This window comes from Gossypium hirsutum, chromosome D03 (genome assembly GCF_007990345.1).
Source record: "Gossypium hirsutum isolate 1008001.06 chromosome D03, Gossypium_hirsutum_v2.1, whole genome shotgun sequence".
In the NCBI taxonomy this organism is placed as follows: Eukaryota; Viridiplantae; Streptophyta; class Magnoliopsida; order Malvales; family Malvaceae; genus Gossypium; species Gossypium hirsutum.
In genome coordinates, this window is record NC_053439.1 from 5,765,169 (window position 1) to 5,837,257 (window position 72,089).

At 34.1% G+C, this 72,089-nt stretch overlaps 3 protein-coding genes and 1 pseudogene across 6 annotated transcripts; 1 reads left to right on the forward strand and 3 right to left on the reverse strand.

Moving 5' to 3' along the window:
• The first annotated feature begins 18,195 nt into the window (after positions 1-18,195).
• LOC107950409 (ubiquitin carboxyl-terminal hydrolase 17-like) lies at positions 18,196-25,514 on the forward strand (annotated as a pseudogene).
• Positions 25,515-26,626: 1,112 nt separating this feature from the next.
• LOC107950408 (GPI ethanolamine phosphate transferase 2) lies at positions 26,627-36,892 on the reverse strand. 4 transcript variants are annotated; one of them, XM_016885250.2, is made up of 17 exons: positions 36,649-36,892; positions 36,429-36,522; positions 36,271-36,315; positions 36,003-36,170; positions 35,670-35,754; positions 35,467-35,573; positions 35,293-35,373; positions 34,269-34,321; positions 32,606-32,708; positions 31,027-31,158; positions 30,430-30,526; positions 29,677-29,902; positions 29,487-29,580; positions 28,304-29,317; positions 27,676-27,768; positions 27,216-27,499; positions 26,627-27,005 (listed from the first exon to the last, which is right to left on the reverse strand). In XM_016885250.2, the coding sequence occupies exons 1-17, from the start codon at positions 36,771-36,773 to the stop codon at positions 26,885-26,887; spliced, it is 2,922 nt and encodes a 973-aa protein (XP_016740739.2). In that variant the 5' UTR covers positions 36,774-36,892; the 3' UTR covers positions 26,627-26,884. The 4 variants fall into 4 exon arrangements, with proteins under 4 accessions (XP_016740739.2, XP_016740740.2, XP_040945606.1 ...); XM_016885251.2 differs by having other exon boundaries at positions 35,467-35,568; positions 36,003-36,188; positions 36,649-36,718; XM_041089672.1 differs by having other exon boundaries at positions 36,003-36,188; positions 36,649-36,718.
• A 9,527-nt stretch (positions 36,893-46,419) lies between these two features.
• On the reverse strand, positions 46,420-48,744 carry LOC107949990 (uncharacterized). Its single transcript, XM_016884743.1, has 5 exons — positions 48,562-48,744; positions 47,973-48,474; positions 47,410-47,861; positions 46,837-46,971; positions 46,420-46,674 (listed from the first exon to the last, which is right to left on the reverse strand). The coding sequence occupies exons 1-5, from the start codon at positions 48,742-48,744 to the stop codon at positions 46,420-46,422; spliced, it is 1,527 nt and encodes a 508-aa protein (XP_016740232.1).
• Positions 48,745-50,481: 1,737 nt separating this feature from the next.
• On the reverse strand, positions 50,482-52,602 carry LOC107950407 (putative ETHYLENE INSENSITIVE 3-like 4 protein). Its single transcript, XM_016885249.2, has one exon. It carries the CDS (start codon positions 52,419-52,421, stop codon positions 50,907-50,909), a length of 1,515 nt encoding a protein of 504 aa, XP_016740738.2. The 5' UTR covers positions 52,422-52,602; the 3' UTR covers positions 50,482-50,906.
• Between the last annotated feature and the right edge of the window lie 19,487 nt (positions 52,603-72,089).

The following is a 72,089-nucleotide window of genomic DNA, read 5'->3' on the forward strand; positions in this document are numbered from 1 at the left end:
GAACCAATCGGCAAAGTTGAAATTGCAGAATTAGATCATTTATCGTGGGTACAAGTACATCGATATGTTTTGTTTCACCATGAATCAATGGAACCTTTACGGAAGTAAGTTCTACAAATTTGATAAATATTTATCAAACTAAAAATTGTTTATCTTCTAACAAAGTGAACATTTTTTTTAACATAGTGAGAACAAAGAAATATTGAGATCACGTTCGCGCTCCCGAAGAACACAACATCGAGATATCAATAAGTTGTTTACAGAATCTTTTTATGAATGGTTAAGCCAAACGGTATGCAGTTGGAGCTTCCGCTTACAAATAATAATGTTTTCTCATAACATTTTTAATTACTCAGTTTACTTTCCATTCAATAGGTTTGGAGTGGGAAGAACGTAAACGACGAATTTAAATGGCTCTCCCAAGGTCCAAATCGAGTGGTTAAAAGATATAGTGTGTTTCTCATCAACAGATTCAAATTTCATACAAAATATCGCAAGAGGTTGAGGAGAACGCAAAATTGTGGAATAGTTGTTAATTCCTCAATTACAAGTTATGCTAGTGCTAGAGACAATAATCCTGTCGAGGGAAATGTGGAATATTTCGGACTTCTTACTGACATAATTGAGTTAGATTACTACGGCAAATGGAAAGTTGTCTTATTTCGAGGTGATTGAGCCGATGTTAATACTGCTCGTGGAATTAAGCAAGATCAATTTGGTTTTACAATGTTGAACTTCGCCCGATTGATTCACACAGGACAACAACTGATAGGTGAGCCATATGTATTCTCATCTCAAGTCAAACAAGTTTTTTACTCAAAAGATCCAACTGATGAGGGTTGGTATGTTGTACTCCGTAACATCCCTAGAGACTTGTTTGACATGGGCAGTGGAAGTAGAGATAACATCGACGACAGATTAGAAACTTTGCCCTTTCTAGAACAAAACTTAAACGATAATATCCCTAGTACTAGTGCACAATTTCAATGGGTTCGTCAGGATACAGATGAAGATATTTACGAATAATGATGTAGTAAGATTTTACGATTGTTTAATTATATGTAAAATCATAATTTAAATCTTGGTCTTATTATATATTTCAACTATTTTATATGTGTTGTTATTGTTGTAATTAGTTATTAAGTTTTCAACTATTTTATGTTTATTGCAGATAAAATGCCTAGAAGAAAAATTCCAAGGGGAAGCATTGTTCAAAATGATCCAAACTCGACAGAAACAAATAGTACTGAACAACAGACAACAATTGGATCTTCAAATGTTCCGATTACACCTGAGGATCCTACAGAAGTTCAAAGTAATTTTACATTTAATTTACATGCGTGTTGACTTATAATTGATTTATTTTTCAAATTCTTATATTATAATATATCATTTGCAGCTGAAAATAGTGGTGTGCGCAGAGGTCGAGGACGTACTCTACTTACAGATTTATACGAGTTAGATCCAATCGAGCGTGTCAAGATATGCAGAAACAGTTTTGGTCAGCCTGTTGGATCAGAAGCTCGACTTTTAGCAGGATACATGGGCATTTTAGCACGAAATGCGAATATGTTGCCTATCAACTACGAGTCATGGCATCAAATGCCCGATAGCAACAAAAACCAAGCCCTCGATAATATTAAGGTAACAAAATGTTAATGTCATCTGTAATGCTTTGGAAATAGTTTCATTTATATTTACTTTATTAACTTGTGTTTTTTGTAGGGGAAGTTTGCTTTAGAGGTCTCCAATGCTTATGTAAAGAAGGCATTGGGAAAAAGATGGAGAGACCACAAAAGTACTTTGAAGAAATGTTATTACAAGACAAAAAACAACCCTCGATGAGAATTGCAAAATGTCTCGCCAGGTATGCTGAGCTACCAATGGGAAGATGCGGTTAGACTTTGGCATTCGAAGAAAGGCGAGGTATGACGTACTTCTAAACTATTGTAATTATTTTGGTTTATAATATTTACTATTTACGTACTAAATATTTCATAACGTAGGATCGTGAACGAGTTGGAAAAAGCAGCAGGCAGAAACAAAAATTCACTCACACAGCCGGGTCGAGAAGTTTTGCATGTGTAGCTGAGGCGAAGGTATTTTTAATTTTTTAATATTGACAAATATGTATAACTTTCCATTAAATAATATTTTTACTACTATATTTTAGGAACGGTCGTCCGGTCAAAAAGTTGGACGCCTTCAACTTTTTGAAATTACACATAGGAAGAAAAATGGATCTGCTATGACTCCTAAAGTTGGTGAAATTATGGTACGTTTACTTAATACGATTTGACTTGTTTTAGTTATTTATAGTGTTTATTTTTTAATGGTTTAATTCATTGCTTGTAATGCGACTATTGTTATGTTGCATTTGTTTTTTTAATATATATTGCATTCCTAACTATGTGATTTATTTATTAGGAAAAACTAAAGGATAAAAAGGCGGAGTACGAAGCGATTGCTTCTAGTGATAGTTCTGTTCATCTAGAAGACATTGATAACCAGATTATTGTTGAAGTTTTGGGTCCTGAAAGGCATGGTCGAGTACGATTTCAAGGATCTTTTGTTAGTCCAACCCAATATTTTGGATCCAGCTCGCAGCAATACATGGTTTCGGGGAGTCAGGCTCAAGCTGAAGTTCAGAGGTTAAAAAACCAGATGGCTCAGATGCAAGCGACCACATCTGAGGTTCAAAGGAAATATGAAGAACTTCAGGTGCAACTTAAAATAGAGGCAGCAACGAGAGAAGCAGAGGCTGCAGCGAGAGAAGCAGAGGCTACAACGCGAGAAGCAGCGAGAGAAGCAAAGGTTCAAAAGAAATATGAAGAACTCCAGCTACAACTTAAAGCAGATGCGGCATCGAGAGAAGCAGAGCAGAGCAAAAAGTACGACGAACTTCAAAAGCAGCTTCAGATTATGATGAAGATGTTTCAGCAGTCGCAACTTCCGCCGTCATAGTGTATTGCATAAATATTTTTATCATTTTAACTTTTAACATTTTTGTAAAGAAAAGTATGAATTCACTTTTATTTATTGATAATAATATTATTTTATTCGTTTAATTTTAAATATTATATAATTTTATTGTTTTTGGCTAGTTTAGATCTGGTTGTTTTTTATTTTTTATTACAGGAGGGCTGATAAAATGGAAAATTTTATTCTAAAAAAATCCCAAAATTAGTGGCGTAAGCGCCGCTAAAGAACATTATCTTTAGCGGCGTTTACAGAAAAAAACGCCGTTAAAGATCATGATCTTTAACGGCGTCTTTTTTTAAGCGCTGCTAAAGAATATGATCTTTAGCGGCATCTCTTTTTAAATGCCGCTAAAGAACATGATCTTTAACGGCGTTTTTTTCTGTAAACGCTGCAAAAGTTAGCGACGTTGTCGTTAGCAGCATTTTTTGTGGCACTTTTGGCCTAAAAAAACGCCGCTAAAAACCTGTTCTGGTGTAGTGTTACTTGGTGGCATATATCGAAAAAGAGATAGCTCGAGAATTTTCAACATATTCTATCATTGATAAGTTTGATCTTATGAAAAAGTGGAAGGTACAATTTGGTATGTATTGAGAAATAGGATTAAGGCCAAGTTTTTTTTAATTTAATTTTAGGAATTATAATGATGTTTATGAATTTTTTAGTATAGTATTAGTTATTCTTTATTGCATATTGGAAAGAAAGATTTAATTTTATATAGTGTGAATTTTTTATTTTAATATTTTTATAGTTAAATTGTCCATGCTTTATAAAAAAATTAAATTGATTCGCTTGATAAGCAAAAAAAATATCCGAAAAGAATTGACACTTTTTTACATTAAAAAAAATATTGTTCAGATTTAAAAGTTTTGCCCATCTAAAGTAAAATCATGAATCTGTTCCTAGTCATGATTATATAAAATATTACAAAAAATCATATGAAGAAGTTGAGCAAACTACATAAAGTATTATTAACACTAAAAATAAAAATAAAAATTTTATTGTATTGATAATTAGCTACGAAAGATATTCGTTACTGTAAAAAACTTGAGTATTCTTTTAGCCCTACTTTATCAAAAACGCTTCAGATTCTGGACTATTTTCACCGATCTATCTTTTCCTTGTATTGGATAAAGTTTTGAAATATTTATTAAAATATGAAAAAATATTACACACAAATTATTAAAATGTGATAAATCAAGTAGAACAAAAACCCTAACATAATGTTAGGGTGAAAGAATCAAACCTTGTTAAGTTTCTTCCTTTTCATTGCCGGTAAATCGATCACAGTGAATAATAAACTAATTTTAATGCTAACAATATTGGAAACATATTTCATTAATGTAAAATAAACTGAAACAGAATATAGTTGGATGTAAAGAGATGAAATTACTGAAAATATAAATTTCGATTCTGATAAAAAAAAAATTTAAAACCTATCCTACTTAACGTGTTGGTTCTTTTTACTCAAATTAAAAGCAACATCTATTAGGGTAAGATGTTAAAGATTTACCCTTGAAGATTACATGCATTAGATTTTAATAGCATAGTATTTTGAAGCTATATTGTTTGGTATGGGTATTTAATATTTTCAGGTCTAGAATTTACTGCAAATTTTGATAAAAGGGAATTTGAAGGGAGAAATGGTAAGCTGACTGGTGGCCTTTGGGTTGGGTCAGTTTATGGGCCCACTCTACATAAAAATTGACCGTCCCCTGATAAATTCGAACTCTCGCGGTTTACGGAGTATAAGCTTTTTAGGGTTGATAAGATCTCTGCATGAAATGCAATGTGCTTTACCTAACGTTTATGGGAAGACAGTTATTAGGTAAAAAGGATTGGATGAAGTTTTTAGTTGGAATACAAATAAGATATCAAAAAGAAAAAGAAAAGGGAATTGAGACATTACTGAGCACTTATATGAAAAAATGGTGCTTTCTGGCTTGCAAAAACTAATTTTAGGATTATATTATTCTCAATTCTTTAAATTTTATTATATTTTATAGATTTCAAATCTTATGGCACTTTACACTTCAGTATTAAATCATGATAAAAACAAATTTTATAAAAAAAGAGGCAGTATAAACTAATCCTTAGGCAGTGAACCTGCAGAGGAATAAAGAACGAGAATTTCTTTGCATTCAAAAAAGGGAAAGGAAGTGGTGCGCTTTTGTAGACACTCTTTCCTGGCCAAGATGCTAGGAGACTAGTGTGGACCGCTCTTGGAATTGTCCAATGCCCATGCCCCAGTTGCTACCATCTACCTACACTTTGGCTTAATCAATTTTAATTTAAAATGGATCTTTTATAATCTAATTATTATATTTGGTTTCTAACTAAATGTGAAATCAGAGTTATTTTTAAATAAGAGATAACTTATACTAATTTCTTTTTAGAATTATGAAGCGATTTGTTGCAAACGGAGCAGTCTTTCATTCCTTTCTTATTTATGTATAGTGGGGGGGAGAGAGAATTGGAGCAGGGTGAGAGATGGTGGGAAAAAGATGGAAAATGACGGATTGGTTAACTCTATAACTGAAAATGGTTAGTGGTAATTGATTTATTATTATTTTTAAAGTTTAATAAGTTGAGTGACTATTTTGTTATTAAAACTAAAATTGAGTGGTTCTCGGTATAATTTATCCTATTCTTTTTATTCACAAAATTTAAATCCAAAATCTAATGTAGGATTTGAAATTATTAATTTTTTAAGTAAGTTTTTCTATAATAAAAAGTAAATGATGAATTTATTTTATTTTATTTTATTTGTTAACATTATCCTTTTTATCTTTAATATTTCAAAAATTACATTCATCAAACAATTTAACCGTATAATATACTAAATAAATTCGTTATTTAATTATTTAATTTATTGAAGTCTTGGTGTCGAAACCACTTTTAAATTTTGAAAAAAAAATGGGAATCGACTTTGAAAATGAAAATGGGAGTCGCCACCGATCATTTATTGAGGTGTGGTCGGCTCACCTTAAAAATGATTTTGGTCTGCGAAATTTGAGAAAACAGGTTCGGGAGTCGGTTATGCACGAGGAAGGGTTAGCACCCTCATAACGCCTAAAATTAGTACCGAATTGATTGTTTAATGTCTTAGTGTCAAAATTTTGAAAAGATTTTAAAGTACGATTCTTTTAACTTGAATAAATTGAATAATAAAACACTCTTATTTCAAAGAAATAAAATGTCACACCCAGTGAGTTAGGGCGCAACATTTTAATCTTCAAAATTAAGTTTATCTTTTGACTTTTAAAACCCATGCATGTTGAGAAGGATATTTAGTTATTTGGGTCAAATAAAAAAATCAAAACCCTGTAAGTTAGGGTTCAATTTCCCAAAATTCCTAAATACCGCATATTGCCTTTATTTTTAGAAGAATCCTCGTCTCGAGAAAATAACATGTCATATCCAATGCATTAGGACACAACGTATTGAATTCCCGAGAATGAGCTTTTATGTGTTTTGATTAAAGAAAATTTGATTATTTAGATTCAACGAGAAAAATTAAAACCCAATACATTAGGGCTCAATTCTCTCGAGGATTCCAAATTTCGAGTATCGTGTTATTTTGAAGGCTTTTTCGAATAAAAATGCTCTCGATATTTAAACCATATTGAATGTAACTTTTTAAGCAAATAAAACGCGATGGAATTTCAATGTACAATGCGAAGTAACAACTCGTAAGCCCAAAATATATCCTAATGAACACGAATAATCAATCAATACAAATAATTGATACAATGCATATAAGAGTAAAAATCTCACATCATATATTATGCTAACATTCAAAGGCTAATGAATCAAAGGTCAATCAAAGCACCAAACAAATTAACACATATGAAATTGTACAAACTTTTTAAAAATAACTTAAGAAATATGAAAGAAGGGAAATCATAATTAATGAATTATTCGTATATAAAGAAAAACCTAAAATGAATAATACATGTATAAAGTTTAAAATAAACTAAGCATATAGTAAAATAAAGTTTAAAAATAGGTATAGAAAACAATTTAAATAAGTGATAAAAAACAAATAAATAGTATGTGAAAACGAGTTTAAAAAAAACTAACATAAATCAATTTAAAGCAAGTGGTATAGAATAAATTTAAAATTTATATATAAAGCAACTAAAAATAAAATCATATATAAATAACTTAAAATAAATCGTTTGCAAAGTAGATTAAAATAACATATAATGCATTAAATATGATATATAAAAGAGGAATTTTTAAAAATAAATCAATTTAAGGATAATCAAATTTTGAAATAACCTATAAAAAATAATTTAAACTAAATAATATATATTAAAAGGCAATTTAAACTAAATAATGTATATATATATTAAAATAGGTGCTATATACAAAAGCTTAAAATATGTAAATAAAGTAATAAAAATGAAAATGAAAATAGTTTAAAATATAAAATGTATTAAAACAATTTAAATAAAGGTTAAAAATCGAATTGAAACTACAACAAAACATGGGGTATAAATAATAAATAATGAAAAAAGGCCAGAGACCATGCTGCAACACGCGTATTACATGGGGGGCCCGATTGGGAAATATCCCGCTTCCCCAAAACGCGGCGTTGTAAGCTGGATCAAATCGAAACAAAAATGAAATAAAAGATTAAATTTAAAAAGGAAACAAAATAAAAAGGTATCGAATTGCAATACTGTTACAAAGTGGAGGGTCATGGTTGCAAATAACCCTCCCCTACCAAAACACGCAGGTCACGCAGCATTTGGATCGGGTCATCGGGTGCAGGCCTATACGGCACTGTTTTAGAGCCACTGACACAGGCTCTAAACGATGTCGTTTTCCCCACTTTAAATAGCCCCTTCTTTTAACCTTAAAACTAGATATCAGAGGACTCACCCCCCTTTCTCCTTGCGCCATTCTTAAACATTGAGGACGTTCAGGCGGCCTTCGACCCTAGCTCGTTCTCCGATGGCGACGAAGAGGGCTAAGATCGCGTTACCAAGTACGTCCCTCCCTTCCTTTCTATTGTTTCTCTTTTAAACAACGATTGATGAACCTAAAAAACTAGAAAAAGAAAGCAACGAAAAGAATCAAGTAACCAGCGAAGAAAATAGAAAAGAACAAAAACCCGAAAATCACCTTTCACTGTTTTGATTTTTCTATATTCTCAATTTTTTCTCTATTGAAATGCGTATCTCCTTCCTTTACAAATTGAAAAATGGATTTTATATAGCCGAATCAAACAAAAGAAAAAGAAAAAAAACATTTCTCTCTCTGCTATTTCTATTTTTCTCCTTTTTCCTAATTTTTGCTAGTATTTGCTGTCGATTTCTGCTCTTTTTTGTTGCGTTCTGTCTACCTCTGTTTGTTGCAGGTACAGTGCTGGTGTTACAGTGTGCGTGGCAGATGTGGAGGGTGCGGAGGTGCACATGAGGGGAGCGTGCTGGCTGCGGCGCTGAAAATTTCTGGAAACCCTAGGAGTTTTCCATTTCTGATTTGGGTTTTCTGGTGTTGGGCCATTTGGGCCGGGTTGGTTTTGGGTTTAGTGTCTGGGCTAGGTTTGTAGAAACCATTTTTTGAAAACAAAAATTTAGTTGTCGACTTTAAAAACAAAAACTGGAGTCGCCACCGATCTTTTATTAAGGTGTGATCGGCTCACCTTAAAAATTATTTTGGTCTACGAATTTTCGAGAAAACGAGTTCGGGAGTCAGTTACGCACGAGGAAGGGTTAGCACCCTCGTATCGCCCAAAATCGGTACCAAATTGATTATTTGATGTCTTAGTGTCGAAAGTTTTAAAGATTTTAAAATCAACTCAAATGATGAAATTTGAAAAAGATAGTCAATCGTTCAAGTCATGTAAAGAAATCGAGTCCCAATACGTTAGGGTACAATTCCTCATAATCCCCGAACTTTGAATATCACTTTATTTTATGCGAAAATCTTCATTTTGAGAAAGTAACATGCCACACCCAATACGTTAGGACACGACAAGTTAAGTTCCCAAAAATGATTTTTATACTCATGCATTTTGAATAAAGAATATTCTCGGCTATTTAAGATTGACAAAGAAAATCAGAACCCAATACGTTAGGGCTCAATTTCCCTCGAAAATCCCAAACTTCGAATATTGCTTTTATTCAAAAAAAAAAAAACTTTTGAATCAAGAAAATAACTTTAATTATGGTTAAAACCAAATTATATTTTCAAAAAGGGTATGTTAAAAAAATTAATGTACAATATATATATAATAATAGAATATGTAAATAAAAAACATTTAAAATGATTTTTTAAACGTGTACATAAATATATTAAAACCTGTACATGTTATACGACGTATATGTATATATATAAAGTATAAAGTCTATAAAAATTAAGAAAGTAAAATAAAAAATATAAAAAAGTATGTATGTATAAAATATAATGTATGTGAAGGTTAAAAATAAAAAAAAAACAAAAAAAAACAAAACATATAAAAAAAACGCACGAATAAATATATGCGTGCATGTTTTAAAGCTTATGAACATATATATTTTATATAAATAAATATGTATATATACTATATAAAAATGCGTATATAAGTTTAGAAATAATTATAAAAAATGATAGTAAATAATATGATAATAATAAATAATGTTACAATGATAATAGCATAAAAAAATAATAATAAAAATAACTGAAAAAAAATGGATTCAATTGAACTAAAACGGAAAAAAGTGGGGCAAATTCAGAAAATTTTAGAAACAAATTAAAGCAATAAAACAAATCAAGAGGATCAAAAGCGAAAATATCCCATTGGGATAAAACATGCGGGTTTGATCGGGTTTTTGAGCCGGGTCACACGGGCTATTGGGTCACCAATATGGCACCGTTTACAAGCCTGCAAATACACCACCAAAACCCCCAAAATTAGCATTTAACCTATCCTAAAACAGATCAGCAAAAAGCCTAAACTGCTCAATGCTGCCGCCTTCATGCTTTCCCCACCGTACAATGACACCGCCGATCGAAAGGTAAGCAACTCCTCCTTCTTCCTTTATTATTATTTTTTAAAAAGAACAAAAACATAAAATAGAAATAGAAAAAGAAAGAAGAAGTCTCAAAAAATAAACAAAACCTTCGGGATTCCTTGAATCTTGTTTTCGTATTTCTTAATATTTTTCAATACAATCTCCTTTTTTCTCCCTTTTTTCCTGTATCTTCCCCCCGTTTACATGATTTAAATCGGCTTTTAAATAGCCGAAAATAACAATGAAAATAATATTTAAAAAAATAGAAAATCCCCTCTTTTTCGTTATTTTACAGTAGTTGTTGGCTGTTTGTTGCTGTAGGTTCGGTGGCGCATGTACGTGGAGGCACAACTTGCGCGAATGGCGGCTACTGTTGCGAAGGGGGCGGTGCGTAGGGCTGTTGTGGCTGTGCTGAAACAATGGTCTAAGGTTTCTGCTTAGTTGATTAAGCTTTGGGCTTGTATTGGGCTGTGACATTGGGTTTTAGGTTTGATTTTTTTGGGGCCACTGTATTGGGTTTTAGTTCTGCATGTGGGCTCGTTTATTTGTTTGTGCCCGGGCATATTTGGGCTTGTACAGCTGCCCCTCTTTGCTCGTTGTCGTGTAACAGGAACAGAGCAAAGACTAAAAGCACAATTGTGCCCGGTCTTACTGCTTTGACTTCTTCAATGTTTTTCTTCTTCAGGTAGCCTTATTCTATCCCACTGCATCTTCAAAGGTATAGGAACTGGTGCTTCGATCTATTCAACTGCAATGCCAGGGAGATAGGATTCATACTTTGTAGCTTCTCAAAAGAACTAAATTTGCTATTTTTAATCTGCTCCACTGCAACTTCAGGGAGATAAGACCTGTAGCTTCAATTTGTTCTGCTACAACTTAAGGATAAATCTGACGCAATCTGCTTTACTGCAACTTCAGAGAGATGAGATCTGTGGTTTTAGTCCACTCCATTGCAACTCCAAGGAGATAGGACTGGTTATTTCTGTCTGCTCCACTGCAACTTCAGGGAGATAAGACTTGTATCTTCGATCTATTCCACTGCTGCCTAGGGAGATAGAATTGTAATATTCAATTTGTTCAACTGCAATGTCGGGAAACCATATCCGCCATCGTAGCTTCAATCTGTTCCACCGTACCGTCAGGGAAGTAAGATCTGCCGTTGTGGCTTCAATCTTTTAAATTGCAATGTCAGGAATACTAGATCCGCCGTCGTAGCTTCAATCTATTCCATTGTACTGCTAAGGAAGTAAGATCCGCCGTTGTGGTTTCAATCTTTTTTATTGCAATATCAGGGAAACCAGATCCACCGTTGTAGCTTCAATCTGTTCCACTGCACTGCTAAGGAAGTAAGATCCACCGTTGTGGCTTCAATCTTTTTGATTGCAATATCAGGGAAACCAGATCCGCCGTCGTAGCTTCAATCTGTTCCACTGCACTGTTAAGGAAGCAAGATCCACCGTTATGGCTTTAATCTTTTTTATTGCAATATCAGGGAAACCAGATCCGCCTTCGTAGCTTCAATCTGTTCCACTGCACTGCTAAGGAAGTAAGATCCGCCGTTGTGGCTTCAATCTTTTTGATTGCAATATCAGGGAAACCAGATCCGTCGTCGTAGCTTTAATCTGTTCCACTGCACTGCTAAGGAAGTAAGATCCGCCGTTGTGGCTTCAATCTTTTTGATTGCAATATCAGGGAAACTAGATTCGCCGTCGTAGCTTCAATCTGTTCCACTGCGCTGCTAATAAAGTAAGATCCGCCGTTGTGGCTTTAATCTTTTTTATTGTAATATCAGGGAAACCAGATCCGCCGTCGTAGCTTCAATTTGTTCCACTGCACTGCTAAGGAAGTAAGATCCGCCGTTGTGGCTTCAATCTTTTTTATTGCAATATCAGGGAAACCAGATTCGCCGTCGTAGCTTCAATCTGTTCCACTGCACTGCTAAAGAAGTAAGATCCGCCGTTGTGACTTCAATCTTTTTAATTGCAATATCAGGGAAACCAGATCCGCCGTCGTAGCTTCAATCTGTTCCACTGTACTGCACTGCTAAGGAAGTAAGATCCGCCGTTGTGGCTTCAATCTTTTTAATTGTAATATCAGGGAAACCAGATCCGCCGTCGTAGCTTCAATCTGTTCCACTGCTGCCCAGAGAGATAGAATTACTGGCTTCAATGTACTCCACTGTAACCACAGGGAGGTAAAACCCGCCATCTTCGATCTGCTCCGCTACTGCTTAGGGAGGCAAGATCTGTTTCTTTGATCTACTTCATGCCAGTACATGAAGACAAGATCTGTTTTCTTGGATTTACTTCACCACCAGTATGGGAAGACAAGATCTTTTGTAGTCAACCTGCTCCACTGTTACTCAATGAGATAAGGCTTCATGATTTCACTGATCTGCTCTCTGTAGAACATGACCTGTATGATTTATTTCATGAACCAATTATGCCTAATGATTAGGATGTCATGATCAGAATGAATCAAATGCCCCTAACTAGACATGTATGAATGACATTTAAATGAAAGCAAAATGTCATGAAAATGATATTTTAACGCTTGAATTATTATTACTCCAAGTTTATTAAGGTTTAATCGCAAATGCGCTATAGCGCCTCTTTGCTCGGCTGGTATCTCCAAAGAACATTTGACCAGATTGCCCCCCACTGTAAACCTCTAAGTTTGATCCATTGGGATGTAAAAATTTGTACCATCTTTCTCCCGTTGTAAACCAAGATGTGAAAGATTTAGCCTTTTCTCAATTCTCTGCTATCATAATTCAAGGATACAGGATGTGAAACTCTTTAGTCTCTTACACCATTCCCAAGGTGTTGTACCAAATGCTCAAGCACAAATGAAGAAATCTTCTCCAAGAACAACTTCTTCTTGTTATTCGGTGATCATTGCTTACTTGTTCATTGAAGCTTTGTCACCAACACGATATCTTGTCATTTTGTTAGACAATAAAATTCAAGGGGATAGTCTTTAATTTAGACTCTTATTTATCAGGTTTCCAACCTGGTGCATTCTAAACAATAGTCTTGTTTAAGGTTCCTATATTATTCAGAGACTTCTAGAGTAATATGCAAAACTTCCATTGTGAATTTTTTTTAGTCTATTAATCATTATTCTAATGCAACATGCTTGCAAAAAAGATCATGGATAAGAATTGAGTTGGTTCTGAGCATAGCTCGAAATGAATAAGTTGTCAAAGATAATAAAGATGGATAACAAAGAAATTGATTTAGGAATGCATATCTTGGAAATGAATGAAGTGTTCCAAGAATAACAAAAATAGTATAAGGATTAGGTGCCCCAGATATCGCAACATGAACTTCTCTGTACAGACTTTCTGAAGACTATTCTGACTTTAACATGTGTTTAGGAGATCTACAGTACTTTGTCGATGCCCCCAAAATGTCGCCTACCCTTTCCTGTTGATTCAAGTATAGCAAGACCATTGCATGCCCCGTTCTGATCAGTATTTGAGCTGCTCCGATAATCTCATGCCCCATTTTGATCAATATTTGAGCCGCCCTTTTCGGGTTTTCAACTCAAATCCCCTTTGGTCTAAGGCGCCCTTTGCGGGTTTTCACCTTAGCCTCTCCATTTTTACTTTTTCATTTTTCATTTTCATTTTTTCATTTTTTTCACATCACTTCTTTTTCTTTTTTTGGGGACTCAAACTGCCCTTTGCAGGTTTTTACCTTGGTCTTCTCCTTCTTTAAGCGGAGTATATCCTGACTGAATCTGAGTTTATAGGACTTTGAGGGTTTATCATCCATCTCGCTCAAAATCAAAGCTTCTTTGGAAAAAAACATTCTCTATAATACAAACCAATTTGGCATCCGTTATACTTTTTGTAGAGTGAGGATCTTTTTCAGCACTAGGTCGCCATTATGGAATTATCTGGGACAAACCTTTTACTATAGGCTCGCATCATTCATTTCTTGGTACATCTGACCATGATGAATAGTTTCTAGCATTTTCCTTCAATTAGGTTCAACTAATCGTGTTAGGATTGGATCTTCATCTTACTTCAGCTCAGCCAAAACTCGAAGAGAATGAATTGCAACTTCAATAAAAAAAATCGTGATGAACTAAAGAGAGAGGCACTACTCCGGTAGAGTTTTCACTGCATCATTCATGATATTAATCTTGAACGTACTGCAAATTTCTGATATCGTGTTGTTGTTCAGATTGCAATGACAGTGCTTAACCTGGGCAATCCTGGTATGACCATGCGTAGACATCTTTGAATTCTTGAAGTAACTCAATAACGTCTTACTTTGTTTCTTCGGTCATGCATGCTCCCTCAAGGTCACAGTCTCTATTGTCTCATTTGTTTCTCTTATTGCTTTACCACCATCAACAAGTCAGGAGATAAGCTACAATTTATGACATCTTCAAAGTCATGAGATCCCTCTAAACACATGTCTCACTCAAAAGGAGATTCTGAGTCTGTAGCAGCGTCACTCATGTCATTGATATTTGGGGACCCATAGTGGGTACCAAAGAATATACAAAAGAATGTATGGATAATATGAATGAATGAATGGTTTGGCAGAAAAAATCCAGAAGAACGAAGAAAACGTAAAGACTGAAAGAACATTTGCTCAAAGATGATTGCAATAATGTATTCATTAAAATAATAATATTCCGACGTGAGCCTATTTCACAAAGAAATTCTTATTGCTTCTAGGTTGAAAGCAACAAGTGTGTTCTGAACATTACTCTAAGTAAGCCCTAGATGCTGCAGAGATTTCTTTTACAATCCGATTATTTAGACGCTCTCAAGTTTATAAGGGTGGATACCTAACAAGGTCCCTTTTCAAGTGTGTCTTCATATACGGCATTGATATGAACGCTTTCCAACTCTTCTTCATATGTCGTATTCATGTGATTGGGTAGTGAATTTTCTGCACACGATGAGTCACCAAACTTGACAACACCCATGTTGATGAGTCTCTCAACCAGCTTCTTGAAGGCAGTGCAATTCTCTATTGAATGTCCTGTAATTCCCGCATGGTAGTCATATTGTGCGTTCGCATCATACCATTCGGGATACGGAGGTTGTAGAGGCTTCACATGAAAAGGGGAAACAACGTGTTCATCAAATAAGCCTTGATATAACTCTCTATACGACATCGGTATGGGTGTGAACTGAAGCCTTCCTGTATTTGTTCTCATGCAAGGTTTTTGCTTTAAAGGGGCCTGATGGTTGGTGGTCTTTGTCTTTGGCTGCCCCACAGTAGTTGGTTTTGAGTAGCCCCTATTGTACCTACTTGCATTATCCACCTTATTCCCCTTATTCCTTGGGGCTTTTACAGTATCTGGGTGCTCTACTCTTGCGTGTTTTGTTTCTGCTGGGTCATTAAGGGCAACAGGACTGGTTAGATTGCCTCTTAGATTACAACCTGGGCCTGTCGAGTGATTCATCAGTGTCGATGTACCAGTCTGATATTGTTGAGGCCTGATAGTAAAGAGTGCCCCTCGTGGGTGTGCATCTGGCTGGATCTGAACACTTATTGGGATAAATTTTAGGGGATAGGCAGGGTCTTCATTATTTTCCCCAAAGTGAACCGCTGGACTTTTCCCTTTTTCGAACCATTTACCCAATAACTGGGTTAATTGGCTCATCATATCTCTTTAGAATTCTAATAGCTGATCTCTCATATCTTGCTGAAATTTGGTCAATTGTTCTTGTATCCGCACTTGCATTTGCTCTAATTTCTCCAACCTTTGGTCCATTTCTCTAGCCTTTGCTTGGGTGCCGTGAGGGTGTTGGTTTTCCAATTTAACTGAAATAATTTTACTCAATTAGGCTCTTTCAATGGATTTTAATGTATATGATGCTACGTAATGCAAATGCATGGGATGAATGCAAAAAGAGACGTTGATTCTGATTCAATTCCATTTAGAAAAATTTTTTAGAAGACAAATTTCTTTACATAAAGTGGATATATATATACGGCTTTGCCCTCATACTCCAAGCGAGGACATCTTCTCCTTCTTCATCTGGATGCTAAGATAAATCTTGCGAATTCTTCAAAAGGGGTATCTCCTCTACCTCTTTTTTACTTGATCCTGGTTATAATCCAACGTTTGCCCATCCCCGTAATGCTCCTCAACTTTTTTAAGGTAGTTGGAATGTCAGAAACTCTTGAATAATCAGCTTGACCTTGAGGCACGAAGTAAAGTTATGTATTCCTCCATCACCCTTCTCTTATCACGTTTTCTTGGACCATATTCGGACAACCATATTGTCATCCACTTTATCAAGAAACCCATTTTCTTATGACAAGCTCTCTATTTAGTAATCGAACTCGAATCAACATCTCTTTTCTAATATGCAAATGCAATGCAATAATGATGTCATGCAATCAAAACAAAATAAAACCAAGTTAGTATCCCACCAAAAAGATATAATACAATACAAACATGAAATAGCCAGAACATTTATTCAGGAATCCTCTAAGGTTTGGTATAACTCTACCTAGGACAAGTTCTTAAAGCTCACTATATGAGGTTTAGTTTCTAGAGTAAGGGCACCCGAACCAGCAGATTCCTCGATCCTCACCCATTATAGGCTCATATAGATCGAGTTCAGTTCAGGGGGATACATTTCCCTATGGCTGCACGGAGATGACAATCTCACGAAGACATAGGTACGAATGTATCCCGGAAGCGATCCACTACCCTGCACGGAGGTGAAAACCTCACGAAGGACTAGTTTCTTGCTCCCACTTAAAGGGTAAAACTGACCATGTAAAATGCCAATGCAAAGTTGCCAAAATACCATGATAAAACATCAATGAGTGCGAAGGGTACTCTTGAAATCTTTTAAAAACTTTTGATTTTTGACACAAAGACAAATATAATCAGTTTATGGCTCGACTCTCTAATCTCCCCAGTGGAGTCGCCAAGCTGTCGAAACCATTTTTTGAAAACAAAAATTTAGTTGTCGACTTTAAAAACAAAAACTGGAGTCGCCACCGATCTTTTATTAAGGTGTGATCGGCTCACCTTAAAAATTATTTTGGTCTACGAATTTTCGAGAAAACGAGTTCGGGAGTCAGTTACGCACGAGGAAGGGTTAGCACCCTCGTATCGCCCAAAATCGGTACCAAATTGATTATTTGATGTCTTAGTGTCGAAAGTTTTAAAGATTTTAAAATCAACTCAAATGATGAAATTTGAAAAAGATAGTCAATCGTTCAAGTCATGTAAAGAAATCGAGTCCCAATACGTTAGGGTACAATTCCTCATAATCCCCGAACTTTGAATATCACTTTATTTTATGCGAAAATCTTCATTTTGAGAAAGTAACATGCCACACCCAATACGTTAGGACACGACAAGTTAAGTTCCCAAAAATGATTTTTATACTCATGCATTTTGAATAAAGAATATTCTCGGCTATTTAAGATTGACAAAGAAAATCAGAACCCAATACGTTAGGGCTCAATTTCCCTCGAAAATCCCAAACTTCGAATATTGCTTTTATTCAAAAAAAAAAAACTTTTGAATCAAGAAAATAACTTTAATTATGGTTAAAACCAAATTATATTTTCAAAAAGGGTATGTTAAAAAAATTAATGTACAATATATATATAATAATAGAATATGTAAATAAAAAACATTTAAAATGATTTTTTAAACGTGTACATAAATATATTAAAACCTGTACATGTTATACGACGTATATGTATATATATAAAGTATAAAGTCTATAAAAATTAAGAAAGTAAAATAAAAAATATAAAAAAGTATGTATGTATAAAATATAATGTATGTGAAGGTTAAAAATAAAAAAAAACAAAAAAAAACAAAACATATAAAAAAAACGCACGAATAAATATATGCGTGCATGTTTTAAAGCTTATGAACATATATATTTTATATAAATAAATATGTATATATACTATATAAAAATGCGTATATAAGTTTAGAAATAATTATAAAAAATGATAGTAAATAATATGATAATAATAAATAATGTTACAATGATAATAGCATAAAAAAATAATAATAAAAATAACTGAAAAAAAATGGATTCAATTGAACTAAAACGGAAAAAAGTGGGGCAAATTCAGAAAATTTTAGAAACAAATTAAAGCAATAAAACAAATCAAGAGGATCAAAAGCGAAAATATCCCATTGGGATAAAACATGCGGGTTTGATCGGGTTTTTGAGCCGGGTCACACGGGCTATTGGGTCACCAATATGGCACCGTTTACAAGCCTGCAAATACACCACCAAAACCCCCAAAATTAGCATTTAACCTATCCTAAAACAGATCAGCAAAAAGCCTAAACTGCTCAATGCTGCCGCCTTCATGCTTTCCCCACCGTACAATGACACCGCCGATCGAAAGGTAAGCAACTCCTTCTTCTTCCTTTATTATTATTTTTTAAAAAGAACAAAAACATAAAATAGAAATAGAAAAAGAAAGAAGAAGTCTCAAAAAATAAACAAAACCTTCGGGATTCCTTGAATCTTGTTTTCGTATTTCTTAATATTTTTCAATACAATCTCCTTTTTTCTCCCTTTTTTCCTGTATCTTCCCCCCGTTTACATGATTTAAATCGGCTTTTAAATAGCCGAAAATAACAATGAAAATAATATTAAAAAAAATAGAAAATCCCCTCTTTTTCGTTATTTTACTGTAGTCGCTGGCTGTTTGTTGCTGTAGGTTCGGTGGCGCATGTACGTGGAGGCGCAACTTGCGCGAATGGCGGCTACTGTTGCGAAGGGGGCGGTGCGTAGGGCTGTTGTGGCTGTGCTGAAACAATGGTCTAAGGTTTCTGCTTAGTTGATTAAGCTTTGAGCTTGTATTGGGCTGTGACATTGGGTTTTAGGTTTGATTTTTTTGGGCCTCTGTATTGGGTTTCAGTTCTGCATGTGGGCTCGTTTATTTGTTTGTGCCCGGGCATATTTGGGCTTGTACAAGGTTAATTGGGTTTAGTGGTTATGTTAAAACGGTTTGGGCTACGTTGGGCCCATGTATTTAGACTGTGGACATTTAATTTTTTTTTTAGTTTTTTTCTACTTATTCTGAATGGTCCCGGGCAAATTGGGCTATTACACTTGGGTGAGAAAGAAAACCCATGGCTTTTGGCGACAGGAGAAATGGGGACGGTGATGAAGTTAATGTGAGATTGGACATTTGAAATGATTCTCCCAGTCCCGTTGGCCTTTGCTTTTCATGGTTGGATTTTGCAGGCAACTAAATCCAGTGTGTGTTCTAACTAAAATTCAACTCTCATTATACAAAAAAAAGGGGTCCTTTTAGCGGTTTCAACTAATATATGATTTTTTAAGTTCATTCTTCATCTTCCGTTTTCCAAAGTTACAAATATGATTAGAGGTATAAGTGCAATTCATAAATATATATCATTATAAATTAATATTTGAAATGCTTTTTAATTTTTATTTGAATAGGATTGTGATTAAAATTTTTATTAGAAATCAATATGGCGTATCACCAAATTGATTTACGATAATATTTTATATTTAGAGTTTTAATTTTTGCATTTGTATTTGAAAAAATATTCTATAATTAATCCTTAAAACATTACTATTTTCCTTGTCTAATTAAGTAAATATTATATAGTTTAGATTTTACCCCTAGCTTAGCTTGAAAGAGGAAAATGGAAGTATAGACAGCAAAATCCATGGTGAAGTGATAGAAACAGTTTTGTCCTTTTAACACAAGAGAAAAGAACAAAAAAAAAAGCCTCCGTAAAAAAAAAAAATAGCCAAACCTCTGATTTCCTTTTCTCTATTTCAGATCCTCCCAGATGCTCAAATCCTCTTCTCACCACAACTACTTTCTCAATTTCCCTTTTTGCCCTTCCAACCACCACCACCGTCATCGCTACCGTCGTCGTCGTCGCAGATTTCTATGTATAACCAAGCCCTTTTCATATTAGGTTTTTCTGGTTCGGACCTCATCCTCGGCGCCGGCTAATTTTAAGTGGAGTACAATAGAATAAAAGTTATTGGGTAAGAAATGCTGGTTTCTTGTTCTCTAGGGTTCGACGTCGTCGTTTTGGTGTCCCTTCTTGTTGTCTTTTTGATAATCCGGCATAAATTGAGGAATGCGGCAGCGAGGAAAGAGGAAGTTACGAGGTTACTCGAGATGGTCTCTCATGAAACCGCCTATGTGGAAGCTCAGGCCACCGTGGAGTACGGTTACTATCCCAAGTTCCAGTGTGCTGTTTGCTTTGCCCCTACCACCACCCGCTGCTCTCAGTGCAAATCTGTTCGTTACTGGTTCGTTTCTATTTTTCCCCTCTTATAGATAGATTTAATTTTTTTTTACCTAATTTGTGCAAATAGAAATGTTAATTTGGGGGGTTTTCTTTATGGTGGTTGTTAGAGAGTAGGAGCAACTGAATTAGTTTTGAGAATTTATTGTTAAGAGTCATTGCAGCTGTTGAAGATGAATTGAATGGTGAAGATAAAAAGTTACTTCGGCTTTGAAGGGGGAATAGTGGGATAAATATTTCAAGGGAGATGTTTAAAGCCTTGAATTTTGATGGAAAATGATTGGGTTTTCACACTGTAGTTGTCTTCTTCTAAGCTTTATTGTCAGGAGTGGTACTTGGTTTTAGTGAAGTTTTGGTCTTCAGCCTCTCAATAAGTTCTTATGGGGCTATGATTGTATGTTCGTGTTCTTATAAGATTGATTGTTCTGTTAACTAACATTTTGGGAAAAGATCAAGCTGAATACAATTTCCCAAGAAATGGTCATTATAATTTTATTTCATTAATGACCCGGATATTGTTGTGGTGGCATTCTATGTTCATGGTGTTGTTTATTGGGATTGTTTTATGGAGAAAGTGGAGCTCTCTAAACCTGGTGATAACCTGGTGAGAAATGAAATTCTACCTTTCCCAGGATGTACATTTTGTAGATTCATCTCAGAAATGTACATTGAATGATGTTGTCAGCAGCCACTTCTGGGCTATTTATTAGAATGCTATTTTTTGTCATACTTAATCTGTGCTTGCTGATTGGGTTCTCTGGTAAATAGTAGCCTTCATTGCCCTTATATGCATATCTATTTCAACTTTGCATAATAAAATTTTATCACATAGCTCCATGATAGGAGTGCCATACAATTTAAAGACGTAGAAGAGAAAGCCTGGAAGTCATTTTTGGTTTATCTTAATTAAATTTCCATTCAACTAGTGGTTGGTGATATGAATCTTTTTGCTCTTCGTAATCAAAATTTCTTCTTCCATTCTCTTTAGAGGTTTTGGCTATGCTTTGTTGTGTTGTGGTAAATATTTTGTTTAACAAATAGCTCATGTTTAGATTGCCACACCCTTCTCTTTGTGCAGGCGTTGCGTGTCATGGTGGCTTGAAAAGTAAGATTATATTGTTTTTCATTCTTTTCTTGGATTTATTTGCAAAATAAAATAGAAGATACGTTCCTTTTCTAGTGGTTGGCTATATAAATCCCTTTGCTTTTCTTAATAAAAATTTCTTCTACTACTCTTTCTAAAGGTTTTGGCTGTGGTGTGTTAATATTTTGTATATAATTTGTTTACAACTTATAGCTCATGTTTAGAACATTTCTCTTTTACAAGTGGGAGGTGAGTGGTGGCGTAAATCATGGTGGCTTGAAAGAAAGATTACATTGTCATTTTTTTCTCAGATTGCTTTGCAACATAAAATAGAAGATGCGTGCCTTTTCTTGTAAATGTCTAATTGCATTGGATAGCCAGCTATGTTTTTTGTGCTATTTTCATCATTTGGTATTGACTTCTTTGTTATCCTCGTATAGTTCTGGCAAGTGTCAAATAGTTCACTGGAGACAAGGCCACAAAGATGAATGTCACCCTGCAACTGATTTTGCGGCTAAAAAACAGTCTGGAATTCAGAGCTATGGTTCTGAGGTGGAAAGTGCATTTAAGAAATCTTCCAACCCTTCATCAGTGGTTGAAAATGGTGATGGTAATCTTAAGCCTCGTGCAGATGCCATAGCAACACATAGTGCTTTTGCTCCATCCAGTTCCTCATCATTAGCTGGTGTGAGCCCATCTTGTACCAGTAGTGAGTCATTGGTTGATGTTTCTCCCAGCAGGACTCTTATGTCTGGCCATAATGACAAGTTAGGTAGGCAGCTTTCTGATGATATCGCCAATGCTATACCTAAAAGCGGGGCATCTGCTAAGAACATGAAAGAAGCTATCTCACCTTCATCAGAGTCTAATAATCTGAGTAAATTAAATAAGAAGAAATCCAGTCATGAAGAAGTTGAATTCAGAAGGCAGTTGACTAAGAGCAATAATCTCATGCATGATGGTGCCCATCCTACAAAAGCTGCCTATAACAAGTCAACCGGTGCTGTTTCATCTGAATTCTTAGTTACTGATGCATCCAAGAAAAGTAATAGAACTGTAATTAGTGATAGAGAAGATGACCTGCTACTTCATGAAAGTAAACACTTCACAACTTCCTCATGTAGTACTTCTGGTAATCATTCATCTTCTGCTGCTGGAGGGCATTCTGTTCACAGTTCCAACTCGGGCTTGCCTGCAAAAAGTAATGCTGCCCCTACCTTGCCACAGACTACAAGTAATGGCTTGAGAATGTCCTTGCGGAAGGTTGTACAGCAGATTAAAACCTCCAAACAGTCTAAATCCCATCTTTTTGGTTTTGGTAATGAGGGTGACAAAAAACACAATTACAAGGTAGTTTTCAATTGACAATGTGTTTTTTTTGTTGATGCTCTCATAGTATTGTTATGCATATTCTGACATTTGAACAATTTTTGTTGTGACTTAACAGATAATCTTTCCATATGAACTATTCATGGAACTGTACTCTTATGATGCAGTGGAACTATGTCCATTTGGACTTAATAATTGTGGAAACAGGTAATCTTCGTACTTAAACTTATTTTAGCTCACAAAATAATGGTTTCAATTAGTTTGCATTACTGGTGCTAATATGGTATGCTGGAACTTGTGCATATCTCTTCACCTCTTCACCCTCGAAATAATTACCTATGTTTGAATTATTATTATCTCCTCTACTATGATTAATAAGGTGTGCTTTTGAGTTGCTGATTTCTATTTTTCCTTTGAAATTTTCTGCAGTTGTTATGCTAATGCTGTCCTTCAGTGTTTGGCTTTTACTCAGCCACTTACCTCATACCTTGTCAAAGGACTCCACTCCAAAGCATGCAAGTTTCTGGTCATGACTTTTTCATGATTTCGCTCCTTGTTCATGCCACTCCTTTAATATGAGGTTTATTATTAATGTGCAGGTCGAAAAAAGGAGTGGTGCTTCATCTGTGAGTTTGAATGTTTAATTTTGAAGGCAAAAGAAGGGGAGTCCCCTTTGTCCCCAATCCGGATATTATCCAAAATACAAAAATTGGAAGCAATCTTGGTCCTGGGAAGGAAGAGGACGCCCATGAATTTTTGAGGTGAACCAACCGTTAAAACTATTTTCTTTTTGTATGCTACTTTGGTATAAGCATCTCAACTGGGAATTAGACTTCACATCAGTGAGATGACAGGTATGCAGTTGATGCAATGCAATCTGTTTGCCTCAAGGAAGCAAGGGCTGCAGGTCCACTGGCTGAAGAGACAAGTCTAATCGGACTAACTTTTGGAGGTTACCTTCATTCGAAGGTTCTTTTTTCACAATTTTGGTTATTCCATATGTTTGTGTATTCATTGAACTTGTTCTTATTCTACAGACACAAAGTAATTATAATTTTTGCTTTGTTGTTATGGTATTATCATGATTGGGTTGTCAGATAAAGTGCATGAAGTGTCTTGGTAAATCTGAGCGGTATGAGAGGATGATGGATCTAACTGTTGAGATTGATGGGGACATCGGAAGTCTGGAGGAGGCACTTGCACAGTTTACAGCTAGAGAAATCTTGGATGGAGAAAACAAATATCATTGCATTAGGTTTGTTGCTTTTTAACTGCCATTTCATTAATGTTGTTATGATTCTGCGTATAACCGTGCTTCTTGGCCATTATGGCTTATTGTTAGATATCTATTAATGTGCATCATTGCTTTCTCATCCCACTTTTGATGTTAATGAACTCTAACTTTGGCTATTTTATTGTGATACTATTACGGTAACTATTCAAATCCCACTTTTTTGGCATATTTGTTCCTATTGTAACATTTTTACTTGGATTGGCATGTAAGTACTGCCGTATGTTCTAAGGAAATATCTAGGAGTCATAACTGTTTGAGTTTCTCATTGGTAAATTCTCCCTCTTTTAATCAGGTGCAAATCTTATGTAAAAGCAAGAAAGAAGTTGACGGTATTAGAGTCACCTAATATTCTTACCATTGTTTTAAAGAGGTTCCAGGTAATTCCAAGATGCCTAGTTTCTATTTTTATGCTTCCATGTGCTTATTTAAATGCCGACTCGCGTTTACTGTCTGTACTTTTGCAGTCTGGTAATTTTGGGAAGTTAAATAAGTCAGTTCAATTTCCTGAGGTCCTTGATTTGGCCCCATATATGAGCGGATCAAGTTCGAAGGCGGTCATATACAATCTCTATGCTGTGGTTGTTCACTTGGATGTTATGGATACTGCCTTTTCAGGCCATTACGTATGTTACGTGAAGAGTTTCCGAGGGGAATGGTTCAGGATTGATGACAGCACGGTATGCTGTTTTCTGCTTAGTATATATTGAGATCATCAGATGTACTACTTTCTGTACATAAACCTGACACATGCAGCGCGATTTGTAGGTAATACCAGTGTCATTGGAGAGGGTCTTGCTCGAAAGGGCGTACATGCTCCTCTATGCGAGGTAAATGTGACTTTGAAAGCTTTGGTTACATGAAAATTTGGTTTATATATATTCAGCACAAATAACTATGGTTCTCGAAAATTTCAGGCGCTCCCCAATGGCACCAGCTTTGGTGAGAAAAAATCTCGACTCTCATAGTTTTAAACACAGGAATTTGGAAGCTGTTCCTTGTAGCCAAAACACATCCAAGTCGAGATCCGACTCTAATTTTTCAAAGTTGGATCCCTCAATATCACAACGTAAACATAAGTATCATCCTCCAATGCAAAGAATTCCTTCAGCTGATTCATCGAGTGAGAGTTCTTCCATTTTCAGCGGCTCCGATGCAAGCTCGTGCAGCACTACAAGCACTAAGGACTCTTCCAGGAGTGAAGACTTCTCAGATTATTTATTTGGTGAAACGGGACCTGAATGGTACAACCAAAATGGAATTTCATCAGAAACAGCTGCCTCGTCCTCCTATCATGGTTTTGACACAGATTCGGGGGCGGAGATGGATGGCCATGCGCGGTCACTGACATTTTTGTACACTGACTCAATTAGACAGCATTGGAATAGTAATGGTAGAGCCTCGGACTTTGAGCAAGGAGGCTGGTCTAACCCATATGATGTAAGATCATCGGGTATTTCATATAGAAGAGCAAGCGTCGACGGATCGACTCAAACGTTTTATTGAGGTTTGAGTTGACATATAATATATAAAATAAGATCCATCTTTCAGTTATTAACTTTATGATTATGATTGAGTAAAATGAGTAATCATCATTCTTTGGCTTTGCCCCATAAAATTACCTTCTAAACTGGGAAGCTTGCTGGGTTGCATTGAGTAACAGTAAATAATCGGTCTGTAAATCAGGCCAGTGCCTCGTATGTAGACCTGATCACGATTTCTTAGACGTTTTACAGACCCGTACACGATTCTTAGATGTTTTAGATTTGGGCTGCCATTTCCATCATATTATTCGCCATGTTCTTTTTATTTTTTGTTTCTATCGAATATATTATGGTTAAAATGTATTTGATGGAAACAAATATAAACATGGCGAATAATATGATGGACATGGCAGCCCAAATCTAAAACATCTAAGAAATCATGTAATGATCCTCCATTTCAAGAACCCAGAAAAAGTAGAACAGCCATTTCCAATAGAGAAGACAGACCAGATAAAAATGATTCGAGCCAATTTTCCTAGATGAAGCTGAAAAGATGCCAGCTGGAAACCAAATCAATCCCGTGGAACCCAAACCAGTGAAAAAATGGGAGGAAAAAGGAGATTCTTGACCTGAGTTGGGTTCGGGTTCTCAGTCCTGCTGTAACAGTGGTGAACGACGATGGACCAGTGGATGACGATGTGGGTGAGTGGTGGAAGAACGCTGGCGATAGAGGTGGTGATCCGCAAGCCGCCATGCAGTTAGGGTTTATTTTTTTGGAATTGATTTGGGAATTGAGAGTAAGGGCTAAGGGGAGGGGAGGACGGGAAGGTTAGTAAGTTACTATAGAAATTAAAAATAATTAAAAATATTCAGTATTAAAATTTCGCCCGGTTTGGGCAAAAAAACCCTAGTTTTCTCTAAGTTCATTTTTTGAACTTAAATTTTTGGTCAAAATGGAAGTTCGAGCAGGTTTGATCAAATTACCCAACCGTGATCAGGTTTAATGGTTGACCTTATCTGACATTAAAATAATAATTTCTTGAGTTTGTCTTATATAACATGGTTGTGTAAATTTTAAAAGTAGTATCAATATTGGGTTTTTTTAATTATCATGGGTTGGTTGTTGTTATTATTAACCACCTTATTTAAATCAAGAACCAGCCATCCAGTGGTTTTGCAAGAAACCTTCAAAAAAATCACCTCTTCATTTGACCCAAACATGATTCTTTCCCCTGTAAAGTTACATTCTAGCAGAAATTGCTTCCAGTATCTTATGCAAGCAAGATTACATCCAAGAAGTTAACAGAATCAAATATAAAAGAAATTAACTGAAACCTACAAGGATTAACTCAACTTCAATCACTGCCGTTCGTTTGGAAGAATGCAAAATCAGTTTGCTAGTTGCTGCATTCGCTATTGACTATTTAGTGTTGTTGGCTTGTTGCTAACAAGAGTATGGTTTCTGCTTCCGCATGACCAGTACAAAATAAGCATAAAATCCTGTTGCGGCAACGATAAAGACGCCAATATAAGTGCATACGGCTGTAGCACAAACATACAAGTACCTGGAAGAATTAGCAACATTAGTTTTACCACAAGGTAATTGGAATTCTGATGAATCAAATACTTTGATGGTTTTTTTCATGAAATAGGTACGATGTTTTGGAAGAACAAGAACACCAGTTATTCATGCAATTTGTCATCAGTGCAATATACGAGCATGCATAGGCACATTTCAGTCATCTAAGGATTTTTGGATGAGACTCAGAACTTACTTTGGTGAGAAAACACTCCAAACAAATAAGTGATTCTGCATTAACAGCAATACAACCGTGTATGCGGTCAAGAGAATTGAATTTATGACCAGCGGTATGAGGCATGAAAAACCCAGCATCATCATGAGATGATCTCCAGGACCTGCTTTCTCAGGAATTACAGGATGGGCCATGTTTTTCATAGAGATGTACATTACAAGGCTAAGAAGAATAAACATGGGTGACGCGTAGGTGATAATAAACATTAGAATGCCAGAAAGCAATGTCGAGTGACTTGAGATACCCTTGCAACAAGTAAAACAATGTTGAGAAAGATAAGTAACGTCAGTATCTTAAACTTCATATGAAAAGAAAATATCAAGTTTGCATATAAGCCTTCCATTTAAAAATGGAAACGAAAGAAAAAAGGTCTTGCATTCAAGCATATGTATTAAAAGTGAGCAAGTAAAAGAATACATACAATGAAAGCTCCAGCAACATCAATAGTAGCTAGTGTGTTGGTATTTCCTAGAGCAAAATGACCAGCCATTCCCAAGTAGTAAAATGCAGCAATCTAAGAAAACAAAATACCGACATTAGAACAAGAAAGTTGTTGCTCATTTAACAACTTCTTAAAAATGCTTTCAAGACAATATTTGCTCTGTGTCCATGTATGTAGAAATTTAATTTCTAAGGTTTCGTTTTTGACAAATTTAAAAGTTCCTTTTGCGGAGAAAACTGTAAAAACACAAACTAGAGCAACAAAGGGAGAAGGTAGAGGAAAAGGTGGCATGGGGGTTGAAGAGATGAAAATGAAGAAAAGTCAAGGATGGTATTGCGCTCGCTGAGAAGAACGTGTATCTTTATGAATTCAATAATGACACAACAAACCAAAAAACCTATGTGCACAAACGAACTAATAATCTAAACTGAAACTAAAAATTCAGGAGCTTCTCAACCTTAGCATGCCACTTTCTAAATATCCCACTTCAAAAAAGTTCAACACGAAAGCTATCTGTGTTTAGGGACCATACCACGCAAAATTGCTTGCCTTTAACATTGAAGGAAGAAGTAAAAATCAGTCAGAAAAGTATCAGGTAGCAACTGACCTCTACCCATTCTTTATGATGCGTTCCACTTCTAGCAAAATAGAGTGTGCCGGCCAAAATTTGCAAAAGAAGCAATAATATGGGTGTTGTGTTGATTGGTTGTTGAAGTAAAAGCTGCAGAAGACACCAACATAGTACGTATGCCCATCCAATCACATATAAAGAATCCCTTAATTCCACTAATGGGAATTTCTCATGAATGCTAAGAAAAAGAGGTGAAATGGTATTATCAGTTGGGCAAATCTTGGAGGTTGAGAAAGGAATAACCCATGGCAAGGCTACAACAGTCCCGATAGTTGCAACACCAAGAATTGCATAGATTATTTGTACCAATAAGGTAGCACCATAATTAGTGGATGAAAATGTATAATCCTGGTATTTTGTGATATGCAGCAAAACCAACAATCCAGATATCAGAAAGCTAAGTCTGACCATCTGGAAACATTTTCCCTTGGATTCTATTGAAAATAAAGCAAATAAACCTATGCTAATCACCAGAAAGGCAGATATTAGCTGAAGTGATTTCACATGTTGGCTCCCAGCCTGTTCAAGCCATTTAGAAATGTCAGGAAGACTAGTCCAGTTTACGCCACCTTGATGCCAGCCTCTCAAAACCCTTCCAGAGGTAAGCAGCAGGAAGACGAAACAAATTCTAAAGTAACCTTCTCTACTTTGTCCATTTTGTGTGAAAAAAGAACTCTGAAGACGAACAACACAAAGGGACTGTGCTGTTTTACGGAGTAATAAGAGATAGAATGTGGATATCAGAAAATACCATATGTAATGCTCTTCCTCTACCATAGAACTTGATGTCATACTTGAAACAAGGATCAAGATAACACTGAGAATGAATGTCTCATCCAAAGACCAACCATTCATGCTATCATTTAAGTTCAAAGACTGTTGCTTTCCTCCATGGTAAATTTCTCTGAGCCAACAAAACATCAGGCTTGATAATATTACAGTTGAGACGAACATTGTAGCCAGTCCAAGTGCAAGTAGTTTAACAGGTTTCTGCCCCCATTAAAAGGAAGAAAATGAAGAAAAAAACTGTTAAAAATAACAAGAAAATTTAATATATTTGGAAAAAAAAAGAAAAAGAAAGTCTATTGTCCACACCATATTGAATATCACCAATTAGTTTCAGTTAGCTCAGAAACCTGTTGAAAAAGAATATACATACATCAGTAGATCTTCGTGATAACCACTCACTTGCAGATTTGAGAAACTTGTAATATGCTGCTGCAGCGCTGCTGTAATATTTGTTGCTAGCAGACCTACAAATTATAAAACAACAAACTGAATTAGGAATTTTAATAGGATATCGTTTCATGATTGGGATGTTAAAATAGTCTGACACATAGAAAACCCACTCAAAGCCTCTCTTAGACTTCCAGGAGGTGTATAGAGTTGTCGCTTCCATATACAAGCAACAAAGCATATCTTCTGTCTCATGATTGCAGTCAGTAGAACCTGAACTCTGATGATCATAAAATGCATCACAGGGGAAATTTCTGCATGGTAAACCTGATAACTGAGCTTGCAGCAATCTCAGCAACTGCCAAGAATTCAACTCCAGGGCCCTCAGATGTTTGTCTTCTGAATTCATCAAAAAAGGAACGGAATTAGATAATCATATCAGGTCCAGATAGCACATGGACCTAAGGAAGTAATTTATTTTCAAAATTGAAGCATCTTTCATTTCCTCCCTATTTATCACCAAGGACTAGAGGATAACAATTTAGCACAAACTCCACAAGTTCCAAATACAGACATAATTACACTATTCCCTCTTTCATTGCACACTTTGCATAGCTGTAAATGTGCGATTCCCTGAGTCTTCTAATGATAGCATCTTAGGGAAGTTGAATAGAACAATGCATATTAGAAAAGCATTATCACACTCCAGACAATAAAGAGGAAAATTCATTCCACACTGTTATCATCTAGGAGCAAGGCTGAAACAATCTCTAGAAGAATTATATTTTTCCTTTTGGAAAACAATATCCACCTTTCCCCATTTCTTTCATGAAATGTCAAGATACTATCATTAGCACATGGACAGTTAGATATTCACCCCATAAAAAAGAGCAAAGCTCTATCAACTGAGGAAAGAAGAGATAAACCTTTTAGAGAATCAAAAGCCTCTCTAATAAGAACACCAACATTGTTTTTAGGAATTGGCACGCCAAACAAAAGAGCCAAGGTTGGTGCAATGTCAATCTGCATAAAAAATCATGAATATTAGACAACCCTATTACAAACTAAAGCACAAAAACTATAATAGCATAGTAAACCAAGCTCTTGAACCCTATTCTCATATCTGGAAATCCTAGACACTGCTAAAGCCAAAAACATATTGTTCACCTATTTAGAGTTTCCATTAAGATACAGAGACTATATAGCAAAGGAGAGACTTGTAAATGCTCAACTTCCCCCAACTGAAGGATAAAAGAAAGAAAATGTAATAGGAAAATAAATGAAAATGAAAAACTTCAGCACAGTTTAGGATGGCATTCAGCACTGTCAACTTTCAGTGAAAAGAAAATCATGTTCAAGTCCCCTTTTAAGTCGCTGAAGAAAATAAAAGGTGGTGCACTGTAACACCTATGCGCTCAGCAATAGATGAGGAGTTTGTGATACAGCTTGATAAAAAAAATAGAACTACCAGAAACTACTAATAGCTACAATAAAATGTTGTGAAGTTCCATTAGTTCAATTACCTGGTTGATGACTGATGCATAGTCAAAGACATGATTCCTCAGACCAATAAAAAGAGCTAATGTGTCAGTTTCTTCATATGTAGAACCCCCATGATTACCATTTTCTGTCATGCCATGATCACTTACTATCATCTACATGCGGAATAAAATGAAGATATATCAGATAAATCCAAAATATCAGTTGATTCATAATGGCAACAATAGATCTAAATAGGGCCAAGTCATTGCATCATATAAAAGCAAGATGCATAGTGCCGGTGCAAATAGCTTATTGAAACAACCCAAATGCACCAGAGGTTCAAACCAAATCAGAATTTTGCCAAATATGGAAGGACGTAGCTCTGCTTTTGGAAAGCTTACATGACACTGGATGCTGCTAAAATGAGAAGGCTTGAAAAATAAAAAGACCCAAGTCCCTATGTCATTTCACAACACAAGGTATAGATTTAATAAAGAAGTCTTGACTTCTTGAAAAAGTCAAGCTCTTAGATCCCATACATAGAAAGTTCTCCAAATCAAAGCTCTACAGGGATCTATGTGAAGAAGTGTTTGAACGCTTAGTATGAAGATCAAGAGCTAATGATATACCATAATGGACCAATATTTCTATTCAAAGTTGATTAAGGATATTGATAGCTTGCTTATCACTACATTCCCATCAGCAATTGCCCTGTAAAAGCTTACATATCATCCCCTTTTCTGGAACTGTTAAAGACTATTATGAACTATAACTTGCACACATGCATATGAGCACACACATTCCCTTTAGCAATTGGATTGCAGAAGCTTCAGTATGTAATCCCCTTCGGTCTTTCCCACAAACATAATGACTGACAAGAACAAGAATTTTTATAGGCACATATATGCATGTATAAGCATTGAAATACCACATTTGTCAAGTGTTAGGTTTCTTGTGGTCATATCTTAAAATTGAGCCACTCCACCTATTACAAATTACTTTAGGTTGCTTAACATGGTATCAGATCCCAGGTTTTGTTTTGTGTTCTTCCTGTCTAACCCCCAAGTGAGGCTAACCACACCTTGTGAGGTTGTCCATTCATAGGCTTCTGTTGAGCTACAAACGAAAGGCAGCACTAAAGTGGTACCCAAAATCTGTTAAGTGTATGGTTTCTTATGGTCTTATATTAAATGTGGGCCTCTCCACTTATAATCAACTGATTTTAGGCAGCATGCTTAATGATAAACAAGCTTGCTCAAGCACGCATCATTCAATGCCACTCATCACTATCTAGCATGTATATCATTACCCTAAATATTTATTGGCATCTCATATATCTTGCCATCAGGTATATAGAGTTTATTTCATAAAACAATAATCACAATGTGTGAATCCAGGTGCAATTGTCAAATAACAAGCATAAGAAGTAGTGGAGCTAAATCAATGACTGATGAGCCAATTTTACTATTTAAGTCTTCCAATTTATCCCTACGTTTTAGGATGCTCCCAGATCATACGTCAAATTCATGATTAAGATTTTCTAAAAGTAAGGATGCAATTGTCTAGAGTTGTTTTATCAGTTTGAAATCAATAATTCAAGAAGCACTAAATAGCACAAACCAAAAGTGTCCGCCCTAGGCCATTTCCTTGGGATTGATTAATACTTGAATGGATCAACTTCACCACCTCATCCATCTCCTTCATTTTTGGGGTCATCAATACACTAAGAAAGATGAATAAACATGTAAATGAGGTCTGTTGATGTTATAAATCTTTTCCCACTATGGGAACCAATATGAATATCAAGTAACAAAATAAGGAAAAGTCATATAAAAAAGAAGGGTAAATTCTACAAGCATCTTTGAGTTTTGATTACATTTAGGGATTGCAATAGAGCAGGACGATTATATCCACCACTTGCATAGATATTGAAAACATCCATTTCCATGGATGTTGGTTACATCCACAACCCACTCAACACTGCTCTTTCGCACTTTTTTACTTATGATTTTTATATTTATATTAGTATCTAAGATAATTTATTCATAAATATACTTTCAATATATATAATTCTTTAGTATAAATATGATGTATGTGAATTCTTGTATATATATTATTTTAGTACATATATCTAGCACATATTTAAAATATATACAGGGTACATAAAATCTTTTAAGGGGTAAAATAGTAAATTTAAAAGGTGTGGCCAGGCAGTGCAAAGCAAGAATTTACCAAAACTGCCCCGCTCCACTGCCTGTCTCCATGGCTAAAAAATAAAAATAAAAAGTAAAAACCTCCCCATTTGGAGCAGGTCGAGTTTTACCATCCTTAATCACATTACACCTCAATCATGCATTTTGCTCCAAATGGTGATATAAGGATACTGCATTGACAATTACACTGCATCCGATCCTAGACATATAAAATATTTTACACCACAAACACAAAGCATCCTGAAAATAGCCTTAATAGGAAAAGTGGAGATTGGTTTTTTGAATCATCCAACATGCAGTGCTACTAGGTAAAGAGTAAATGACAAATAATGTCCCCACCCCCCCCCCACAAAAAAAAAAAAAAAAGAAGCAGAAAAAGCTGCGCTGATGGAAGGCATAAATTAGCCAAATACATAAATCTTATATTTACACTTCTTAGTATTTTCTAAATATATATATATATTTGCACTTCTTAGTAAATAAAATTCGCCAATATGTTGACAAGCTCACATTGTAGATCATGTAATAACCCATTTCTATATTTTTAGTTCTATTGCTCTTTACTGTATGCGTCATTACTTTATCCAGCAAATTTGCATGTCATCTAGACCCATAAATACAATTTGATCCAAGCCAAACAAAGAACAGAACTTTGAAAAGGAATTAATCTCCATAGGGGAAAAATTAGAGAAAAGGATATATTTACCTATTTATCCCATAACGAAACAGGCAAAATAAAACAATTTATTGATCATCGTGTAAAACACAACTCATGCCAAGAAGCTGCATTTTCATAATTAAATGTAGGTAGTGTAACATAATTAGTTATACATGTATAGATAGCAACAAATATCAGTCATTTAGGTTTTAATGACATGTTTCTCTATGCATGTGTCTGTTGCAACAAACATCACTCCTTTTGGTTTTGATTAAATGTCCCATGTAACTGCTGAGAATGAAAATGCATATCAAGAATATATTGCCTTAGAATCCAATTGTAGCCTAAATTGAAGAATAAAACTGCAATTTAGTTCAAATGAAGATAAAGGTAAAATCATATAATGTAATACCTGTTCCGCCCACCAATATGTCCAACATGATCCAATCCTAGATAGTGCAGAATCTGCAAACAGCACCAATTAAAATGTGCTACAATGGAGGTAAAGTATACCACCAAGAAAACCACAATTCAACAATCCAATTTTCAACTTAGCTTTCAGAATATCTAAATATAGCAAATAATGCAATTTGAGAAACTTTCACATGACAAATAGCAGCTTCTAATTCTCAGCATACAAAGAGTTTAACAAGAACATTAATTTAGCAGAAGAAACAGAGAAGGCTTAAAACAAAGGCACAATCAGGCTGATGCTTAACATTATAATAACATAATAGATCTGAATCAAGGTGAGCAATGGAAGTAAAAATAATGAAGAGAATGCAACAATAAGCAGGCCCAACCTAACATAATAAATCCTATCAAATTAAAAAGAGAAAACCATACAAACAGGAAATCTACTCTCATTCTTGCTCAATCTAGAGCCATTTCTTTTATGGCATTGTGAAGCCTATTTTACTGTTGTCAATATAGAATGTACCGGAACTGATGTGTAGTTATTGGAGTACTTTCATGACATCATACTACATTCATGTCCCTCTTACTCTGCATAACATTATTAATGGTTTTCAACTATGACGTTTGATCATATTGAACTCCAACATAGCACCTAAGATTGGTATGTTAAGTTAATCTTCAAAGCAGTCAATGAATAGTTTATTAATTATATTGGATTTATAACTAAGCTCAGCAAACAGGATGGAGACAAATAAGAACAAGAAAAACACAGAAACCAACCTAGGCAGCACCAGCACAGTAGCATGAATGTAAACAGTGGTAACCACGAACATCTTAACTTAGAAAAGTAGAAACTAGAGAGTACCTAAGCTGGCAACCTTTGGTGTCTTGAGTATTATGTTTCTCCAATTATAATAATAATAAAGTAAAAAAAAAAAAAACTGAGATGGGGACAAACATCAATATAACAATATTACAAGATATTTCCTTTTAGATCAAGGAAAATAAAAAATGCTAACCAAAAGATCCCAGTCATCTTTACTAAGTTCATCTCCCAAATGTCGCGAAACATTTTGATCTACTTGCACAGTATCCTTCACCTGTATCAATAACAAATTATGTAAAGTCAGGAATCTGCTCACATAATTTTTACAGATAAAGATAAAACACTGCATGCCAAGAATGAGAAATACATAGAAGCTGCTAACACCATCATGCCTTTTGAATAACCCAGGAAACAACTTAAGCCATGTTTCATCACCGAGCATCACCATTTTCCGGCCAATCTTGAAAAACTGACCTGCCATATGAGTGAATAATGAAGCCCCTCAATAGATCCATTAAAAGTAAAACGTACTCTTGCATTACAGAACATCAAGGTAACTTTAAATCTAACCAAGAAGATTGTCATCTGTCATAGCCTGTGTGTTAAAATTGAATGCTACATCCAAGAATCCACCAATTGCACCAGAGACCATAGCCTACAATCACAAGCTAACACCGTGAGGCCAAAACCATATTCCAGAAAAACATATAACTTCATATATTTTTAAAAGGAGTTAGATTAGTTGTTTCCATATCAGTTGCAAACCAAACAATTCAGGATGCTGGCATGACTTGTTCAAGCAAATGAAATTTTGTGGCCCCATGCATGCTGCGCAACAGCTAATGTGATAGGATGGATATATGTAACAATTTCTCCTTTAGGAACAATCAGAAAAGTCCACACCTTTAATCGAGGCATTGTTACAGTAGGAGGGGCAGCCTTAGCATGGTAACCAATAGCCGATCCACTGGCTAGCAATGACTGAGTATAAGGCATTGCCTCCTTAAATTGCTTATTAGGCGGTTTCCCATCTTTTCCAAACACGAATTCTGCTGGAAGACCGTCTACAATCTACACTAAACTAAACTCCTTGTAAATTATACAACAAAAACTCAAATTAACCCTTTAAACAGAAACAAACTAAGCAACTAACTAACTAAAACTAACTTACCATTAAAATAAGTCTATCAAACGAAGGAGGAATCCCCGACAATTCCTAAGTCACAGAAAAAAGAACGGTCTTCAGAATTTCAAAGCAATTGGAAAGGCACGGTTCGTTTATTTATTTATTTTCATTTATTTTAGATTAAAAACTCTATTAGAACGAACTTGATATAATGATTTGAGTTGATCGGACGGCAAGGTCGTGTCGCTTTGATTGCTAACGAAGTCGCATGCCGGCACGTAAAAACTCTCCGAACCACTGAAGATAAAGCAAAACATTTAAAACAAAAAAAGAAAAAATTGAATTGAATTGTTTAGAATTGTGATCTGATTTCAAATTGAAAATGAGATATTCTTTCGTTTTCGAATGAAACAAAGTGTTTACCTGGTGCCGGGAAGAGCCGGTTTTACCGGGAAAAAGCCGAAGACGAAAAAGGAAAGGCCGATGACTTGAGTTACGACTCCGGCTATGGTGATTAAAGACAGTTTGGTGCAAGTCAGAGGCGCCATCTTTTAGGATTTTGAATTAGGAAACGTTCAAAAACCCTAATTTCCTTAAATCAATAGAGTGGAATTCAGAAACGGAAAGGGGGATGAACAGATTTGCATTAGCTGAGCCTGAGAGCCAATGCAAGATTTGAACATACTTTTCGATTTTAAAAGGGTTAATTCCAATTGATATCCTCAAATTATGGTCCCGATTGTAAATTGGTATACAAACTCTGAAACGTTTTAATTGAATCATTAAGGTATTAATAATGAATCAATTTAAGTATTTCATCATCGATCTAGCGATTAGCTTGAGTATTATAGAGGTAAAACTACCATAACAATCCTTATATTATATCTTGAATTACATTTTGATCCCTATATTGAAAAATAGGTAAAGTAATCCATGTGCATTAGAGGAAGGGTAAACTACAACACATATCATCCTAAAATAGCGCCATTCTTATTTTGGTCACCTTAATTTTTGTTGTCAATTTAATTACTCTAATTAAGATAATTGCTCGAATTAATCATCCTGTAAAAATTCCTTTAATTCCCTAAACGGACTATTGATGTGATATTTTTTTTACTTTTGACTAAATTTAGGGATCTCTTAATAATTAATCCAAAACTCTCTTTTTTTTTCTCCAATGCTTAACTTTTCCTAGTTGAGAACATTTAGCTTTTGGGGAAGATTTTGATCATCTTTTGGAGTTCCATATGAATCTAAATCAGCCACTATCATACTACCATAATCAATTTGAAAAAGGAAACAGTGAAAGAAAACTATAAACTTCTACAAAAATGACCGTCATCGAAAAAAAAAATAGTAACAAAAGGAATAAACACGAAGAAGAAGAGCTTGAAAAGGTGACAGAAAGCTATAAGCTTAAACGAAAGCCACCATCACAGTCATTGGAACGCGAAAAGCAGATTGCTAAACCCGAAAAAGAAGAGCTTGAAAAGGTATCAGAAAAGTATAAACTTAAACGAAAGCAACCATCGCCTTCATCGGAACCCGAACAAGAGCTTGAAAGGTGACAGAAAGCAATCACCTTCTACAAGAGAATCCACTAGGAGTCTATAATACTGGGATTAATGAAGTTGGGAAACAAGTGTTGGATTTTAGTTATTTTTCTAAAAGCTCATATGATACCAAACAAAAAAAACTGTCCAGAAATTATCAAACAAGCAATGAAAACTAATTAAAAATAGTATTTTGGACTAGTTATAAGGGTACTTAACATCAATCAAAAGTAAAAAAAAAAATCATGTTAGCAATTCGTTAATAGATTAATGAAAATTTTAATGGCAATAACCAATTTGAGCAATTATCATAATTAGAGTGATTAAATTGACAAAAAAATTTAGAGGGACCAAAATAGAAATAACATTATTTTAGAATAACCTGCGGTATAATTATTAAATGAATGATAAAAATAGTCTTTATTAAACTCCCTAAATGCTTATATATAAGAAAAATAACAAATTATCCTTGAACTTTTACGCTTTTATTCCATTTAACTTTTTTTTTATCAGAAGTAAATTGAGAATTAACCTTCCACCACTAATGTAACACCATTTTTTTATATACCACCTAAGTAAATAATCACTAATATATAAAAAATTTACTCTCTCTCTTTTCTTATATCAATAGATGGAAACGATATTAAAAGAAGATTAATAAACAAGAAAAGATGTCTTATGCTCAATCATTGCTAGCAGTGAATTGGCTATTGGTTACCATGCTAAGGTGTGGACTTTTCTTGTTATTCTTAAAGGAGAAATTGTTATATTCATCCACCTTTTACATTAGCCATTGCCCAACATACATTGGACCAAAATGTTTCATTTGCTGAAGCAAGTCATGTCAGCATCCTGAATTGCGGGGTTTAAAATTGATATGGGAACATGTTGAACTTTGGCCTGCAATGCAACAATAGAGAAGTTTTGAAGCTTAACCAGTGCAGCAGTTATGTTTTGTTTAATATGTAACTAGCTTAGTTCATTTTGTAATTTGTCTATTTGAAACACTAAGACTGGTTTGCTGATTTGAGTGATGTTTAAGTGATGTTTTGGCTGATAAGTCAGCTTTACTTTGTGTGCAAGATAAGTTATGTATTTTCTCAATGTAATTAGTGGAGTAGTTATATATTAGGTAACTAGTTTGTAACTTATATTTGACTTAATGAAATCAATAATGCAATTCAATTTTTTGATCAATTTTTGCATTCGTTTCTCTTTACTTCATTTTTCTTTCTTGGTTTGGCTGATATCCCCAACAAATGGTATCGAGAGCCTGTCATCTTTGAGGGTCTCTATTGTTGGATGCTGTTTTTGTTGAGAGTCTTTGAAGAGAAAGAAACTGAAGCTATTTTTTTATTACTGCAACATGAGTTTTTCACCACCACCACCACCACTTGTCTTTGTTGGTGAAAACTACCACATATGGGGAGTGAAAATGAAGACTTACCTGCAAGCATACAACCTGTGGAATGTGGTGGAGACTGACACAAAACCACCTCTATTGAGGGCCAACCCCACCATAGACAAATCAAACAACATAGTGAGGACTGTACTAAGAAGCACAAATCAATGTCATGCTTGCAAAATAGAGTTTCTGATGTGATTTTCACTCGGATAATGGCCTGTAACACTCCAAAGCAGGTCTGAGAGAGGCTAAAGGAAGAGTTTCCGGGGTCTAATAAAACCAGGCAGTAGCAGTTGATCAACTTGAGAAAGGTCTTTGAGAATCTGAAGTTGAGAGAGTCTGAAACCATTAAGTAGTACTCTGACAGAATAATGGCCACAGTCAACAACATTAGGCTCATTGGAGATGATTTCAGTGAAAGAATAATTGTTGAAAAGGTCATTACAAACCTTCCTGAAAAATATGAGTCAAAGATCTCATCATTGGAGGATTAGAGAGATTTAACAATCATTTCATTGTCAGAGTTGATAAATGCTCTGTATGCACAAGAGTAAAGAAGGGCCAATAGGCTAGAGGAGTATCCTGAAGGAGCTTTCATAGCAAAAAAACAAAGAAAGGTCAGGTTCGAGCAATAAGGGAAAGAAACCTTGGCTTGACAAAAAGGAGAAACCAAAGAGAGATGCTGGGAAGAAAAGGTTCCCACCATGTATTCACTACACGAAGTCCACATACTTAGAGAGGTACTGCTGGTACAGACCTGACATTTAGTGTATGAGCTGTAAGCAGTTTGGTCACATTGAAAAGGTCTGCAAAAACAAAAGAAGGGCACAAACTTAGCAGCAGAACCAAGCTCAAGCTGCTGAGGACATTCAAGCTTAAGAGGAGCATGTTTTCATTGCATCCTATTTTGCAACCTCAAGTAAGGTCGGAAGGGATTGGTTGATAGATAGCAGTTGTACTCATCATATGGCATCTGATGAAGGGTCATTCAGAGACCTTGACAGTAGTTTTGTCTCCAAATTCAGAATAGGTAATGGAAACTTAATTGAGGCCAAAAGTAGAGACAATGTTGTAATCGACACACATTCAGGTAACAAAATAATTTCAGATGTTCCTTTTGTACCTGATATAGACCAAAATCTGCTCAGTGTTGGTCAGTTAATAGAGAATGGTTACTCTCTTACTTTTAAGAATAAGTCATGTGTTATTGAGGAATCACTTGGTCAAGAACTAGTGACAACAACTATGACTGAGAGATATTTTATGTTGGATGTGAATCAGTTAGAGATTAAGGCTTATGTTATTTTGGCTGATGAGGCTTGTTTATGGCACAAAATTTTAGGACATGTTAACTATAGGTTACTTGGTTTGCTGCATAAACTGGATCTGGTTGAAGATATGTTCAAGGTTGAAGTCAAAGATAGAGTTTGTGAGGTTTGTCAGCTTGGAAAGAAAGTGAGACTGCCATTTCCAGTTAACAAAGCATGGAGAGCTTGAGACAAGCTTTAGTTGGTTCATACTGTCATTTGTGGACCAATGAAGACCTCTTCTCTGAGTGACAGCAGATACTTTTTATTGTTTATTGATGATTACACAAGGTTTTGCTGGGTGAATTTTCTGAAACAAAAATTAGAAATACTTGAAGTATTTAGCAAGTTCAGAGCCTTAGATGAGAATCAACCAAGTTACAAGCTAAAGGCCTTGATATTAGACAATGACACCGAGTATTTATCAGAAAGGTTTTAGAAGCTATGTGAGCAGGCTAGAATTCAACATCAGTTGACAAATATCTATACACCTCAGCAGAATGGTGTCTGTGAGAGAAAGAATCAAACAGTACTTGACATGGTTAGATGCCTACTGTTTGAAAGCAAATTGCCAAGCAATTTTTAGGCTGAGGCTGTGAACACCTCAGTGTACTTGCTTAACATATTACCAACAAATGCAGTCAAAGATAAGTCTCCTTTTGAAGCCTGGTTTGGAGTCAAGCCAACTGTTTCTCACCTAAAGGTTCTTGGTTGTGTATGCTATACACTTATTCCAGCTAAGAAGAGAACCAAACTGGAAAGAAGGTCTGTGTCAGGGATCTTTATTGGTCATAGCAGCACAAAGAAGGGTTATAGGGTCTTTGATCCCTCCACCAAAAGGATCCTGGTGAGTAATAATGTGAAGTTTGATGAGGGAAATGTATGGAATTAGATTGGTACAGATGCAAACTTGTGTGAACAAAGTCAATAAGACAATGATCTGTAACCAATTGAAGAAGAAGAACAGATTAAGGATAGATTCGATGGTATACTTGTTAGAGGAACAAGAATCATCACTGACATCTATCAAAGATGTGATGTGGTAATGTTGGAGCCTACAAACTTTGATGAGGCTACTAAAGAAGATTGTTGGAAAAGAGCAATAGAAGCTGAAATGGAGATGATACATAAGAACAATACATGAGAATTGGTTGATAAGCCAGTCCATAAAAGAATCATTGGTGTGAAGTGAGTGTTTAGGATCAAGTATAATACTGATGGATAATTGAACAAGCACAAGGCAAGACTTGTAATGAAATGATACAGCCAATAGTATGGTATTGACTTCTTAGAGACCTTTGCTCCAGTTGTAAGGTTAGATACTATAAGGCTTTTGTTTGCCTTGGCTATTCAAAAGAAATGGAAAGTGCACCAATTGGATGTCAAGTCTGCTTTTCTGAATGGTTTCCTCAAAGAAAAAATCTTTATTCAATAATTAGACGGGTTCAAGGTTTCTGGTGAAGAGCATAAGGTTTACAAGCTCAAAAAAGCCTTGTATGGTCTGAAGTAGGCACCAAGGGCCTGGTATGATAGAACCGATGCATATTTGTCTAGGCTTAGGTTTGAGAAGAGTATCAGTGAGCCTACTCTCTATGTGAAGAAATCAGAGAGTGAAACCCTGCTGATTGTGTCACTATATGTAGATGATCTGTTGGTAACTGGTAACAAAAGAAAGCTGATTGAAGAGTTCAAAAGGTAGATGTAGGATGTGTTCGAAATGAATAACTTAGGGGAGATGACTTACTTCCTTAGTATGAAAGTAAAACAGTGTAATCATGCTATCTTCATAAGTCAGCAAGCCTTTACTTTGAAAATTTTAAACAAATTTTGCATGACAAACTACAAATTGTTAGCACACCAATGGCTTAAGGTGAAAAGCTAACCAACAATGGCAACTATGAAAAGGTTGATGAAAAAGGGTATAGAAGCCTTGTAGGTTGTCTACTCTATTTGACAGCTACAAGGCCTGATATCATGTTTGTTGTTAGCCTTCTGTCTAGATTCATGCATTGTTGCAATGTTGTTTACTTTAAGGCAGCCAAAAGAGTCCTTAGATATGTGAAAGGAACTTTAGACTATGGGGTAAAATTTTTGAAGACTGAAGAACTCAAGCCGATAGGATACTCTGATAGTGACTGGGTAGGGTCCATTGATGATATGAAGAGCACATCAGACTACTTTTTCACTCTAGGCTTAGGGGTCTTTTGTTGGAGTTCAAAGAAACAACAAACGGTGGCTCAATTAACAGCAGAAACAGAGTACATTGCAGCAGCTGCTGCTGTCAATCAAGCCATTTGGGTAAGAAAGCTCTTATGCGATTTAAATGAGAACCAAGAAGAAACTACTGAAATTAAAGTTGACAATCAGTCAGCTATTTCCAGAGTAAAAAAACCTGTGTTTCATGGCAAAACAAAGCACTTTAAGATTAAATATCATTTTGTTAGAGAGCCTGAACAATCAAAGGAAGTTAATTTGATCCATTGCAACTCTGAAAATTAGTTTGCTAATATCTTGACTAAGCCTATTAGTACTTCAAAGTTTGACAATTTAAGAAGAAATATTGGTGTTTGTTGCATACATTCCAAGGAGGAGTGTTGAACTTTGGCCTGCAATACAACAACAGAGAAGTTTTGAAGCTCAACCAGTGCAGCAACTATGTTTTGTTTAATATGTAACTAGCTATGTTCATTTTGTAATTTGTTTATTTGAAACACTAAGACTAGTTTTCTGATTTGAGTGATGTTTAAGTGATGTTTTGGCTGATAACTCAGCTTTACTTTGTGTGTAAGATAAGCTATGTATTTACTTCAAGTAATTAGTGGGAGTAGCTATACATTAGGTAACTGCTTTGTAACTTATATCTGACTTAATGAAATTTGTAATGCAATTCAATTTTTGGATCAATTTTTGTATCCATTTCTTTTTGCTTCATTTCTCTTTCTTGCTTTGACTGATATCCCTAACAGAACGACTAATCTAACTCATTTGAAAAATATACGAAGGTGTTTGGCTTTTTGGGTTATGGTTTTGGCCTCATAGCTTTAGCTTGTGATTGTAGGCTATGGTCTTTGGTGCAGTTGGTGGATTCTTAGATGTGGCATTCAATTTTAACACACAGGCTATGACAAATGACAACCTTTTTGATTAGATTTAAAGTTACCTTGATGTTCTATAATGCATTAGTACTTGTTACTTTTAATGAATCTATTGAGGGGCTTCACTATTCACTCATATGGCAGGTCTGTTTTCAGGATTGGCCAGAAAATAACGATGTTTGGTGATGAAACATGGCTTAAGTTTTTTCTTGGGTTATTCAAAAGGCATGATGGTGTTAGCAGCTTCTATGTATTTCTCATTCTCGGCATGTAGTGTTTTATCTTCACCTATAAAAATTATGTGAGCAGATTCCTGACTTTACGTAATTTGATATTGATACATGTACTGTGCAAGTATATCAAAATGTTTTCCTGACATTTGGGAGATGAACTTAGTAAAGATGATTGGCATGTTTTGGTTAGTATTTTTTATTTTCCATGATCTAAAAGGAAATATGTTGTAATATTGTTATTTTGATGTTTTTCCCCATCTCATTTTATTTACTTTATTATTATAATTGGAGAAACATAATACTAAAGACACCAAAGGTTGCCAGCTTAAGTACTCTCTGGTTTCTACCTTTCGAAGTTCAAAGGTTCGTAGTTACCACTGTTCACATTCAAGCTATCTTGCTGGTGCTGCCTAGATTGGTTTCTGTGTTTTTTTTCTTATTTGTCTCCATCCCGTTTGCCAAGGTGTCTTATTTATAAATCAATTAAAATTAATAAATTATTCTTTGATTGCTGTGATTAGCTTAATATACCAATCTTAGGTGTTATGTTGGATTTCAATATGATCAAACGTCATAGTTGAAAACCATTAATCATGTTATGTAGAGTAAGAGGGGCATGAATGTAGTATGATGTCATGAAAGTACTCCAATAACTACAAATCAGTTCCAGTACATTCTATATTGACAACATTAAAATAGGGTTCACTATGCAGTATGTTGGTGTTTACACACTAAATTTGTTGGTAATTTTTCTAAAAAAATATTGAAGAGAGGAGAAGAAAGCTCTAGATTAGAATGAAACTTGAAGACTTGAATACCCTTTATTATTGAATACTCCAACACTTATATACTAATATCCATAACTAAAAATAGAGATTAGATATAAAAATAAGCCAAGAAATCTGGAAACTATCTCATAAAATTAAGGAGAATTATTCAAACAAAAACAGAAAAATAGATGACTGGCAGCAGCTTAAACATGTGGCTTAACACTCCTCCTTGTTTAGATGCTACAAACTCCAAGTTTCTTCCTGAAGCTTTCAAACTTGCTAAGTGGCAATGGTTTGTTGAGGATATCTACAACTTGATTTTCAGATTTACAGTAACAAAGAGATACATCACCACTTTTCTGCACTTCTCGTAAAAAGAACAGTTTGATGTTAAAGTGCTTAGTCTTGCCATGAAACACTGGATTGTTAGAGATTGCAATAGCAGCTTGGTTATCAACAAAGATATCTGTGCTTTACTTCTGCTCTAGATTCAAATCAGTTAGGATCTTTCTTAACCAGAGAGCTTGATTTACAGTGGCTGTCGCAGCAACAAATTCTGCTTCAGTAGTAGATTGAGCTACAATATCTTGCTTCTTCGAGCTCTAAGAAAACATCCCTGATCCAAGACAAAAACAATAGCTAGAAGTACTCTTCATGTCATCACTTAAACCACCCCAATCACTATCAGAGAAACCAATTAACTTGAACTCTCTATGCTTCAAGAACTTAACTCCATAGTTCTAAGTTCCCTTAATGTATGTGATGACTCTCTTTGCAGCCTTCATGTGAGTCTCATTCGGACAATGCATAAATCTGGATAGAATGCTTATTGCATTTAGAATGTCAGGTCTAGCAGCTGTCAAATACATTAGACATCCTATCAAGCTTCTGAATTCAGTTTCATCAACTTTGGCAGCTCCATCGTCTTTGACCAGCTTCTCCTTTTGATTCATAGGAGTACTCATTGCCTTGCAATCTTCCATCTGAAACTTCTTAAGTATTTATTTTGCATAATTCTTTTGACAAATGAACACTTCATCTTGACTTTGCTTAATTTCCATTCCAAGAAAGTAAGACATTAAGCCAAGGTCAGTCATCTCAAAGATCTTCTTCATCTCCAACTTGAACTGATCAATCTGATCAAGATTACTCCCAGTAACTAACAAATCATCTTCATAAAGAGAGATGACTAAAATGTTTTTTCCTTCATGTTTGACATATAGAGTGAGCTTAGACTGACTTTTTTTAAACCCGAAACCAACCAAATGATCATCAGTTCTACTGTACCAGGCTCGTGGAGCTTGTTTTAGGCCATACAATGCCTTCTTCAGCAAGTACACTTTGTCTTCATTTCCTTTGTCCACAAAGCCTTTAGGTTGTTCAACAAAAATTTCTTCTTGTAAAAATCCATTGAGGAATGCTAATTTGACGTCCAACTGAAACACTTTCCAATTTTTTTGAGCAGTAAAAGCGAGAAGCAATCTGATTGTGTCAAGCCTAGCAACCGGTGCAAACGTGTCTGAATAATCAACTCCAAACACTTGAGCATATCCTTTGACTACTAGCCTTGCTTTAAACTTATTGACTGAGCCATCATGATTTAGCTTAGTCCTGAACACCCATCTCACTCCAATTATTTTTCTGTCAAGAGGTCTATCAACCAGCTCCCAAGTTCTATTTTTCTCAATCATTGAGAGCTCCTCCTTCATTGCAGCCATTCAATGTCGACTTTTTTTTGCATCATGGTACCCTGCAGGATCACAAATAGCCACATTACATCTCTGGTATATATCAGAGAGTAGCCTTGTACGTCTAACAGGTGTATCATCTGTTAGCGTATCCTGCCATTCTCATCTTCAAGTTCCTCTAGCACGCTGACAGTGGTAAAGTGTTTTGGCACACTTGAAGTCTGATTTGCCTTTTTTGAATCTTTCCAACTCCACTGCTCATCTTCCACAAAGTGAACATCTCTGCTCACAATAATGCGATCAGTTTGTAGTTGAAACACTCTATAAGCATTAGAGACAGTACTATAGCCAATAAAAATGCCAGCTGCTGCCTTCTTGTCAAGCTTATCACGCTTGATCTGTGGAATGTAAGTGAAACATAGGCAGCCAAACACTTTAAGAAATTTTAGAGATGGTTTATATTCATACCAAGCTTCAAATGGCGTCTGATCTTTCACAGCCTTTGTTGGAATCTAGTTTTGCAAAAACACAGTAGTGTTTGCTGCTTCTACCCAAAAAACCTTTGGAAGATTCTTCTCACGAAGCATGCAACGAGTCACCTCCATTATGAATCTATTTCTCCTCTCATTGACTCCATTTTGTTGTGGAGTGTACAGTGATGTTAATTGATGCTCGATTCTAGCCTCTTCACAAAACTGATTGAAAGTTTATGAAGTATACTCCTTGCCATTATCGGATCTTAAAATCTAAATTATACAGCCACTTTCATTTTCTACCCTGGCCTTGAATTTCCCAAATACACCAGCAACTTCTGATTTTTTATTCAAAAAGAAAATCCAACACATTCTTGTTAGATCATCAATAAAGGCTATATAATAGAGGTTACCATTTGATGTTGGTGTTTTTTGAGGCCCGCAAAGATCAGTATGAACAAGCTGCAACTTCTTCGAAGCTCTCTAGGCTTGCTTAGGAAATGTTTGCCTATGCTATTTCCCAAATTTGCATGTTCGACAGTAGAACAGATCACCTTCAAGATCAGTAAGCCCTTCCACCAGCTTCTTTGACTGCATTTAAAGCAGCCCTCGATGATGAAAATGCCTGAGTCTTTTGTGCCAAATTTCAGTGACACTTACTTTGGATTTAAAGGTCTTTTGCTCCTCCTCTATTGGATTGAGAGCAAAACTTTTTCCCTTCATTTCGACTTTGAACAAATCTTTGCCATCAGCATCCCTGATTAAGCACCGTTTATTTTCAAATAGCACTTTATAGCCTTTTTCCAATAATTTACCAACACTCAAAAGATTTTGATCAATCTCTGGCACAAAAAGAACATCTGTAATGGTTTTTGTACCTTCATAGCTTATGATAGCTATAGTGCCTTTTCCTTTCACTGTCAAGTGTTCACCATTGCCAATCTTTACCCTTTTAACCTCGGTAGTTCTCAATTCCTCGAAGAGTTCCTTGTCATATGTCATGTGGTTAGTGCAACCACTGTCAATCAACCAACTTTCACTTGATTCTCTACTTGAGAAACAAGTGACCACGAACAATCGATCTTCCTCTTCTTGGTCAGCAACTTGAGCTTCTGCCTTTTGCACCTAATTTTTGTTTTTGCTTATCACTGATTCATGTCCAAGTTGGTAGCATTTGGAACATTTGGCGTCAGGTCTTTTCCAACATTTGAATGGTGAATGACCTTTCTTTCCACAGTGTTGGTAGGGTGGATAAGTTTTCTTTGAGTCTCTTCCTTTGCCCTTTTGGTAATTGCTGAATGAATTCTCTCCATTTGCTGGATGGTTCTTCAAGTTCTTCTTCTTTTTATACCTGTTGTTATCTTGATGCTTGGCAGGTAAGGCACCTTCTACCACTCTCTTTTGTCTCATAGACCTTCTTTGCTCTTGTGCTTGCAAAGCATTTAAAAGCTCTGCAAGAGAGATCTCCGACAAGTCCTTTGTGTTTTCCAGAGTGGTTATAGTGGCTTCAAACTTCTCTGGAACAGTTACAAGCAGTTTTTCCACTATTCTCGAGTCACTCAACTCGGATCCAAGCAACCTCACCTTGTTGGCAATACTAAGAAATCTGTCAGAGTACTCTTTTACTGATTCTGACTCTTTCATTTTCTGCAATTCTAAGTCCCTGATTAGATTCAGCACTTGCATTCCACGAATCCTCTCATCTCTTGCATACTCTGCCTTGAGCTAATCCCAGATTGCTTTTGCTGACTTTAGGGACATTATCCGTGTAAATATCATATGAGACACAGATGCAAACAGGCAAGCTTTTGCCTTTGACTTCCTCGTCTTCTTTTCCTTCTGCGTTTTAATCTGTGCCATCGTAGGATTTGCTGGAAGTGATAAAATATCGTAGTCCTCTTCTACAGCTTCCCAAAGATCCAAAGCTTCTAGGTAAGTCTCCATGCGCATTGCCCACATCTGGTAATTGTCTCCATCGAAGACTGGTGGTGCCATGGCTGAAAAACTGGACTCTCCTTCCATTAAATCACTCGAATAACCTCACAAATCTAAAAAAGAAAGAAGCTCTTGATACCAATTTGTTGGTGTTTACACACTAAATTTGCTGGTAATTTTTCTAAAAAATATTGAAGAGAGGAAAAGAAAGCTCTAGATTAGAATGAAACTTGAAGACTTGAATACCCTTTATTATTGAATACTCCAACACTTATATACTAGTATCCATAACTAAAAATAGAGATTAGATCTAAAAATAAGCCAAGAAATCTGGTAACTATCTCCTAAAATCAAGGAGAATTATTCAAACAAAAACAGAAAAATGGATTAGTGGCACCAGCTTAAACATGTGGCTTAACACAGTAAAAGAAATGGCTCTAGATTCAGTAGAATGAGAGTAGATTTCCTGTTTGCATGGTTTTCTCTTTTTAATTTGATAGGATTTATTATGTTAGGTTGGGCCTGCTTATTGTTGCATTCCCTTAATTGTTTTTACTTCTGTACTGCTCACTTTGATGCAGATCTATCATGTTATTATGATGTTAAGCATCAGCCAGATTGTGCCTCTGTTTTCAGCCTTTTCTGTTTCTTCTGCTAAAGATTAATGCTCTTGTTAAACTCTTTGTATTCTGAGAATTAGAAGTTTCCATTTGTTATGCAAAAGTTTCTCGAGTTGCATTATTGATTATATTTAGTTATTCTGAAAGCTAAGTAGAACATTTGATTGTCGAATTATGGTTTTCTTGGTGGTATACTTTACCCCCATTGTAGCACAGCTTAATTAGCACTGTTTGCAGATTCTGCATCATCTAGGATTGGATCATGTTGGACATATAGGCGGGCGGAGCAGGTATTTCATTATATGATTTTACCTTTCACCTTCATTTGAGCTAAATTGCAGTTTTATTCTTCAATTTAGAATACAACTGGATTCTGAGGCAATATGTTCTTGAAATGCATTTTCATTCTCAGCAGTAACATGAAACATTTAATCAAACCAAAAGGAGTGATGTTTGATGCAACAGACACATGCATAGAGAAGCATGTCATTAAAACCTAAATGACTGATATTTGTTGCTATATATGTACAACTAGTTATGTTACACTACCTACATTTAATTATGAAAATGCAGCTTCTTGGCATGGGTTGTGTTTTACACGATGATCAATATGTTGTTTTCTTTTGCCTCCTTTGTTATGGGATAAATAGGTAAATATATCCTTTTCTCTCAAATCTTTTCCCTATGCAGCTAATTCCTTTTCAAAGTTCTGTTCTTTGTTTGACTTGGATCAAATTGTACTTATGGATCTAGATGACATGCAAACTTGCTGGATAAAGTAATGATGCATACAGTAGAGAGCAATATAATTAAGTTGCTTTTAGTTTAAGAAAACTACAAAAAGTCGGCCAGTCATTTACAAGATGTTAGCTTCCCTAAAAATCCCGCTAAGTCAATCACTATTCACATGAAAATGATGTCTGGATTATTACAGTGTACTGTTAAAAGTTCCTTTCATGTTTTAACTTGACTGACATGTTCTTTTCCATTGAATGCAGTTAGATATGGAGAGAGAAGCAGGAAGAGTATTCAACCGTTTCAAAGAGAAACAGATACTATGGTGTGGTTCCGGCATTGAGCAATTATCCTATAATCGTGGAGAATAAAGATTTTTTTATCACAGACTTGTTTCTGCTCTCTTTTCTGTTTGACGTAGGAGTAAAAAAGAAATACGATAACAAATTCAGGAAAGGTTATTCCTGCGATGTAAGAAGATTCGAGTACGACAAATGCATATCTCGAAGGCATAGTTTCTATGACTACCAACTGAGATGTTCAATTTGCTTATTTTGATTTAGATCATTTAGTTCTTCACTTGTATTTCTTTTCCTCTAAAATACATGCATTATACACATATCTATTGATGTATAGTAGCTTCCTAATACAACAGCGGAGAAGTAATATTGGGGAAAAAAACATGATTATGGATAAAAGCTGAAAAGCTTTTTTATATAAACAGACTGTTTCTAGTAAATAAAAACACTTCATTGAGCATATTTGCTGTTGGAAGTGAATCCCCTGCAGCATTTAAAATTTCGAAGTGTGGAACAAACTTGAGCTTGTAGTTGTCCAGCTTACTCAATCTCTCAGTCTTTGCTCGACTTATGATTCCGATATTCCATCAAATCCCATATCCCAAATTGACGTTAATTCTTGATCTTGGATGTTCTCTAGCAATAATGGAAGAGATGGGTCTAAGTCCATATCTCCTACTTGAAGTAGAAATTCTGCTGGCACTGGTAGATCTTCAATTGCACCGCCCAAATAGTTTATATAATCTTGCGAAACCGTGCCAGATATATCCCCTACTTCATCTGATTGCATATTTCTCTGTTGGTCATTAGCCTTTGCTAGCTCCATATCGAGCCAATCCGTGACAGCAAGTACTTTCTGGGCATCGCCCAAGCTATCTGTGTTCAATTTGGCCTGAGGACCAAAAGAGTGATGATCATATGGAACAAGATTTCTATTGGAAAATTCCGATTCCTCACTGCTTTCTTGGCTAACATCGCTTTCTTTAGACCGATAGGAACAACTGGATTCATGGTCACTCCTCGTGTTCTTTCCTGTAAAACCTAGTTCGGGTGCACTACGCGGGCACATGGTATTCTGGCAAGCATATATCATATTCGGGGTAACCTGTCGCTTGAAAAGATACTTCCTTTTATCTCCAGATATGGCAATCTTCTCACCATGCTTGCCTTCGTCAGCTACAAGGCTATAATCAGAATCCTGTTCTTCCTCATCATCTTTTGTAGGTGAGATTTTGAGACATTTCTCAGTAAGCTTTAAAAGAGCTTCTTCTTGGTTAACCACTTTAGACCAAGTGACTGTGTCTTTGGCTGTCATCTTGTCTTGCAAACATTTAGATTGAGTCACCAGCCTTCTTATCCTATCTAAATTTGGGGACATGTGCTTGATCACAGCAGCCAATACACTAACTTTCCAAGCCTTTTTAAGATCATGAGGCTTCCTATAAGGAGGAGGGCCTTGTTCTTGAGACATCCCTTGTTCGCCCCACCAAAGCTCGTTCCCGGTTGGCCACCAAGGTGGGGCTAAACCTCTTTCCAACGGAAACCTACGTTGAGGAGGCACGCAGTGTTGCATCAAAGCAGAAAGAAGTGATCCCAAAGTAGTATCCTGCAAGTCATGAAGGAGATGCATACAAGAAACAGGGTCCAATTCGCCTTGTTCCACGATTATCGGCAAGAATTCATCGACTGCAAGCGGAGCACTCTTGTCGAACTGAACCTTCTCCTTCCACCACTTGCGTAAGCTATCTGATGAGCCGGTAACAGGCTTGCCTTTCTCCGGAACTATCCCGTAAACGAACCCTTGCGCTTTGCAGACTTCCATGATTTTCACCATGTACTTGAGGATGGAATCTTGAGCACGAGACATCTTCTTGCGGCGGGACGCTTCTTGCCTCACCCCCGACTGATGATCGGAACTTGAACTCTCTCGTGTCTCCTTCAACCTCTGCATCCGCAACCGATCCTTCCACATCCGCTTCTTCAGCTCTTCGTAGCTGATCTCCTCTTGTTCTTCATCCTCCTCCGGTAGCTCCGCCTCATAAACAGGGCTAGGAGGCTCAATCTCACCAAGAATCTCAACCATATCTAATCAAATTCCTCCAAATAAAAAATCAAAGCACAGCTTTTTCTCCTTTTCCTTTTTTTTTTTCTCTCTAAGCAAACACTATCAGTCAATACTCTACTCGTGAACCAGTGATCAAAAGCAATTACACTTATATATATTATCAATGGCGGTGTAAAAATAGTACATAATAAATTGTAGGAGATGAGAGGAAATTGAGGAAAACGATACAAGTGTTTCATAGTCGATACAGAACTTATGCTACAACTATTAATAACCAAGTCATTGCCATCCATGCATTGCTGCTTGTATTAATTATATACATGCAAGCAGGACAGCCTACATATTACATAATACACAGATGATTGTTTTAGTTTTTTTTGTGGATATAGTGGACCCAGAAAACCGGGGTCTCCTCTGCCTGAAGAGTTTGCATGTCGGTTCATGTTTTTTTGATATATTATAATATATTATATAATTAACATTGCATCATGTCCTGCGTAAGTAAAAAGAGCAGTATGAGGCTAGCAACCTGAAATCTCGCAGGATTGTCCATTTCTAATTTCAGGGTTTCCCGGAAAAGAAAATATAATTAATTTACTTTTTTTTTTGTGGATATAAATTCCGATTTACATGGACAACTTTTCCGCAACATCGAAAGGCAAAAGCTCTCTAAATTTGAAGAAGTTGACGATTTACAAGTTTTTTTTTTCTTTTCTCTCATTATATTCACTCCAACGAATTTAGTGTATCCATTAATCTTTTACTTTCTATAGACTTATTAAGGGGCGGGTGTTGGTAATAAATTTTAATTTTGTTTTATATTTAAAATTTAAAATATATGTATATCATAATTAATATTTAGGGAACCCTTAGATTTATTTTGTTGCAAAATAAGCGTATTTATGCACTTTTTAATATTTTGACGACCCGTTAGGTCAACTCGAGCCTCGGGAACAACTAATAGGTTATTTGAGTGTGTATGATGTCAATTCAGGTCAAAGAACACAAAGGATGACGCCAATATCATGACACCAATCATCGAAGCATCCAGGGCTAAAATAGGAACGACGTTGCGACATGGGGTTCCTTGACATCACGATGAAAACTTGGATATGTTCAACTGCATTTTGGCAACTGTCGGGAGCATATTTGCCCCATTAAAACCTTAATTAATTTAAGGACATTTTAGGCACTTTAAACCCTCAATTGGAGCCTATATAAAACCCATTATAATCACATTAGAGAGGAATCAACCTAGGGATTTACCTTAGGGAGCCTTCGAAACAATATTTCATATTTTTATTTTTTTGTTTCCTTTCATTATTCTTTAGTTTTTATTTTAGTTTTTCTTATGTTCGCTTAGTAGGAATCTTTTTATTCCGATGTGAAGATGAGTACGAGCAGAGATTGTTCCGAAACTGCGCTTCAATTATTTATCAATGTGCATTTTCTTTTCATTTATTCTTCTATTTCGTTATTTATCTTTTGTTAACTTAATCAACTAACTTTTATATGAATATCGAGATAAACTCTTGTGCATATTTTATATCTTGCATGATTTAGTTATGGAATTGATTTATTGATTAAGTAATTATTTATCTAAAATTGGGTGTTTGTTCAAAAGTACTTAGTATATTAAGGAGTGACAACCCTAGTAGAATATCTAGACAGGTGAGACAGAGAGGGTATCCTGTCGAGTATAACTTGTGCCAAGTGGTGAGACCGAAAGGGTATCCGTATGCCTAGAAAGAAATCGAAAGGGTGACGTATGTGGTAATCCTTAGTGAAGATGAGACTAAGAATGTATTCTTAAGTAAATGTGGTAAATAACTCTGTTGAGCGTAATTAGCGACTTAATTGATAATTAGGAATTTAATCGATCATAGGTCGAGAACTCGCATTGTTGACACTACGAATAGGAAATTCTTAGGATCTCTTAGGTTAATTAAATTCCACTAAGTTATTTTAGGTTAATTAATTTAATTAGTTTAATTAATATTTTAGTTCTACATCAACACTACTAATTCATGACTCAATAGATTAGTAATTATTTTTACTAATTAATTTAATAATAAAATTCTCCAATTTGCAATCCCCTGGGTACGATCCTCGGAATAATTTTCAAGTATTTCATTGCAAATAAACTATATTATAGTCTGACCCGTATACTTGTGGACACTACTACTTAATTAATTTTCTTTTTGATGCAGTATTTCCAGTCCAGACATTCACACGTCTGGCGACAGTCACTAAGAAACTCAAATTGACTAACATGGAAAGACTTATTAAAAATATCTATCATCTCAAATGTGAGAATTACAATAGTTTTGGTTTTAGGGATTAAATCGTGATAAATGTAAATGTTGAGGAATTTTGGTATAGATGAAATTGAGTTAGAGCATGATTCTTATATGTTGTTTTATGTTGTTTGGATTGATTAATTAAATCAAATAATACTTTAGATCAAGAATCTCAACAACCGAAGGATGTACGAGGAAAAGGAAAAATTATCGACTAGTCCCTAATAGTCAAACTGTTACGATTTCGACAGGTAAGTTCATAGGATATAAATGATTTCAAGTTACTATCAAGTTATGTTTAAATATGTTCTATTGAAAGTTTGGATGGTTTATGAATTAATATACAAGTTGGAATTTGACTTAATGGTAATGAAATCGTATTGAATTAAAGTGTTGAGATAATTCAGATGAACTTAGTAAAAGTCTCATACACGAGGTTACAATTTGATTTTCGATGATACCGAGCTCCATCATTTGTTGTGGATTCGAAGATACATGTGACACATGTTTAGCTCAGATGAATAACCTGATGTCGTTTTATAGGTTTAACCCAGACAAGTAACCTTACATGTATGTATAGCTTTGGCCAGGCTATTTACTGTGTCGTTAAAGGTTTAGATCAGACGAGTAACTTGACACTGATGTATATAATTAGCTCAGATGAGCATCAGGTGTTACTTGCACCTGTGTATCGAGTTCTATTACAAGGTTTCATCAGATAAAACAAAAGATGAGAAATGTGAATTTGTGAAATAAATGTGGGCAAAAGATGAACATAGAATACATGTATTTATGTTGTATATTGATTTGGAATTGGTATATTGTTATTTGAGACTATACGTACGATTAACATTGAGCAAAATTTGATTCGATTCAAAAAATTCGATAAAAAATTTAAATTTTGAATTAAATAGTTTGAGTTATTTGAGTTAATAAAGTTATTCGGATCAACTCGAATAAAAAAATTAAGTTTTTTGGTTTAACTCGAATATAAATTACACAATTCGAGTTATTCGAAAATCCGAAAAAGAAAAGGCAAAACTACGTTGTTTTAATAAATGTTTACGTTTTTTTAAAAGTTAAAAAGGCAAAATCATTAAGTTAAAAGGCAAAACTATATCGTTTTGATAAATGTTTACATATAAAGTTAAAAGACAAAATCATTATATTGTTTATGTAGTTAAATAATCATGTACTTCGTCTATTAGTTAAATAATCGGTCCATGTAAATGCAACATTAAGTATAAATAATAGGATTCGTTAACTCGACTCGAAATTTTTTGACTCAATTCGATTCGATTCGAAAAAAATTCAAATTAAGTTCGGTTGCTAAAATAGGATTCGTCAACTCGACTAACTTGAAATTGTTTTACTCGATTCAACTCGACTCGATCTAATAGTCACCCCTAAGTACGATCATAAATCAAATTCTCACTTATTTGGCATTATTGTGTTATACCATGATAGGGAAATTATTTTGAATAACGAATTGTACATATACTAAATGAATAAGGTAAGTAACTGGTTTAAATTGTATGAGCTTACTAAGTATATTATACACTAACTCATGTTGCTACTTTTCTGTAGATTCTGGACGTTCGAAACGTGTTGATTGGATCAACGAGAAGTGTAACAGACCATTTTTCAGTGGTAATAAAAATAGTGGTTTCAAGACCACAAATTCAATGAGTAAGTCCGTATTGTTATTTAATCTTTATGAGTCAATTACAATATTATAATAAATTCTAGTGTAATATTTTTATAAATTAAATGAATAGATAAGTATAAGTGGTTCAGTTCAAAAGTCAAGTGGTTTTTAAAAATGAGGTATTGGGACCTCGTTTTCGTAATTTAATGTTGTAAATATTTTATAATATTTACAAGAGTTGTATTATAGGTAAATTAAAGTTTTGTCCGGTAACTTTGACGATTGATTGCTTAATTAAGGTAAAAGGATTAAATTGTAAAAGAGATAAAAGTTAATGTTATAGATTTAAAATACTAAAGGGACCAAAATGGTGATTAGACCATGGTCAAAAAGTCCAAGCGGTGGTGGATATGATTAATCCACTAACTTTTGAGCTATTTGCTTATTAAGCCATAATTAGTTTACGGTTAAATTGAAATTAAGCTTGTTTAGTTCAAAATTTGAAACAATTGAAGGACCAATTATGCAATTAAACCTTCTTTAGATGGTAATTATACCACATACTTATATTACAGACATTTATGGACATGTTTTAGAAATTATACATGTTATAATTAAAAGGTTATAATGGTAATTTTGTAAATAAGTCAATTATAATTAAAATAAAAGCCAAATTGAAATGTCATCTTCTTGATTCTCCTACCAAAAGGCCGAAACAACATTGTTAAGGGGAAAGCAAGCTTTGGTCAAGCTTTGGTTCTTTAATTTGATTAGGAATGGGTTGGAAATCGAGGTATAAAGAAGTTGCTGAATAATCCTTGTACCTTGTCACCGCTACAGTTTAGTGTGGTAAATTCGTTCGGTTCATTCTAATACGTTTTAAATATGTATTAAATGAAACTTATTTGTTGATTGCTAATTAATGTATTGATATAATGTAAATGAGAACTGAAATAATAATTTGATAAAACTCTAGTTACTGTTGATATCCCTTGAGTCGATGAATGTAGGATAGAGCATGACTAGCATGCCAATAGGTTATTTTATGCGCAATATGGGATTGGTATGAGATGTGACGATGATTTTTGTATATCCTTTGTTCGCTGAATATACCGAGGTCCTGCATTTATTGTGGACTATTGTGTTATATTCAGTGTTTTCTGATGTGTTACGGGGCATATGTTAGCCTACAGGCTAGGCACTTGGTGCCGAGGTGTGTTATCGGTTGGTTTGGCTCGTATGAGTGTCTGGTGTGTCTGGTGGTTAACCATGTACTCGTATTCGTATATCATTCATCGGCATCATTTTATCGATCTCTGAATGTTATTAATATATAGATGAATGATTTGTACTATTGGTGAGCATTACTCACCTGTTGTGAATTGTGATTGGCAAGAATTCTATTAATAACTTTGTTGACAAGGACCCTATTTATTAATTATTTTTATTTGAATTATTATGTTTGATTCGATAAGATTTATCATTAATTGACGAGCTTACTAAGCTTTCTGTAAGTTTACTCGTGTCCTTGTCTTTTTCTTTATAGATCACATTTTGTGGAAATTGGGAGATCGGATCAACTCGACGAATCATACTATCTAAGGACATCTTTGGTAGATTTTGAATTTAACTTGGCTTATATGGCATGTAATAGGACAATTTGTTCATGACTATAATAGTTCATAAGAATTTTGTAATGTGTATGTGTTATGTTTTTGATGTTGTGGAATGAGTAATTAATGTGGTAAACATATTAAGTTCCAAGTTTAAGCATGAGTGGTCCAACATGGAATGGTAAGTTTGATATGAATTAAGCAAGGTATGTTAGAATTGAATGCAAGTTGTTTTGAATAAGTTGAGGCTTGTGTAATGTAATTCTAGGTAGAAGAAATGTTAGGTGTTTGAAATGTATCGTCATTGATGACACATTGCTTAGGCCTTAGCTTGATTGTTTGGCATGTTTTGGGTGTCATTGAAATGCATATTGAAGTCTTATAATCATGTGTTGACAGTTGGTTTATGTACTTAAGCATTTGGACTTGAAATGAGCGTATTTTAGGTCATTTTTAGGAACACACGGGCGTGTGCCTCTAGCGTGTTATGGTGCAGGTTGATCCACACGGGCACAAAGAATTACATGGCCTGGTGACACGGTCATGTGACCCTGAGCCACACGGTCACAGATTACACGGCCATGTGACCTTATATTACACGGGCACAATAAGTTACACGGTCTGCGTAAAAGGGCATGTGGAGTAGTCACACGGGAGTGTGGAAAGCCACATGGTCTGGGCTCTGTCACACGGCCTGGATACACGACCGTATGACCCCTGTTTTGAAATTTTTCAATTTTTTTTGAATGTTTTTATTTTCTTCGAATTGGTCCCTGATTATTCCTAAACTATTTTTAAAGCCACGTAGGGTCGATTTAAGGGCCATAACTGTATGTTCTACTCCAATCTAATTATTTATGAATTTTTTAATTAAATTTGTTAAACTTAATGTTATATATTATTAATTGTTCTGAATTGTACGGTTGATGGTCACTAAACTAACTATAAATACGACTAACTATCAAACAATAGTATGGTTATGGTGAGTAGGGAATATTGTATCCACGAGGACTAAAAGTACTAGTAATTACTATTTTTCTATTATTTAGTCGACAAATTGGAGTGATTATTTTTAATCTAAAATTACTAAACTAATTTAACTAAGAACGCAACAGAGAATGAAATAGGAAAATAATCGAAGATAACCAATGAGATAGACAATACCCAGGAAAGAATCCACCTAAACTTCACCTATTATTATGAATTTGAATTAAACGATTTATTCACTTGTGCGTTGATCCGTAAAAATCTCTAAATTATGTTAATATCTCCTTCGAGAGTAAGAAAAACTGACTCTAGGTTGATTATTGAAATCTCTTTCTAATTAAAACCCCTATTGTCTCATTAATTCGATCTATGGATTCCCATATTAGATTTGACTCTAATCTAGTTGATTTATGTCGTCCTATTTCTAGGATTACATGCAACTCCACTCAATTATGCTAGATCTACTCTTAAATAGGGACTTTTGCTCCACTAAAATAAGCACATTAAACTTGAATTAATATCTCATAAAAATTAAAATGAGAAATAAGTATACATAATTGAGAACGAGAACAAGAATAAAGTATTCATCGCGTAAATCAGAAATCAAATAATAAGATTCATCATGGGTTTCATCTTCCCTAGGTATCTAGGGAATTTAGTTCATAATCTTGAATAGAAACATCTCAAAGTTAGGATAACAACAAGACATAAAGAAACTTAATAAAACTTCGAAGGAAATTAAATAGAGAGATTCAATATTGAAGGAGATTCGCTTCCGAGTTGATTTCGATGGCGTTCTTCGAGTCTTTTCTTCGATCTTCTCTGAATGTCCCCTTAGGTCTTCTTCTAATTGGTATTTATAGACTTTAGAATGCTCAAAAAGCCTAAAAATTGAGTTTTTCCCCGTATTTGGGAAGCAGGGTGCAATATCGACATGGGTTGGCATATGGGCGTGTGGCCAGCTCGTGTAGAAATGCCCAGGCCGTGTGTGATACGAACTCATCTCGGTGATGATTCGAGTCGTTTGTTGCCCGATCGTTAAAATGGAGAAGTATCGTTCTTACTCAATGTAACAGAATATTCGGCTAAATAAAAGGATAACAAGGAATGGCAAGATGGCTTAAAAGGTTTAGGAATAGATTGAGGATGGTTCGGCTAAGTAAATGAAACAAAACAAGCAATGATGTTGAATAGGATGGATAGGTTAGCTTAAGGATAAGAGTGAACCAATACTATGAAGAGTATTGACCCGAAACTTATACGTCACTTAAGGTGTTGGAAAAGAAATAAATGACCTTGATCCGCTAACTATAAAGAGTTAGGAACCAAAGGTATCAAGGGGTGAACGCCACATTCGGTGATGAGTGATAAGTTCAAAGAAACAATAATGACGCCACTAGCAAGCTATAAGTCAAGCAGAGTCTTTAACAAAATAAGAGAGTTGAATAAACTCACAAATGAATTAAAGTTCATAAAATGTCAAAGTGTATTGTCTAACCAAACAATGTTTTCTTACAAATTATTTATAGGCATTAGTATGACTATTCAAATTCAACATTCATATCAGCTATTAAAATTCAGCTATAAATCTTAATGGGCAGCCAAAGAGCCATGTCCTTTCACTTGATTCTTGCATAGCTGAAAAGTCATGCCTCTTCACTTGATGAAGGCTTAATGGTCCATTAAATGTGCTGCTTGATGTCCCTTCATTTTCCCCTTTAACCAAATGTCTTAATGCTTGTGTATTCATCTATTTAATTGGCACCATAACTAGCTTTGAGTGCATGAAACTGATCATACTTGAGTCACTCTTGGTCCATTTGAAAATTCACCATAATGAGCTTTGAGTGCTTCAATATCCCCCTAAAACGTTCCAAACATGCACCAGCAATTAAATGACCAAATGTACACTCTTTTATGCCAAAACTGGATAGCCAATTGAATGAGAGAGCATTTGATTCTTTCTGGAAAACGAATAGCCCTATTGTAGCTTTAAAATATGTGACCAGCCTTTTAAACTTTCCTACAACAAACACACACAAAAAATAAACACACTATAACTCATGCATTAAAAAAATAACAGCCAAATTAAATAACACACTTATAAACTAACTCAGACAACTATGATGCTTAAATGCATGATTTAAGTAAGATGCAAACTAAATGAAAAAATGAGTTTACTTAATGCATGACTTAATTTAATGATGCAGACTTAAATTAACATGAGAGTTACATAATGCATGTCATAATTTATGATGCAAACTTAACTAACATGAGAGTTACATAATGCATGACTTTATTAAATGCAGAACACATAATGTATGTCATAATTAAAAGATGTAGATCAATAATGCAAGACATTAATTAAAGATGCATTTAGTAAACAGGACATAATTAAAGACTCATATTATAATAACTAAAATAAATAAAATAAATAAATCAAAGTCTTTATTTTCCAGAAACCAAATTAACAAACTAAAATTAAAAGCTTCATTTTGCACTTGGCCCCTCGCGTTTAGGCCAAATTCGATGTCGTCAAATTGTATCAAGGCATGATGCAACCAGGATCGCATCAGTGTGGATCCTAGAAACAACTTTATTTGTCTGATTTTGGCTTGTTTTTTGCTCTCAAATACTCTCCTAAGTATAGAATCATGAATTTAAAGGATTAGGAGCATCAAATTCACTAATTTACATAATTAATCATCCAAAAACGCATTAAGAACGTGATTGAAATATATTACTTTTATAGCTTATCAACGGTAATACTCCGTAACCCTAATCTAGTGACTAGTATGGGTTATGGGTGTTACAAGAAGCTCACACCTACCGTCACCTGATTCGCTAGATTTTTGAAGTTTGAAAATGGTTACTTGTGGCATGTATATAGGATGTCTACTTTGTAAGTTAATGATTATGTTTTGGTACTTTGGTTGTAAATGATATTATATGTAACTTTGATGTATTAAGTGCTTAATACCTATTTGATACTTAGTAGTGTGATGATGTTAGTCAAGTTTTGAATGGCATCATATGTGTTAGGTAATAACATGAGTTGATAATGAATATATCTTTGAAGTGATTGGTTGGAATGAGATGAAATGTTTAAAGTCATGGTTAAATAAGGTATGTTTAAGTTGTGATAGTAGGTGCTTGTATTTTAGGTTACTTATTGAACTTTGCTTATTGTTATCTTAATTAAAGGAATGATGATTGTATGAGCAAGTTTTGGTATGAAAAATCTTGGTATTAATGGTTGTTATTTCATGTTTAAATTGTGGTTCCATTGTGGCATATTGGTTAGGCACTTAGGTTGATTGAATTAAGTTGAATTTGGTATATTTTGGCATGTTTTGGTGTATTTTAGATAGGTTTAAGTTATAGTAATTGCATAGCTTGAGACTTAATGGATTGTAGGTGAATTGACTTGGTTTTGAATGCATTTTTAGGTGTACACGACCTTTGACACAATCTGCCACACTGTCGTGTACTAAATATGGTTACATAACATGACCATATAACATGTTTAATTTTGGTGTAGATTTGTCCACACGGTCACAGTGAGTTACACGGTCTAGGACACTACCGTGTGACCTTGGAGTACAATGCTTAAATTTTATTACACGATTTGGCACACGGCCATGTTTAGGAGCCACACGGTCTAAGCTCTGTCACACGGCCTGGCCACACAACCATGTGACCCCTGTTTTCACTTTTTACTTGAATTTTTGTAAAAGTTTCAATTTAGTTCATATTTATCCTTAGGTTATTTTTAATGCTTCATATGTTTGATTTAAGTTCGGATTTGATCGAATAGCATGAAACTGATTATAAATTTTATTTTAAAATGGATTATTTGGTTATTTATGACAAAATAGTGGAAAATGTTAATGTTTTACTATTATAATAGCTTATAGCTCAGGTCGGTTGACCGGACTGGGTATAGAGTGTTACACTTGTAAGCAGTCTATTCAGCAAAATTATAGTTGTGTTAGTTGCCTTTGCTCAAAACTATTTAGGTAGGCACTTATCATGTAACATGCACCTATTCATCTCCATAATGATCTGGTTTTCCCTCTCACTAACTCTATTCTGTTGTAGAGAGTAAGGACCAGTGAGTTGATGTTTTATACTAACCTCCTCATAGAAAGCAGTGAACCTTTGTAAGGTATATTCAGTCTTATTAGCAAATCTAACAATTTGAATCTTGCAGCCACTTCGATTCTCAACCCATCTCTTATACTTCAAAAACACTTTAGCAACCTCAGATTTTTGCTTCATGAAGCAAATCCAGCACATTCTGGTAAAACCATCAATAAAGATAATGAAATACCTGCTACCATTCAATGAAGGAGTTGCTTGTGGACCACACAAATCAGTGTGGTTCAGCTACAACTTTTTTTTTGTCTCTTCAAGTTGAGTTTTTAAAAGGTAACCTTGTTTACTTGCCAGTCAAGCAAGCTTTGCACCTCTAGTTCAACTCCTCCAAAATTGGTAGCCCAATTTCCATCTCATTCTTCTACATAAACTACAAACCTTTGTGATGAAATTGTCCTAACCTCTTATGCCACAATTTAGAGTCATTGCCTAACACTTGAATGCCACTTGCTTCTCCTCAAGTGAACTCAATGAGAAACACTTCTTCTGAATCTTGATCCTAAACAATTCATTACCACTAGAGTTAAGGATTAGACACTTCCCTCTTCAAACATCACCTTGAATCCCTTTTCTACCAATTACCCCACACTCAATAAGTTTTTATCAATCTCAAGTACAAACAAAACATCTTATATCAATTAGTTCCAGCACGACTCTCTATTTCCACTGTGCCTCTTCTCTTTACTTCTAGGTATTCTTCATTTCCATCCTCACTCTCGACTTCAATGACATGTCAAGGTCTTTAAACAACTTCTCAACACAAGTCAAGTGATTGGTGCAACCACTATAAACTAACCATCTGTCACATAGAGTACTTGACTAGAAACAAGAGGCAATAAACAATTGGTCCTCTTCTTCTTTAACTACAAAATGTGCTCTACCTTGTTGTTAATTTCTTGTTTCCTTGCAGAACCTCTCAATGTGCCCCATCAAGTTACACTTTTTACATTTCACATTTGGCCTTCTCCAACACCTGAAATTGGGACGGTTCTACTGGCTATAGTACTTACATAAAGAGTACATGTTGGAATTTCCAACACCACTACCTTTTGCAGTAACTTCTGAACCACTACTACTACCACTCTTTTTTCCTTTCCACTTCTTGTCCTTTCCTCCTTCACTTTGCTACATCTTAGCCTACAATTCTCCTTTTATGCTTCCTCCATGCCTTATTAGCCTCCTATGCTCTTGTGCTTGTAAAGCACTAATCAACTTCACTACTCTCAGCTAAGTCAAGTTCTTGGTGTTCTCCAAAGAAGTAATTTTTGCTTCATACTTCTCAGGCACAGAACTAATATTTTCTGCACCAATATACCACCAGAGAGACCAGTCTTGAGAACCCTTACCTTGTTAGCAATCTCTATAAGCTTGTTTAAGTAATCTTTGATTGATTCAGACTCCTTCATCCGCAGCCTCTCGAATTCTTTGATCAAGTTCAACACCTTCATGCTTTTGATCTTCTCATCTCCTTGATACTCAGTCTTAAGGTAGTTTCATATCTCCTTTGCTGATCCAAAAACCATAATTTTATTGAATATGGCTGGTGGAATAGTAGCATAAAGGCAAGCTATTGCCATTGCCTTCCAGATGATTCTCTCATTGTGTAGTTTGATCTGGTTAACAGTTGGATTGTTGGGAAGTAGAGCCACCTCATATTTTTGCTCGACAACTTCCCAATAATCATAACCCTTCATGTATACTTGCATTCTTATAGCCCATGCTTTATAGCTTTCCATCAAACACATGTGGGGATAAGACAAACAGGTAGCTTGATCCTAATTCCATTTTTCAACTCCTCACAAGTGTATTTCTCAATTTTTCTCTCAAAATTCTCACAGGGCTTCTCTTGTAGATCCCTCAAGAAAAATGAATCTTGATACCAATATTGTTTCAATAGAGAGTTAATTAAAGTACGAAAACTAAAATGGGGAAGGATAAAAAAAATTCATTAACCAACTACAATGCTTATATACATGACTCAAAAACAAGCTAATAAATTTAGCTTCTTACTCCCACTAACAAGCTAACAAACTTAGCTTTCTACTTTCATTAACAAGTTAACAAACTTCCTAGAATCAGGGCTTCGACTAAGGGCCCTTTTGGATGAGCGGTGTATTTACCTGTGATTAGTGTAAAAATAGCGGTGGCAGTGAGATTAGATATTGTAGTGATACTGTAGCATGAGACAAAAAGAAAACTAAACACACCACACTAGAAGTAAACGTCCATCCAAAAAGACCCTAAGACTAACTCAATGACAGAAAAAGGCTTTACAGGTTTTGAGACACTAAGAATAATGTTTATTGTGTAGAAGATATACCGAATTTTAGGAGATGTATAGAGAAACTCAATTGGCAAAAAGATAAAATGGAAGATGGTTTGGGAGGGAGAGATATGCATAGAAAAAAAGTTAAGTGATGACAGCCAGCACTACATGTTTGAATGTTTATAGGCCTTTCTTTATTATTAGTATTTCTTTTTTCAATTTTCAAGCCTTTTGTTTTTAATATCAGTTTTTAATCTTTAGTTCTAACAATGCTGATGAGTATATTAATTGCTTTTCTTGGTAGGTGGAAATTAGAAAGTGTCGTAGGAATTTAGAAAACGAAAGAAATTGTCTTATTATTGAGATGGTGAGATATTTAATGAATCCGGTTTTTTACATCATATTTTTTTTACACGTTTAATTGGCGGTTTCATCATCGAAAAATATCACAATCCAAGTCTATTTCAGTATTTTTTAAAATCTAATTTAATCCTTAAAAAATAAACAATTAAAGATAATTACAAATAATATTAACTTTGCCAATTGAGTCTTAACTCGATTGGCATGAATATTGTTGTCAATGTAGGAGGATATGGTTTGAGTGCACTGATGCATATTATCCTCTTATTTATGGGTTGAGAAAGGGTTATGGAGAGTTCTTGGCATTGTGTAAAAAAAGAGCAGATATAATCAGAACTTATAATGAGATTGTTAAAAAAAAACCATTAACTCTTTCCTTAAAAAATAGTTATTTAATTTATTAATTTAATCCGTTTATTATTTAAAAATGAGTAAATAAGAATAATTAAATATAACATCAACTATTTACAGTCATGAAAGCTTAGGTAGTTGGGAGAAAATATAAATACAATATAAAAATATGAATACATGTCAATCTATGTTTAGGTGTGTTTTGTAATTGAAAATTTAAGTATTGAATTTATATTAAAAAATATTTAATAAATTAGTAAAATATAAGTATTGAATACAATTATTTTATTTGATAAAAATAAATGCATATTTTTAAAAAATGTTTATTCATCAATATTTTTTTTTGGTTATCCAAGGTATTCCCATTAATCTTATTAATATAATATTTTATATTATTGTAGATAATTTTGAATAAGAATTTATTATGATAATTAAATATTTCATTATTTTAACAATAATTTATTTTAATTTTTTAATAAAATCAATTTTAACTTAATATTTTTTACTTAAAGTAGTCATTATTTATTCTACACTTATTTGTTGAAATTTTTATATTAAACACAAAAGTTTTAAAATATCTATATTAAAAATATTTTTCAATTAATGAAATAAAAGTAAAGATAAATCCAATATTTTTCATATTGAACTAAAAATCAAACCAATTAAACCTCTGGTCACCGGTTCAATCGATCGGCTTAATTATAAAAATTAGTTATATTCCTTTTAACTAATAATCTAGTAAATTGAGTGTAATTTTCAAATTATTTGATTTCAATTAGGAGTGAGCATTCGGTCGAATCGAATGAAAAAATTTCGAGTTAATCGAGTTGACAAATCCTATTTTATCATCCTATCTCTATTTCAAATTTTCTCGAATCAAGTTGAGTGAGATGGAATTCGAATCGAATATATTTGTTCGAGTTAAATTAAAAAAAATGACTTTGGGTCCTTGTAACCACTACCACCCACTGTAATCAAATTTGTCTATCGTAATTAAATTTGTTATTAACTTTCATATCTCATTATTTATTTATTAATCTTTTATATACGGGTTAGCTTATTTGCGTCAATTATCTTCTTCTTCTTATTAGCATGTATTTTGAAATTAAAAAATAGGCTTAAGGGTATAAAAAGCCCTCCAACTTTTTCAAAAAAAGTAATTAAGCCCCTACTCTTTTTTTTTGCACTTAATTGGGTACTTGGATTTTCAAAATGCATCAAAAATGCCCTCAAACTTTTTCAAAAAAAAAGAGAAGCAATTAAGCCCCTGCTTTTTTTTTTTGCACTCAATTGGGTACTTGAATTTTCAAAATGCATAAAAAATGCCTCAAATTAAAAAAAAACAATTAAGTCCCTACTTTTTTTTTCACTAAATTGGATACTTGAATTGTCAAAATGCATCAAAAAGACCATTTGACCTTTAAAGTTAACTGTCCCAAATTTTTCCAGTTAAAGCCACCACGTATCACAACCACGACGTGACATATAGCAAAAAATATAAAAAAAATTAATAAAATTTATAAGAATTATTAAATTTTAATAAAAATTATAAAAAATTGTAAAAAATTATAAAAAAATGTAAAAAAATTATAAAATAAATAGAAATATATAAAATTTTATAAAGTCGTAAGAAGATTATAAAAAATGTAAAGAAATATAAAATTCGTAAAAAAATTATAAAATTTATCATACCAAAATAAGCATATTATAATTTTTTCTATAACTTTTATTTATTTTTATTTTTATTATCATTTTTCACCACATGTCACGCTGTGTTGCAACACATGATGGTTTTAACTAGAAAAAAACTGGGGGTCGTTAACTTTAACGATCAACGGTTAAAATTAATGGTTAAATGGTTTTTTCGATGCATTTTATAAAATTTGATTTTTAATAAATGTTAAATATTTTTTTATATTTTTATTAAAACTTAATAATTTTTATAATTTTTATAACTTTTATTGATTTTTATTTTTTTATATTTTTTGCCACATGTCACGCTGTGGTTGTGACACGATGTGACTTTAACTGAAAAAAATTAGGGGCATTTAACTTTAACTGTCAATTGTTAAAGTTAACGGTCAAATGAGCTTTTTGATTCATTTTGACAGTTTAAGTACCCAATTAAGCGTAAAATAAAAGCAGGGGCTTAATTGCTTTTTTGAAAAAGTTTGATGTCATTTTTTATGTATTTTAAAAGTTTAAGTACCCAATTGAGTGCAAAAAAAAGTAGGGGCTTAACTATTTTTTTCGAAAAAGTTTGAGGGCTTTTTTGATGCATTTTGAAAGTTCAAATGCCTAATTGAGTGCAAAAAAAGGACTTAATTTATTTTTTTTGAAAAATTTGTTCACTGTAATCAAATTTATTATTAACTTTCATTCCCTCATAATTTATTTATTAATATTTTATATACGGGTTAGTTTCTTTGCTTGCTTAGTTGCTTCAATTATTTTCTTATTCTTGTCACCATGTATTTTGAAATTAAAAAATATATTCAATGTAAAAATTATGATTTTTTAATAAAATTTATTTTAAAGATAAAAAGTGAAATTGGTACCAATAGAAAATTTTAACACGAATATTTTATAGAATAATCAATAGTTCAATTTTAATAGAAATTAATAAAGATTCAACATAATTAAACAATTCAATAATACAAATAATACAAAAATGTGAAATTTAATTCAATAATATAAATAGTAGATATAAATTTGAAAAAAAAATTAAGGTTTAAGGAAAATAAAAATTTCAAGGAAAAATAAAATGACAAGTTTTGGGGTTCGAGGGAAGTAATTTTTATGGATAAAGCAAAAGGGTTTGAAGGGAGAGATTAGAGGGAAGAGAAGTAAGAGGGTTTGATATTTGGTTTATTCAAATTCGAAAATTTAATTTGAAATTTGAAAAAAAAATCGAGTTGATTTAATTAATTCGATTCGAATAAATCAAAATTTAAATTTTATTAGTCGAATCGAATTTTGCTCATCCATAATCTTAGTTGTTGAAGTACTTTTATTAGAGTACTTTATTTCTTTTAGATAGCTTTTTTGTATTTTAAAATCAAGACTACTGTAAATACTTTTTGTTTTTCAAGTTAAATATTTGTAATTTTCAAAAATTAAGAATTTAGTTTTTATACTTGTATTTTTAATGATATAGTCTATTTTATTTTTTAAAATTCAAGTTTAATTGTTAACACACAATTATTTACTTTTTTTTTTAAATTTATTTTGGTGATATTTTGAAATAAAAAACCTACTACTTAGTAGTCATATAATTAAAAAGTGATGTTGTAATTAAAATTTTAACAAAAAAATTTAACAGTATTAATAATTGGACCTGAATTTTGAAATATGAAAAGTAAAAGAACTAAATTCTAAAAGATAAAAATATAGAAACTAAATTCCTAATTTTTAAAAAGTATGGGGATTATTGGCATATTTTAACCTATTTTAAAATCTTTGCTGCAGTAGAAACAAAACCATGAGCTTATACGTGGTTGACATGCAGCAGCACCTCAAACAAGTAATTTAAAATTTTATGCTCAAATAATTCTAGTGAATAGAAAATACTTAAAATTTTCCTTCTTCTTTTTCTTTTTTTTTTACTTCTTAATTTGTATGTGTTGATTTTTTAGATAACTTTTTAGAATAATTTAAAAGTTTTATTCAATATATTTTGGTTCTTAAGATAACCTTTTAAAGTAATTTAAAAATATAATTAATAAAAAGAAAAAAATATCAAAAATTAAGAGAGATAAACGAGTGAAAATTTTCTAATAAAATAAAAACTGGTATTACTCCAAAATTTCGGTTTCTAAAAAAGAAAAAAAAGTATTCAGAGACAAAGTATGAATAGTGAAATTTTAGTAAAAATTAAATTGAAAATTTGTGAAAGATATATTAAAAGTGTAAATTTATTATTTTAGAAAAATGGGCAAAATTTTAATAAATATTTTTTATGAATGTGATATGTATTGATATGTGGAGTTGGAAACTTTAGATAGAGATTAAATTGAATAAAGTAGAAACGTACACGGACTAAATTGCAATTTTCCCATTTTTTGGAGGAGGGACCTAAATGTAATTTTTTACATTTAATTGATATTTAGAGACATAATGATGAGATTAAAATCCCATAGCTGATGAGGTGGAAAGTTTGTGGAAATTTATGGAAATTAAAGTTGAAAAGTGTTGAAATTTGTTTGGATAATGGAATAAATGGACTAAACTGAAAAAAAAGGAAAAACAAGGGGGAAGAAAAGCAGGAAAAAGAAAAAGAGAGAAAAAATAAAATCTCCCATGCACTTTTCTTGAGTTTTTTTTCTTCTTAAAACCATAGTTTAATTTCATATCCTAGAGTGCTATGGAAATATTTTTAATCATGAAAACAACTTAGATGAAGGTGAAAGTGAAGTGATGATATGTGCTAAAAGAAATACATTTTAACCCCATTCTTAATGCATTTTTGGGTGATTGTTCGATGTTAATTGTGAATTTTATACTTCTAATCATTTAAATGCTTAATAGAGTACTTGAGAGCAATCTGAGTGAAAACCAGAGCATAAGAACAAGCTGCAGGAGCCACACAAGCTGAAACATTTCATATGGGCATACCACACAACCGTGTGACCCACACAAGCGTGTGGTAGGCCGTGTCAATTTCACGGAATTGCATACTGAATAGCAGAAAATCACGATTTTTAAATTTTTCGGGCATTCTAAGATGTATATATGACAAAAATAAGAAGATAGGAGTAAGTCATCAGAAAATATTTAAGAAAATAACTCGAAAAACACCATTGAAGCCGACTTGGAAGCAAATTTCTTTCAAGATTAAAGATTCCCAATTGATTTCTTAGGAAGTTATCATGAGTTCCTTTATTTCTTCCGATTATACTGTATATGAGGTGTTGTTATTTTCAAGCATGAATTAATTTTTTAAATACCTAGGGAGATGAACCCTATGATGGATTCTGTCGTTTGATTTTTATTTTACGCAATAAATTTTAGTTTCTTGTTCTTAATTATGTGTGTTTAATTCCTGGTTTGATATTTTTAGATTATTAATTTGTGTTTGATGTGCTTAAATTGGTGGTTAAATAGACCTTTTTAATAGTAGATCTTACATAGTTGAGTGGAGTTGCATGCAATCCTAGAAATAGAACGACATAAATCTACTGAATTAGAGTCAAATCTAATAGGGGAATTCATAGCACAAGTTAATGCAATAATAAGGGTTTTAATTAGAAAGAAATTTTAATTAATTAATCTATAGAATCAGTTGTTTTTATGGTAGAAAGGGATATTAACATAATTTAAGATTTCTACGAATCAATGTGCTAAGTAAAGAAATTGCGTAATTTAGATTGGTAGTGACCGGTGAAATCTAGGTGGATTCTTCCCTAGGTATTGTTTCACTTCTTGGTTATTATTCAATTATTTTCGTGATTTATTCTTTGTTGTGTTCGTTAGTTAATAAAATTAGTTAATTTTAGTTTTAATCAATCATTTGAATTATTCAGTTAAATAATAGAAAAACAGTAATTACTAGTTCTTTTAATCTTCGTGGGACCTATATCTTTATTTACTGTAACTATACTATTAATTGATAGGTGCACTTAACTTAGTTAAATTTTTAGTTAATTTTATGACACATCAAGTTTTTGGCTTCGTTACCGAGGATTAAAATATTAGGAAAATTTTGTTTTTATTAATTTAAAAAAAATTTATTTTAATTTCAATATTTTTGTTTTAAATTTAATTGTTACCTTCTAATTTTTCTTTTGTTTGATTCTTACAGGATCTTTTGGCTTATTACTAGAGGCAGCCCATTGGAACCATTAGTTTTTGATAGTGAGAAAAAAAAAACTACTTGTAAAATTCGAACAAAGGTTAGGAAACAAGTTAAGGTCAACAGATTTTAATAGACGATCAAGAGCAAAAAAGACATTACTGTGGAGATGGATAATAATCCTGGTAATCAACAACTTCCTCTATGTCATG

Excerpts from the sequence above, each read along its gene's own strand:
- LOC107950408 (XM_016885250.2), bottom strand. The coding sequence starts at position 36,773 with ATGGCGCCTCTGACTTGCACCAAACTGTCTTTAATCACCATAGCCGGA. Across the intron at positions 35,574-35,669 it reads GACAGATGACAATCTTCTTG|GTCAGTTTTTCAAGATTGGC; the intron begins GTTAGATTTAAA and ends CTCATATGGCAG. Across the intron at positions 29,581-29,676 it reads AAGTCTAAGAGAGGCTTTGA|GTCTGCTAGCAACAAATATT; the intron begins GTGGGTTTTCTA and ends TATAATTTGTAG.
- LOC107949990 (XM_016884743.1), bottom strand. The coding sequence starts at position 48,744 with ATGGCACCACCAGTCTTCGATGGAGACAATTACCAGATGTGGGCAATG. Across the intron at positions 47,862-47,972 it reads CCAACACTGTGGAAAGAAAG|AAGCTCAAGTTGCTGACCAA; the intron begins GTCATTCACCAT and ends TGCAAAAGGCAG. Across the intron at positions 46,675-46,836 it reads GTGAGAAGAATCTTCCAAAG|ATCAAGCGTGATAAGCTTGA; the intron begins GTTTTTTGGGTA and ends TACATTCCACAG.
- LOC107950407 (XM_016885249.2), bottom strand. The coding sequence starts at position 52,421 with ATGGTTGAGATTCTTGGTGAGATTGAGCCTCCTAGCCCTGTTTATGAG.